The sequence below is a fragment of the Ostrea edulis genome, chromosome 1, assembly GCF_947568905.1.
Source record: "Ostrea edulis chromosome 1, xbOstEdul1.1, whole genome shotgun sequence".
Taxonomy (NCBI): domain Eukaryota; kingdom Metazoa; phylum Mollusca; class Bivalvia; order Ostreida; family Ostreidae; genus Ostrea; species Ostrea edulis.
The window spans coordinates 69382227-69443174 of NC_079164.1; the positions used below are offsets into that span (position 1 = coordinate 69382227).

General features: G+C 36.6%; 4 protein-coding genes and 1 pseudogene across 4 annotated transcripts in view; 2 read left to right on the forward strand and 3 right to left on the reverse strand.

Annotated features, from left to right (window-relative positions):
- Positions 1-10381, reverse strand: part of LOC125683674 (nuclear speckle splicing regulatory protein 1-like) — a 17749-nt gene extending 7368 nt beyond the window's left edge. Inside the window, exons 1-3 of the mRNA XM_048925110.2 lie at positions 10284-10381; positions 5103-5178; positions 411-479 (exon numbers count right to left, since the gene is read on the reverse strand). Of these exons, the coding sequence (XP_048781067.2) occupies positions 411-479; positions 5103-5178; positions 10284-10309 (171 nt within the window). The 5' untranslated portion in view covers positions 10310-10381. The remainder of the gene's footprint in view (positions 1-410; positions 480-5102; positions 5179-10283) is intronic.
- A 1782-nt stretch (positions 10382-12163) lies between these two features.
- On the forward strand, positions 12164-13008 carry LOC125664864 (uncharacterized). The gene is made up of 2 exons (XM_048897669.2): positions 12164-12339; positions 12505-13008. The coding sequence occupies exons 1-2, from the start codon at positions 12285-12287 to the stop codon at positions 12987-12989; spliced, it is 540 nt and encodes a 179-aa protein (XP_048753626.2). The 5' UTR covers positions 12164-12284; the 3' UTR covers positions 12990-13008.
- A 5100-nt stretch (positions 13009-18108) lies between these two features.
- On the reverse strand, positions 18109-19150 carry LOC130048064 (3'-5' ssDNA/RNA exonuclease TatD-like; annotated as a pseudogene).
- A 14230-nt stretch (positions 19151-33380) lies between these two features.
- LOC125664863 (uncharacterized) lies at positions 33381-38035 on the reverse strand. Its single transcript, XM_056158477.1, has 4 exons — positions 37951-38035; positions 35033-35130; positions 33829-34636; positions 33381-33711 (listed from the first exon to the last, which is right to left on the reverse strand). The coding sequence occupies exons 3-4, from the start codon at positions 34424-34426 to the stop codon at positions 33452-33454; spliced, it is 858 nt and encodes a 285-aa protein (XP_056014452.1). The 5' UTR covers positions 34427-34636; positions 35033-35130; positions 37951-38035; the 3' UTR covers positions 33381-33451.
- A 2051-nt stretch (positions 38036-40086) lies between these two features.
- LOC125683668 (uncharacterized) lies at positions 40087-50342 on the forward strand. The gene is made up of 20 exons (XM_048925097.2): positions 40087-40371; positions 41252-41472; positions 41628-41951; positions 42034-42094; positions 42198-42459; positions 42572-42699; positions 42784-42857; positions 42978-43112; positions 43661-43843; positions 43938-44149; positions 46439-46801; positions 46883-47033; positions 47139-47356; positions 47464-47539; positions 47666-48441; positions 48521-48617; positions 48721-48905; positions 49370-49570; positions 49664-49854; positions 50003-50342. Exons 1-20 carry the CDS (start codon positions 40198-40200, stop codon positions 50273-50275), a joined length of 4305 nt encoding a protein of 1434 aa, XP_048781054.2. The 5' UTR covers positions 40087-40197; the 3' UTR covers positions 50276-50342.
- The last annotated feature ends 10606 nt before the right edge of the window (positions 50343-60948 follow it).

Genomic DNA, 60948 nt, shown 5'->3' on the forward strand with positions numbered 1-60948 from the left:
TTCAAATTCATTTTATGATAAGAATGAAATCAACTTCATTTGATATAAATCATTAAGGACTTTTAGGTGGGACCGTTACATATTTTGAGTGGTAAACACGCCAAAGGAGTTGTTCATCACGGTTACATATATAGAGTATGTCTGGATCTGGTTGAAGTAGGGAAACTTAGCCAAACCTGGGAAGAAAGTCATATCACAGCAATCCATTGATTCCAGTGATGTGAATAAAAATTATATATATTCAAGGCAAATAAGAATAATCAAAGGGACAATTCATTCCAAATTTTGTTTGTTGGTGGATACATCTGTTTAAAAGGTATGTGTTGGGAAAACATGTGTTTTTCAAACATGTTTTGTTTCTCACAAAGTACATGTAATATGAAGGATTAGATAGACAATTTTAAACATACCTGTCTCTTGAGTTTGGCCTGCAATGAAGACTTCTGAAGACTTGAGTTGATTTCTTGTTTTGGCGTTTCCTTAAAATAAAAAATGCTTAAATTTGTCAATATTTACAAACAAGAGGCCCATGGGCCACATCGCTCACCTGAGTCAACTTGGCTCATATCTAAAAAGATTTTTCCTATATATTCGCATATAAAACTTTGATCCCTACTGTGGCCCCAACCTACTCCTGGGGGTCATGATTTTTTCAAAATTGGAATGTGGACTATGTCAGGAATCTTTCATGTGAACTTTTCTGGCCCAGTGATTTTTCAGAAGAACACTTTTAATGATCATCCCTATATATTTGTATGCAAAACTTTGATCCCCTATTGTGGCCCCATCCTATCCTCAGGGGCCATGATTTGAACAAATTTCAATCTGCACTATGTTAGGAAGCTTTAATGTTAATTTCCACTTTCTTGGCCAAGTAGTTTTTGAGAAGAAGATTTTTAAAGATTTTCCCTATATATTTCTATGTAAAACTTTGATCCCTCCCCCTTGTGGCTCCATCCTGCCCCTGGGGTGCATGGTTTTTACAAACATTAATCTGCAATATGTTAGAAAGCTTTCATGCAAATTTCCACTTTCCAGGTTCAGTAGTTTTTGAGAAGAAGATTTTTAAAGATTTTCCCTATATATTTGTATGTAAAACTTTGATCCCCTATTGTGGCCCCATCCAACTCCTGGGGGGCCATGATTTTCATAAAATTAAATCTGCACTATGTCAGGAAGCCTTCATGTAAATCTCAGCTTTTCTGGCTCAGTGGTTCTTGAGAAGATTATCAAAGATTTTTCCTATATATTTGTATGTAAAACTTTGATCCCCTATTGTGGCCCCATCCAACCCCCGGGGGCCATGATTTTAACAAATATGAATCTGCACTATGTCAGCAAGCTTTCATGTAAATTTCAGCTTTTCTGGCCAAGTGGTTCTTGAGAAGATTTTTGCATTTTTGTGATTATCTCCCCTTTGAAACGGACAAGGCCCTTCATTTGAACAAACCTGAAAGCCCTTCACCAAAGGATGCTTGTGGACAAGTTTGGTTGAAATTGGCCCAGTGGTTCTGGAGAAGTTGAAAATGTAAAAGTTTACAGACAGACGGACGGACGGACAGACAACAGGCGACCAGAAAAGCTCACTTGAGCTTTCAGCTAAAAAGAGAATTCATTTGATATTCAACAGTATACTGTACAAACAGTAATAGCAAACTAAAGAAATCCTAAAATTAGTTCACTTTCACAACACCTTTACAACCTATCTGTGACTCCTCTATAGTTTTGTGCTTATACTGCTCTTCTTCATAGAGACAAGTAAGAGGAAGTTTCAGTTAGACTGATCAGACAGAAAACCAGTACTGACTACAGCCTTCTTCCCAGTCACAACAGTTAATTGCATACATGAATGACCCAAGGTCATCCTAGAGATCGACAGTTGGTATATTGCAATTGAGCATTTTTCAAAGGACCTGATTTTCAGACCATTTAATATTGCAAGTAATTGAGACAAGGCCAAACCTCCATAGTTTTTGAAATCCTAACTTCAATACTTTTGATTTCCATTAGTGGAACTCTTCAAATTAAAGGCGCGTAAAGTCGTGCTACCTGGACAACGTAAACAATAGGCACACGTAATATGGCATTGAATACGAATCAACTGCAAAACACAACACTGATCAAAATTTTAAAATTAAAAGAAATCAACTATTTTAACCAAAAAAAGACTAACTTCTTAAACTATGTGAGGGAGCACAGGTACTGAATTTGCTAAAGGGGTATAGCGCACTTGGTATGCAATTTCGCCTGCATAAATACCTTTTTTTAAAATATAATTTTTTACAAATATTCTGCTATACAATGTCAGTTTATACTTGTGTTTACCCAAATTACTTAATAAAGATATCTATATGTTGATAGTATCTTTATTTGATAAGCATAAACATCACCATGATTAAATAGAGTATAATATATAGTAGATGTAACGTAATGGGCACAAAAAATTGCAAACTCTTGCAAAAGGCCACCATAAACCAGAAATAAAACACTGAAATTGTTTTACTTGATTATGACTGTATAAAAGTCTGTTTGAGGAAATTTGGTATAAGGTGGCCCTCTTGTTGAAAATGGATAAAATATGAAAAAATCGTTCTCAAAATTTACCTTGAGGTTTAGCTGCCTGTCAAACATTAAACCTTTAAACTTACATGCCTGGGTGGCCTAGTGGTTTAGGTGTTCAGTAATCTTACACTTAAACTATACATCATTCCGAGTTCAAGTCCAATATTTTTCCAATTTTTTTTTGTTTTTTTTTTTGCTTTTCGTTTTTTGGTGGTTGTGTTCTTGAGGGGTTGGGGTTGGGGGTGTTTTAAATGTGATACATATATTATAACAAATATTAGTCATTTTCATCATAACTTCTAATATTTGCAAGTTACGACTTAAAGAAAGGGAATTTATTACGAGATCACTGTAGTTCCGTTTGTTTACACTAACATGTTCCTGTGTGCACAGAATTTTCAAACTGTAATGTGGCCAGTGGCGGATTTAAAGGGGGGCGCAGCCAGCCCCCCCCCCCCCTAAAATTTTCAAACTGAAGGTAAATCGTGGTATCTTGTTTAGAAAAATGTACTAAACAATGTAAGAAGCAATAATTTATTCCACTCCCAAAGAAACAAATGACAAAATCTATTGATTTCTTGAATTACATTATGGAGAGAACTTAATTTTTTCCAAAAACCCTTAAAATTTGCATCATTTTATTAATTTCACCTCATAAAAAATGATAGAAAATAATAAAAAAGACTAAATAGGAGATATATTTCAAGCCCTATAACATCTGTAAAATCCAAAAGTTTCTCTTTGCCCCCTGGGCCCCCACCAGGGCTTTGCCCCCAGACCCCCTGCCTCATAAAGTGGTTTGTCCCCCCCTCCTCCCATAACCGCAATTCATGGATCCGCCCCTGAAGGCTGACGAAAATCTAAACAAATACTACAAGAAAAAGGAAACAAATGCACAGCATATAATAAGTAAAAATAGGTCATGGGAGGAAAAGAACTGTTATACGGTTTGACTACTCAAAAAAATATATAAAAACTTATGTAGCAGCTGTCATATGATATTTAAGCAAAGCTAAACACTCGAATTATCTGCAACCAAAGGCAAATGAACTGATGACATCAATTAAAGGCGCTGCAGTCATGTCAGAAAAAGACAGTGAGTTAAGTAATGCCATATGTAAAAGGGTTGTTGTGTAATATGAATGCACCTATAAAAATATTGTACAGTTCATCATTCCAAATAGGAAAATGGTCTATTAATTAAAGAACGACTCATACATGTATAAATGTCAGTAATGCTAAACTGCGGCAGTTATTTATCTTGGTTAATGAAACATCAAAAACGTTGGCCTTATATTTAAATATAACACTCCAGTCTATTATTGGAAACTGGTGTTTTCCATTTAGATTTCTGAGTCGGCCATTTCATCAGCAAATGCGCTATACCTCTTTGACCAATGTAAAGCATCAACTGCAAGAAGAACTGTTAAGGTAAAAACCTATGCACATCCAACATAACGAAATTTTCTTGCAAATAATGGGATTCATATGCTTTTAAACTTATTCTGTCAGACTATGAAGATATTTTATCATACAATTAGCGGAATTCGGATAGAAAATATCGATTTTTGAAATTTTTTAAATACGTAATTTGACTATATATGGCTATTTACCATGACACATTGTTTTTTCAAATATATATATTAAAAGGGGGGGGGGTGGTTATATTTAAAAGAGGGGGGCTATCAACATTTTACTTATGTCCCGGTAATCTCGCACTTGCTCGCAAGACTTAATTTGTTCATTGACGCGCAAGAGTCATCAAAGCACGATCGGTAACTCTGACGGGCTGGTAATAGGAAGTATTGGGCCAAATCTGCAAAATTAAGGGCCAAAACCTCTGCCTACTATTCAATATAGTGAATGATGATCCCCCCTCCCCCCAAAAGCAATTCTTATTCATTTATCCAATGTACACAATAATGTTTTAATGTTCACTGTTTATTAAAGTGGGTTCAAGTAAGATCAAGCAAGGGAATAGCTGCCCATGCACCAGCATACTGCGGCGTAAATATCATTCAGTCAAAAATAAATTAAAGTGGTGAATCAGATAAACAAACATTATCCTAATACATGTATATCAGATAAATGTTTTCAAATGCAATTGATCATGTTGATTCTTAAATTACTTTTATTAATTTTGAAATATAAAATGGTGTTTTCATCTTTGGTTTAATTTTGAAAAATAAAATGATGTGTTCATCTTTGGTTATTGAACTATTTGCTGTGTTTATAGAAGATTGCAGCTGGGTAAGGTTAACATTTTGCCATTACAAGCTAGTTTTAAAAATACAGGAAAAGTGCATGTCTCATTTCCCACAAGTCAAAGCTTAAGTGATCAAAATCTAAACAATGTCATGCTCACTCAGCAAATTTTATACAAAAGGTGAAAAAAAAACAACGAGAAACACATTTGAAAGTTAAAATATCTACTCCAGCTACAAGATTTAATCATTAGTACGCCTGTTTCAAGAAGATTCACAAGAACTCAATATACTGAGACCCTGTGGATACAAGGTATCAAATGTATAGTTACTAACCTCATCGCTGTCATCTCCAAATACATTTGATACTTTGAATGTTGACTGTTTCTTTTTTGGCACCAATAGTCCATACCTATTGGTTGAAGAAATACATTATTTATATGTTAATTTTGGTACTGCATCATCGGTACAACATCGCATGTTACAAAGGTATCAACACTAGACACGATTTGATTGTCATAATTCTTATATCATAACTGCAGTTTCAAAATGTCAGGAAAGAAAATAATTGATTTTAGTTTTAAAATTTCCCCAAAATATTTCTATCTTTCAAACAGATGTAATTGACAGATAAATTCACATCTCAATTTGGAAATAACTCGTGTCTATATCACATGCTCTAAATTCATCAATTTCCTTTGTTTCGAACTGAAGCAAGTTTGAAAATTATCATTTTTATAGTTTTAAAAACATATTAGGAAAACATCATTGAAAGTTAGGAGTCTATCTTTCATACAAAATTTGAAGACTTTAAGATTATTTCAGGGTAATTTTTTCTTCTTCACACTATTCACATCAGAGCAAATTCTTGTCCATATCCATATTATATATATAGCGATAAGTAATGATACTTATACTATTTTTCCTTAAGCAACAATGTGTTGTGGTTATTAATTTGCCATGATGTAATTCACCACAGCCCTAGTTTTACTGGTATGCTACATTGTACAGAGCTGTGTAGTGTAACCATTAACCAGCTAACCTGTTGTACCGGTACACTACATTGTACAGGGCTGTGTAGTGTAATGATTAACCAGGTAACCTGTTGTACTGGTACACTACATTGTACAGAGCTGTGTAGTGTAATGATTAACCAGCTAACCTGTTGTACTGGTACACTACATTGTACAGGGCTGTGTAATGTAACCATTAACCAGCTAACCTGTTGTACCGGTACACTACATTGTACAGGGCTGTGTAATGTAACCATTAACCAGCTAACCTGTTGTACCGGTACACTACATTGTACAGGGCTGTGTAATGTAACCATTAACCAGCTAACCTGTTGTACCGGTACACTACATTGTACAGAGCTGTGTAGTGTAACCATCAACCAGCTAACCTGTTGTACCGGTACACTACATTGTACAGGGCTGTGTAGTGTAACCATTAAAGGACACATCTCGTGTATTCAAAGTATACAGAATTGTATGCATTATTAATTTGTTGTAACAGATTATTAATTTGTTAAAACAAATTACTAATCTGTTAAAACAAATTACTAATCTGTTAAAACAAATTACTAATCTGTTAAAACAAATTACTAATCTGTTATAACAAATTACTAATCTGTTATAACAAATTAGTAATCTGTTATAACAAATTAGTAATCTGTTATAACAAATTATTGATTTGTTAAGGTAGTACTCTACATCGTTATAATGTCTGACTTCCTTTAAAAACATGGATGAAAAAATTAATATCAGCAATATTTGACTTTTCCTTTTCAATCTAAATACCTAGCCGAGTAGCTCAGTGGGTTAGAATACCGATTGCTGAACTGTAGGTCGCAGGTTCGAGTCCAGCAGGGCCGGCCGGGTTTTAAATTTTTTTCAGATCACCTTCTACTAACTGCATTTTTTGACAAAATAAAGTAAATTTGTAAATTTTCAACTTCCAAATATTGTTGTACATATCCTCCACTTTTCGTCTACATCAAATTTCTCTGGTGTCGCATACCTCCTTAAAACAAATTACATGTATTAATTTGTTATATCAAATTATTTAACAGATTATTAATATCAATGACAAGAGATCATAATAGACAATCATTAAATTTCTCTCCATAGTCTCCACATATCAAAAGGTCTATGTCAAAAGACAAACAAGAGGCCCATGGGCCTAGAATCGCTCTTCTGATACATTGTAGAACAGACAAAAATTCTCACTAACCAAGATTCATCAATTAACAAAGTTTAATGATGTTAAGTCAAATAGTACCTGAAAATTTAAATGTAACTGTCCAAAAGTAGGTCACACTGAACACTCAAGATGCATCAACTGACAAGTCAAATAGTATTCAAATATAGCCGTCAAATTCCAAAAGAAGGCCACAGTGACCTATTTTTTGGTCGACACACTCCAAAGACTCAAGATGCATCAACTGACAAAGTTTGATAATTGAAGTCAAATAGTATCTGAAATATTCAGATATAAACGTCAAATTCCAAAAGTAGGTCACAGTGACCTACTTTTTGGTCGACACACTCTGAAGACTCAAGACCCATCAACTGACAAAGTTTGATGATTGTAAGTCAAATAGTATCTGAAATATTCAAATATAGCCGTCATAATCCAAAAATAGGTCACGGTGACCTAATTTTTAGTCAACACACTCTGAAGACTCAACATGCATCAACTGACAAAGTTTGATGATCCTAGCTTTCATAGTGTCCAAAATATGTATCTAAAATTGATTATGTGAAATTTGAATGTCTGCAAAATTCAAAAAGTAGGTCACTGTGACCTACTTTCTTATAAATATGTTTTGAGGCCTCTAGATGCATCAGCTTACAAGGTTTGATGATTCTAAACCTCTCGGTATCTGAAATAACAACCTAAAATGTATTCATAAATGATTAGCCATAAAATTCAGAAAGTAGGTCATGGTGACATACTTTTTACATGATGCACTTCAAGGTCCCATGATCCATCAACTGACAACTTTTGATGATCATAGGCTTAAAAGTATCCAAGATATGCATCAAAATCCATTTGATAATAATTACCTGTGAAATTCAAAAAGTAGGTCACCATGACCTACTTTTGAGACAACATGATATTAGGTCCTATAATACATCAACTGACAAAATTTGATGATCCTAGTCCTTATACTGAGCAAAATATCAAAGTTTTAACAAAACAAAATTTAAGGTCAACTTTGAAGTGACCTTGAGACCCCACCCTTTGCCCCAGGATGATGCCTTGAACATTTTTTATCTACAACCTATCTTCATCCTTATGCATAAGTTTGGTGATAATTTGCCAAGTGGTTCTTGAGAAGAAGATTTTTTAGCAACCACTACTTTTGTTTGCATTTTCCTAATTATCTCCCCTTGTTAAAGGGTCATAACCCTAGTTTTAGTATGGATGAAAGCCCTTGAGCCAAGGATACCCTGTGACAAATTTGACAAAAATTGGCCAAGGTGTTCTTGAGATATAGCCCTTTTTCCAAAAAGTTGATGCACACCGCACGCCTGACATATGGCCATATGATTAGCTCTTTGAGCCTTCGGCTCAGAAGAGCTAAAAAGCTATGGCCTGGACAAAGTATGAGAAGCGGAAGAAGATTGAAGAAGAATTCACACTTAAACAATATGTCCCCTTTCTGGGAAGGGGAGGTATAATTATTCATAGATATTTTTAAAGAAAAATGTGACATACCATCGGTACAAAAACGTTTCAATCAAGAACATGCATATATTTTCAAAATGGGTTTCCTGCAAACTGAAAGTTATGTGCTCAATATCAGATCTAGCATTGTGTACTAGAAGGCTTTATAAGTTACAATAATTCACAGTAGTAACTAAAGTGGCAATAAAGCAAAACAAGAGGTTCATGAGTCTTAAAGATTGCCTGAGTCTGAGCTAATCTACAAAAGCTGAATATAATATGAATAGAATTTACATTATATGTAGTTTAGATATGCAACCAGGAAAATTAGTATTGATTTCATAGCCTTTTGCAGTAGTGATACTTTTAACTAATGCTCAGGTTACCAACAAAACATGTGGGCCTCTTGTTAAATTAATGATTGATTGATTGATTGTATCATGCTTAACGTCTCGCTCGAGTTAAATTAATGATTTTAAATAACAATTTAGTAAATTGAAATAACAAATTGATAATCTGTTAAAACAAATTAGCAATTTGAAATAACAATTAATTGATAATCAATAATTTGTTATAACAGATTAGTAATTTGTTATAACAGATTAGTAATTTGTTATAACAGATTGATAATTTATTATAACAGATTAGTAATTTGTTATAACAGATTGATAATTTGTTAAAACAGATTAGTAATTTGTTATATTAAATCAGTAATTTGTTATAACAAATTACTAATCTGTTATAACAAATTATTAGAAATTGTTATAACAAACTAAAAAAAGATACTGCTGCGGCCCTAATATGCTTCCGTAGTGTTTACAGACTTTTGATAAAGTCCTGTGTATACACTGTACATATAATTTTATTAAAAAAATTTATACTAGTCCGATTGGGCTAGTGCGGGAAAAAATCTACTAGTCCGACAAATATTTTTACTAGAAATCAGCCGTCGGTCTAGCGTTTTTCACCCAGACTGTATGAAAACGTCACTATAATTGATATTAGAGATCAGATGGAATGCATTGCGGAAAGAGGATTTAATTTGTATAGATCCTGGGTTCGAATTCATTTCCAGTTGGACGAGTCTCTACATTTTCTCCTTTATTGTTAAAATTATTTCGGAATATTGAAGGGTTTTAATGACTTTACAATGCATCCACTTTATATGCTTTATGCCAGCTGTGCATGAAGGTCTAGGGGTTAGGCATTTCTTCTATATAGAATGATAATCTAATACGTGTAGTAAATGGTATTTTATTAGAAAATTTCCTAGAGTACTCTGCATAAAGTTGTGACTTTTTTCTTACTAACACTGTGACCAGGTTCTTGTCTTGAAATCGTGTATAATCACGATTTTATCATGTGTTTTCACACACACACCCTCTCCTTTTATTCTTGACGATCCTAGGATGGTGACGAGAACTGTATGTGTTTCAGTGTATTTTGCACATAGAAATCTTTGAACCATATCAAATTCTTTTTTTTTTTTCGAATTTAGTGTGGCTAATGAAAATGAAATGTGGCCAATGAAAATTGGGACCCAATTTTAAGACACAGTGGCTTGAGGTAATTCTACACTAGCGCTAACAGAGGAAAGTAAATTTCCAAACATGAATTATGAAGGACTGCTTCGAGATTCGTATAAGGCTTCATTCTAAATATTCTGCCGAGCCGAATCTCAGCCGAGATTAATTTATAGGGGAAGTGTTCGTAACCTGCAAAATGCTTATCTGCTTTTTTTTAAATAACAGAGGAGTTCGAGGAAGAAGAAAGTGTGGCAGACGGACGGAGCAGAAGAATAACAATATATACCGAATTTTCTATAGTAATAAATACTTTACTCACTGCTTAGTTTTAGTCAACGGATTCATAACGTTGTGTGAACAACAGAGAAAATACGGTCTGATATCAGTTTGCAGTCGCAGGCCGATCCCGACTAAAATCATGAAACGGGGTTCAAACGCACAAAAGAAAATAAATAAATATGTACAATACAATACATATATACACAAATACACTTGTTTCTGTTTTGCATTTATCATTGTTTTTTAACAACAGAAACAAATGCATAATTATCCGTGTATTTCCATAATTTTCTATTTTAATTCAAATTGACAATTGTGTAGATCTATACGTTAATTATTAATCTAAATATTGAATTATTTCAGAATGAATGGATCCAAACATCATAATTGTGTACTGTGAAAAAGACGCCATTCTCAAAGAGAGAGGAGAAAAGTTACGGTGACACAAGAAATATCTTGGAGAAGCATTTTGCCGTATTTAATATATCAACTTCAGCAGTGATTTGCAATAGATGTTCTCACCTCTGCTACAAAAAGAAAAAGACCAAAAATACTACCATTTAAAGCCAGAGTTCGGTTTCAGATTAATATTATCTGCCCTTCAAGATACCAGCCTAGAGTATCCAGACAGTCCGCCGTTTGTCACTTTAGCGATCCCTAGCACCAGTATCAGTCATCCATACTGCTTTGTGTGAAAGAAGCCCGGACCAAAGTTAATTGTCACTCCAACCTATGCTAGATACAGAACTTATATTCAAAGTGAAATATTTGTGCAATCAGGATCACGATGCTGTCCAAGTCACATTGAAAACGGAATTCTCTCCAAAGACGCCATAGACAAGGTCAAGGCTTCTAAGGATCCCTGCCTCATCAATGTTCAGATCCGCAATACTGGAGCTTTTACAGCAAGCTAGAGAGGAGGTCCTTAAAACGAGGGTACAAAACTTGACTTCGATGAACCTACGGGTTTAAGTGACTCAGACTATTATAATTTAACCGGACTCACTAGAGAGCAGTTTGATGACATCATGACAAATTTTAACACCATAAGACCAACAAAGACCAGGCCAATCCGTACCTGTGAAACCATCCTTTTGCATGACTAAGCTACATTAATATACATGTATGTACGTTCTGGAATGGACAACCAAATGCTTGGAACAATCTTCAATATGAAAAAATTCCAGGTAAATAAAATTATTAGGTTAACTTTGAAGGTAATGATTTGTGCACATAATATATGAATATTAGAAATATAGATTTTATTGAATGATAATATTATTGCAGATTCGCAGGGCAGTACAATCTGCAAGGAAGGCTCTGATGGCAGAATTTGTCCCAAGGAACCTCGGATTTTCCCACATCACAAGAGAAGAGATCATTCAGACTCATACAAGGCCACTTGCACAACAAATTCTGTCCGATGTCAGATCCAAAGAACAATGACTCCTCTATTCTCAACCATTCGATTCATTCAAACACAGATGAAATAAAGACCTGGGTCAGAGAGGACGATATATTTGTTGTTGATAGAGGTTTCCGGGATTCAGAATCACTTTTGAATGACCTGGGTATACGTATGGAGATGCCTGCGTTTATCCCGAGGGGCCTGAAGCAATTGTCTACAGAGGAAGCTAACAGTTCCAGACTTGTAACAAAGGTATAGCTAAGCCTGTTATCTTTCTGAATAAAATGGATCTGCAGTTTGAACAATGAATGTTTACCTTATCTATTTCATGCTAATGCACTGATATATCAAAGATTTGAAATATCATGCAATTGATTGAAAACTTTAACTCTACTGAAAGTTGTGATGTCAAGTAATGTTGTCAAGTATGTTTATTGTTCATTTTAGGTCAGATGGGTTGTTGAATCCGTAAATGGAAGAATAAAGGCATGGAGATATCTTGATAAAACACTTCCAAACAGCCAGATCCCGTGTATTGGAGATTATGTTAGGATTGTCTGTAGTCTTTGTAAAAAGTACCGGCCTCCTATCAACTCTGGAACATTTGATGATGATATCACCATTGCATCAACAATGACAATGTTGGCCAAAAAGACAAACGAACTTCAACAGTTTGTTCTTGAAAACGGTATGTTAATGATTGATGACATGTTTGTTTTACATAATGGTAATTGTACATATGTTCTATTACATGAAAGTTGAAGATAACGAACAGTGACCAATCTCATAACTCCTATAAGCCATGTGTAATTTCAAATTTGAGTTCATATGTTGAGTCATTATACTTTTGCAGGGCTTGATAAAAGATCCATGAAATGGACTTCCATCGACGCTGACAGCAACACCATCACCGATTTTCCCAGGCTTACTGAGGGAGAGATCAGAAACCTTACAATTGGTGTCTATCAGCTAGAGACGACAAAATCGTATGCGGCAGAACATCTCACAGATGATGGATTATTTGAAATTCTTGTGAGCGATGATATACCCAATATTGTCAGTGCCAAAATTCAAAGCCGCACTTCATCTAAAAAGTATTCCATATGGATAAAATACGATATCACCATCTTGTCCTGGTATTGTACCTGTAAAAATGGAGCCCGGGTTGTTGGAATGTGCGGTCACTTATCCTGTATTATCTGGTATTTAGCCTTTGCTAGATATCAGAACGAGTCTTGTGGTATTTGTGACTGGACAGAGGAAGTGGATGATGCGGCGAGATCCATCGACAGCTCCGAGGATGAGGAGACTGTCGATTATGATGGACAAGAAGAGTAGTGCAAACCATACTTTTGTTTAACGTTAATTGACGATAATTAGTTAATCACGCCCAAAATGATTTTTATCAGTTAGTAATTGTACATGTAAAAATTTTGAAATATTATATTTTAAATCCACATTTCATCTAATTATGTAAAGTAATGTAGAGTGCATCGTAACTTTCACATTATTTAATAAAACACATTTCATGCTGAAATTGTGTTTTACAGACCGATGTTGTTGCTGTTTTTATTGGGGGAGGGGTGGAGATCTTTGTAATAATGACACGTGGATAATTAATACAGATTTCAGTTACGCCAGTCAAATTCAGTACAGTCGTGACTATTCATCTATGGAGAAGTAGAATATTGGGTTACAATTTTAGGCTATTTATCATAACTATTTGAAAATAACTGCAATAACATTACAATGCTACAAACAACGTCATTAAAACGTTATTAAAAAGACTCAATATTTGAGCAGTTGCAGAAATGGAAATAATGAAGATATCCTCAAAACCTTTATATTTAATGAAGTAATACACTTATATCTATATTTGGGTACAATATTGTCTAAGGACAAGGTACGGTTTTGGTCAAAATCTGCCCTGTCCTGGAAACTCACAAAAATGCTAAATCTGGTACTTGAGAATGTGCCATTTATGAATATGACCATTGTTATCCTTTATCTTCAATAACAGCTCTAATATATTCAACGGAAAACCCCATATCAAATTGTCGACGTCGCTCACTTTGACGTTATACTTTAACGAAAGCTCTTCCCAAAAGTTATATATATATATATATATGTATAGTCAAGCAATGATTTGTGACGTTCGGCATTGTAGGAAAATAAAATTTGTACCACACATAAGAGTATCAACTTTCAAAATATATTGAAATTGTTGGTTTTGTTTTGATACTGAATTTGATGATAATGAAAGTAAAATCTGGAATGCCGCACAACGGCAAAAACAACGTTGCGATTAACTGTGTGAAGCTAAAACGGAGCAAATGTGGAATGTTTAGACCATCAGATGAATGAAATAATTATAGAATCATATCTTACAGCTATATAGTTCTATTGTCTTTCTCAAAATTTCGTTTGTATGAAGGAATTTTAAAAAGATTTATTTCTGTTTACATTTTCATTAACTGTGTTGCGTGCATTCGGAAGATAAATGGCGATAAAATTAAAGTGTCTCTCATTTAAATCACCGAATGTTATACGAAGTTCGTAGCGTCATCTATGTAATTTCTCATGAAATGGAGCACACTGGAATTCCATCCTGACTTTTATTTGATTGATATGAGCGATATTCCGAGAACTTTGAGAATATCAAAATAGTAGATTCGATTTTAGCTTATAAAGCGCAATATACCGTATTAAAGTTTACACTGCAAAATTTTAGGAATGCATAAGATACATAGATTCTAACAATAAAATTAATCTGTTTGCGCTTATAAGATTATAATTCCAATGTTATTTATTACAATTATTTTGATTGGACAAAAATAAAGCTGAACAAGAGTTTATACAGCAATAAATCTGAAAACGCGATGTATTCATACACGCCTGAAAACAAATAACATAGTGCGGGGAAACTATTTAATTTTTTGCAATTGTTAATAAATTGAATGAATTGAAATTATGAGATTCAAATATTCTTTTTGAAGAATTTATACATGTGTAAACTCCGGACATTTCACTCACAAACTTAACATAATAGTGCTTCGCTCTTTTATTTAGTTTGTGAGTAAACTGATGTCCGGAGTTTACACATCGATAAATTCTTCAAAAAGAATGTTTAATCCTATAGTAATTCATTCACAATCTTACACGTATCTGCTTGGTATTTGGAATGAAACATCGTATTTTACTGGTTATATATATATTCACCAAAAACGGCAATATTTAATGAAAAACAAGAAACAAAGAACACACGAAGAACATTTATATACGTGTATGTACACACGCAAACACACATCTCTCTCTCTCTCTCTCTCTCTCTCTCTCTCTCTCTCTCTCTCGCACACAGCAATACAATCTTTCTCATACACATTCACCACACATGCTCTCAACCTCCGTCGCATATTCACTTTCTCACACGCACTCTCTCTATCTCTCACACACACACACGCATACGCATTCACCCCCCCCCCCCCCCCCAGACTAGATATAGCACACCCTCGCCTTCTCTCACGCTTCCACATCATGGTCATTTCCATCACTGTCTGAACCGTCAATGACGTCATGGATGTCCGATGCGTCTTCAAGTGATGTTGTCCAGTTCCTTATCCCCTTCAGTGACTCCTGATGCCGTCCAAAAGATAAATACCATATAACGCTGGTGATATGGCCGCACATTCCTACAACTCTTGTGCCAGCTTTGCATTTGCAATACCAACCATTTGTACTGTTTAGCTGATATATGGCGACTTTGGATCTTGGCGCACACCATTCCTTGAATTTCGTCACTTATAAGGATTTCAAATCCACCGTCTACGTCCATGTGCTCATGAGTGTAGGACTTAGCCATGCGAAGTTGGTACACTCCCAGAGTTAGCTGACGCAATTCAGTGTCGTTTTTCTTTGGAAATTCTTGAGTAACATTCTCTGAATCCACTTTTGTCCAATTAAACCCTCGTCTGTCAAGCCCTTCATTTTCCACACGTTCCTGTAAAACACAACAACATTCGACAATTCATAAGCAAAATAAAACTGAGGTTTCTTAATTAAAATAATATATAAACATATACGTATCTTTAAGAATTTTCACACTGGATATGGTATGGATATTGATGTACAATGTATGTATATATTAACCTGCAGTATATTTAATCTCTGTGAAAGGTAAACCATTTTCGCTGCAATTTCTTGGTCCTCCTCTGATGACACGCTAAGTGGTGGTCTATACTTATTGCAAAGAGCTGCTACAATTCTCACATAATCACCGATGGATGGAATTTGCGAGTTTGGCAAGGTTTTTGCCAAATACTGCCACTGCTTAATGCGCCCATTAGCTGCTTCAACAATTCACCTGACCTGGAAAGACAAATAAAACGTTACGCATACAGTAAAACATTTTTTTATTATTTGATATACACTTGTATTGCATATCTAAAGCTGAAATATGATTATGACATAAAGGAGCACAATCAGCTCGTATTTAATGAGAATATGAAAAGCATTAAAGTACCTTTGTCACAACTCTTGACTTGTTAGAATCAAGCGTGGTCAGCTGTTTGTCATGAATGCTGGCATCTCCATCCTTATTCCAAGATCTTCCAGAACATCCTGAGCATCCCTAAATCCGCGATCAACAACAAACACATCGTCTTCTTGCAACCAGTTCCGAAGTTCTTCAGCATTATGGCAAATCATGTGTTTCAGGATGTTAGCATCATTATTTTTGGAGTTGGCAAGATAGGGTCCAAGGACCGATACGATGTATCCACTTGTAGTAACAACCATCATTGGTTTAATAAGGGGTCGGTGCTTATGCATACTGTAGGACCGCCGCGCAAATGCGAAATTAGAACTTTTTTTTAATGTAAGCGTACGTTCCATCCAATACTAAGATCGCAGGGTTTGAGGTGATGTCATCACTCAAAAGATCTCTTGCCAGTTGACGGGTGTGGTTTTCAATGACCTCCTCACGTGTAATGTGTTGAAATCCCAGGTTGTATGGAACGAAGTCTCTTATAAGAGCTGTCCTAGCAGATACAATAGCCCGTCGTACCTGCAAAATTTAACACCTGTAACAATTTCTTGTCCCTTTTTAAGTATATCAATGTTGGTTTGATATGAATTTATACAATTTTCATAAGAATTATACATAAAACGCTTACTTGAGATTTGGTCATCTGAAATAGAACAGCCAGCATTTTGTTGGAAAGCGCTGATCGAAGCTTCATTAACAGGATGCCTATACAGGTCCTCTTGCTCCGATTTCTAGATGAGTTGATACTGGCAACTGATGAGCCAATGTCATGGAATTCAAGACGAGAAAACCCTGTCAGTACCCTATAGTCTTCATCACTCATTCTGCAATCATCATCAAAGTCAAGCCTGGATTGTTGTTCAAATGCTTTATCACGCAGGTACTACAGAAAAAAACATCATCATAAAAAATAATGATTTTGACCTATTATTTTAATTATAATATATATAGATGTTCATACAGTTATCATTTCAAGCTGGAAAAAAAGCTACCTTAATGAGACCAATGATGGATGTTTTGTTCAGTGTTGTGTTGTCATTGGTCCTGATTTGATGTAAAGCTTCATCATTCATTTTCTCGCTGTCTAGGTGTCGTATGCAGCATCTTGCTCCAGTTGGAATGATGATTTCTTTCTGGATAAACACAAACATCCGAACATGATGTGAAACTGTGACAAGCTTCGGTCCTGGTTTCTTGCAAACAAAGCAGTAGCCATGGCTCTGCGATGATGATGGGATAGACAAGGGAATAGTCGGAGGACTTGAAAATGGAGACTTTGTGCGCTTCTGTTTTGGAGAATGAAATGTGGGTTCTTTTTTTTTCGTCTTCGGTGGCTGGTCTAAGAAGCATAGGTTGTCTTGTATTGGACTCCTTTATATTCCGACACTTATGTCGACATTTGTTACAAATACGGTCTGTTTCTTTCCTCATCTAAAGAAAAGTGTTTCCTTAATGTGGACAGAAACAAACTGTCGTAATAGTCGAGGAAATACCTGACAAATCCCTCCAGATATGTCCTTTAGACAGGCTGTGTCCGTAGAAACGTCTGGCAAGATGGCGGGTCAGGATATCAATATATCGTTAGATAGATCGTACGCAGATGAGTCGGGCTGTGGTACCACACTCCTCCCCTCCTTGTAGAGCCGATGATGTTCATTGGCGAATTAATACTATATTAACTTTACAGCTATGTAAAATCCACCCCCCCAAACAGTTCAACAATAGGACATGGAGTATAATAATAATTGAATTGTCCTCAAGATATGCGAAGACCAATACGTAACAGCAAACATCAGATAACAGAATTCATGCACTTTTTCTAAGTACATATATATGAAAAATGTATGTACAATCCAAAATGAGGTCCACAAAGAAAAAAAATTATAACAATAAGAAGACTGGCACTATATATAGTTAGTGGACTCGATGACTATAGATCTCCATGGCATTAGTGTTGGCTATCTTCAACAGAAGGGATGCCGGCATATTCCTTATAAAGGATACTTGCTTGGCCAAGGAGAGAATATTCCAAGGATGATTGAGGCGGCATCCAAGAGCAGGAGGAAGATAGGGGGCATCTGTCTCAAGCAAAAGTTGCTCCGGCGGTATTAATGCTATCATCCTCGGGTCCTGCACGGATTTCATTGTGACCCCAAACTTGACATGGGTCAATTCCCTCTGCCACTGCCGCAGCTCCTCTAACTCGCCAATGAAGCAGTGTCTATGAAAGACATGATCCGACATATCCATCATGTGTATGGTAGCGAGTGTGTGCACTGCTGCTTCACCCGTGCCATTGTCTCGACAGTGTAGTATGACGGGCTTGCCCAAGTCACGAGCCATCAGAAGCATTTCTGCAAGGAAGTCCAACTGTTTCCTGAGGCGCTCACGCTGGCAGTCCTGAGGGTTATGGCATGGATTACAGCTGCACTGCGATGTTAGATCTATGCCAATTTCACCAATAGCGCAGCACTGTGGCAAGCTAGCCAATTCAGAGAGCCTTGTCAGGATGTCAGGGTGGGCATCACATACAGAGTGAGGGTGGATGCCAAAGGAAACCTTCAGGTTAGTGGCCGACGCTATTTGTTGTTCCCAAGCATCCCATTCTCTAGGAAATACATAGTTGGCAATTGCCAAGTCCACATAACCTCTGCCCTGAAGGGCATCTTGCAGATGAGGCCAGTTGAGATTGCTGGAACGTTGGAGAACTTTGTCCAGATGGAAGTGACTGTCCACTAGTGATACCGGCTCTTCAAAAATGATTGGCTTATCTACAGTCATCCCTGTGGTTAGGAGACTACATTGATGGTTCTTGAACATTTCCTGACGCTCCGGGGTCTGACCCTTGAGAATAGTGGATATGACTTGCCAATGGAGTACACACTATGTGGTTTAGAGGGGAAATTATGTACGAGCATGGTTGGCTGTCACTGTAATGATCGCTGTAGAATGCCATCAGTTGATGTTCAGAAACAGTAAATTCCCCACCTGGGATGTTAATTTGAGTTACCAATAGTTGTAAGAGATCATTTAGATCCTCTGCACGAAACCATTCTCTGAGTAAACGTAATGACCCATTGAACAGCTGGCACCACTCATGTAGGTTATCATCGTCTAAGGACCTCTGCTGTCCCTTATGGGCCATAGTGTGCTTCACAGTCAGGCTAAGGGCTGACCCTTCCAATTGTCTGCACTCCCAGCAGGAGAGATTACCTATCCAAAACCATGGCAGGTGGCTGCGTAAGACATGCCGTTTCACATGTCCAGACAGGCCTTTGCCACAGACTGGGCAATGGTAGCTCTGGTTATGGGTTGGAGACGTGCCAGAGCATGAAGCCCTAGACACGGACATCCGAGTGCCGGCATCAGATACCACTGCAGAGGCTGTCTCTGGTAGGAAGTGTTCTCCTGCAATTGACTGCTCCTGTAACCTTGCTCCTGGTCCAGGAGACCATGATGAGTGATCCGAACCGGTCTCGTCTAATACGATCCAGTCGTCTCCGTTTGACGACTGACTGGTGGAGGACAGGTCGTAGTTTGGAACAAAATGGCTCTCGTCCAAACCATCCAAGTTTCTTAAATAAGCCATCTGAAATGAATGTGATGCCTAGTATATATATTCTAAAAGAATGTAACACAACGAACGGGGCCACTGGCAAAGAATGAAAAAAAAGTGTAGGGAAATCAGTTCCCTAAGGTATAAATAAAGAAAATACACAAACATAATGGCCGATTATTACTATATACATTATAATGTTAAGCACATTATTCTAGAGTAAAATCTCTAAATCTGGCTGGAGGGACCAATAGCCTTCCTCTTCGTGTTTGATGTCCATCTCTCTGAAGACTGTTACCAACGTCGACCTTGGTCGTGGCATACTCGTCTTCACCAGGATCTTTGTCCTTGTAATCTTGTGAGACATTCAAGCTTTGTCCAGGGGTTGCAACATCATCTAAGTCTGGTTCTTGACTTGCCGTTTCACTTAGATTTTGCATCTCTGTGTAGAAATATTGGTGCCGCAGTCGGCGGAGCCACATAGGAATATCTCGGTCTTGGCACAACTTAAGACAGTCATGGTGGGAGACTTTTTCCTTCTTCCGGTCTCTGACCGTATACAAAGGAGGTCTACATGCCACAACAAGGAATGGCCCAGTCCAAGGTGATCTTAATTTAGGTGACTGGCCAATTTTTGTGCTTGAGTCAAGTTTGTAAACTATATCACCCTCATTGTAGTGGTACTCTGCTATTTTCAAGTCATAGTCTCGCTTTTGACGCATTTGGGCTTGCATCAAATTCTGGCGAGTTAATTGGTGGGCACCCGCCAGGCGTTGGGAAAGTTTGGCACTCCATTCACTCGGGTCTTGCGGTGTGAGGATTTCTGGTATGTTTCCCGTTATTAGGTGTACCGGTTGAATGACTTCGCGACCTAGCATTAATCTATTAGGAGTGAACCCCGTTTATCGGTGGACGGTTGAGTGCAGAGCCATAGCTAGTAGAGGCAAATCTGTCCCACTTTCTGTTATTTTTCTCAATAAAACACCTTAGCATTTGCAAGACAGTTGTGTTATACCTCTCTACTTGTCCATTGGATGACGGATGATAGGGTGTAGTTCGGGTTTTAGCAATCTGAAGAGCTTCACATAGAGATTTGAATAGATTACTATCAAAGTTCTTGCCTTGGTCTGTATGAACCTGAAGTGGGCATCCAAATGTAACTATGAAGTGCACCAAGAACTTTTGAGCTATCGACAAGGCGCATTGATCAGGGAGAGCAGCAATTTCTATCCACTTCGTGAACTGTTCAATCATCATTAAGACATAGCTGTTACCATCTTCACTAGTGTTGAATGGACCCAGGATGTCCAGATGCACACGCTCCATTGGGAAACCGGAATGGTAAGTACCCAAGGAGGCTCGAGGCCTCACATGTGGTTTCTTATTTTGATTGCAAGTACTGCATGACTGAACATATTCTATACAGTCACGAGACATGTTGTACCACATGTAATTTTGTTTGAGTCTCTCAAGGGTCTTTTGCTGCCCCAAATGTCCAGATGTTTTGAAATCGTGACACCCCTCCAAGACAGTTGCTTGAAGCTATTTAGGTACCAACAAACACATACCTCTATTTACCTTGTTATCCCATTTGTAATGGAGCACGCTGTCAATCAGCCTTAAACATTTTCTTGTCATCCACAGCGCTCGTGTTGCTGGACTCTGAAGTGTAAGTTCTGCCTGAGAAGGTTCATGGTTATTGTCTAACCAGTCAATAATTGGATTCAGGTCAGTATCCTCTTTCTGCATTTGTCTGACATCTGTTGGAGTGAAACTTGCTGCCCAATTGCATGTGTGAGACTCCACATCCCTGGACTCTGGGCAGTGATCCTCCAGTGTCCGGATAGCTAGAACAGGGCCTGCGGGAAGGGATGGTCTAGTCGATAAGGGAACGACATCGTCAACATCTTCTGTAAATCACCCCCACTGTGCATGAGCTCTGCAACAGTAATGGCAACCCCCGCAGGGTAAACTTGAAGGATCTGAGCCAGCCTGATAACAATCACATTCAGATATATCGTCTCGTAAACGACTCATTCCATCAGCATTCGTATGCTTTTTTCCCGGTCTGTGAATTATCTCCATGTTGTACTGTCCTAGTTCCTCCAGCCAACGGGCCAGCTGCCCCTCTATATGCTTGAAGCGCATCAACCATACCAAGCTATTGTGGTCAGTGCGTAACAGGAAACGACGCCCAAGGAGGTAATGCCTGAAGTGTCTGCAGAATTTAACAACGGATAAGAGCTCTTTCCTAGTTGTGCAATACTTGCGTTGAGGTTTGAGCAAGACATGACTTGCATAACAGATAACCTTCTCCTGGCCATCCTGGACTTGAGATAGTACAGCTCCGATTGTCTTATCAGAGGCGTCAGTATCCAATATAAAAAGACCTTCAGGGCGTGGATATGACAAACAAGGTGCTGAAAGTAAGGCCTTCTTCGCGCTGTCAAATGCAATTTGGTGCCTATCCATCCAAGCTTTATCCCCCTTTTGCTGTGCCAAATCATAAAGGTCTGCACATATTGTAGCGTAGTCCTTAATATGGTCTCTATGATAATTCAAAAAGCCCAAAAAAGATAGCAGCTCAGTTTGCGTGGTGGGTACGGGCCATTTCGCTACTGCCTCTGTCTTAGAAGGCGACACAGAAATGCCTGAACTGCTCACTACTTTGCCCAGGAATTCAACTTTTTTCTGGAATAACGTGCACTTTTTTGGTTTTAACTTCAAGTTGTGTAACCTAAATCTATCAAAGGCATCCCGCAAATTCTCCAAGCTATTTTCGAAACTATGCCCAAGAACTACAACATCATCTAGATAGACAAGGACCTGGCTCCAAGTGAGACCTCTGAGCACAAGCTGCATTGCCCTTTGGAAAGTAGCTGGGGCATTGCAGAGACCCATTCCCATACGAGTGTGTTCAAACAGCCCATAGCGTGTTATAAAGGCAGTTTTATGACGATCTTTTTTGTCTATCATTATCTGATAATAGCCGGAGGCCATATCAAGTGTGGCAAAATATTTTGTTCCGTGAAGGGTATCCAAACAATCCTCGATTATTGGTAAGGGGTAACAGTCTTTCACCGTCTTTTCATTCAAGGCTCGATAGTCTATGCACCATCGCATCGACCCATCTTTCTTTCTCACAAGGACGGGTGCTGATGCCCAATCAGAACTTGATGGCTGTATGACTCCAGCTTGTAGCATTTTGTCCAATTGTTCTTTTTCCTGATCTTGAAACCCGAGGGGGGTTCTGCGCATTTTGTGTTTGACTGGCCGATGATCCTGAGTGTTTATCTTGTGTGTTACCGCTGTTAAGCATCCAAGGTCAAGATCATGCTTTGAAAATATGTCCTGGTATTCCACTAGCAATTGTCTAACATGCCACTTTTCTGTGTCATTGAGATCAGCGACTGATCTATTGTACATGTCAGTAAGATGTGCTGGAAGTGTGTAGTCCTCACTGACACCCGTCTGGTTAGTTCGGATACAAAATGCGCCACTGTCTTTTAGACAGATCTCCGTGTAAACTTCAGCCTCTCCAACTACAGTTCCTTCTTTGATCTTGACGTTTGTATTGGTATCATTTATAAAGTTCATGGTTGTGGTACATCCCATTCCTAAGGTATGTGAACCTAGAACACCAAATTTCAGACAAACTGGGGAAACAACATAATCACCAATAAATGGGTTGTCAAGCTGGACTGGTACTCGGGCTATAGAAATAGGCGGTATACACACTGTTCTCTGTACCCGCACCTGAGAGCTATGAAGCCCTTCATGTAGGTTAGATATCAACTTGGCTGGAAATGTTTTGCCTTCTAGAGATAATGTTCCCTCTTTTATGTTGATAATCCCATGATTGGCCTCCAGAAAGTCCAGTCCAATTATCATGTCATCTTCCATTGGCACAGCACAGCAGTCCCAGGATACATGTAGAGTGTCAATTTCAAACGTGGTATTTTTTAGTAGCCTGCCATGCACAATTTGGGATCCTAATCCTTTTAATTTCATGAGCTCAGCAGTGACTAGACGATTCTGTGGAATTATGCGTTCATTGATAAGGGTAATCATAGCCGCTGTATCAATGATGACATTTAATGGTTTCCCCTCCATGATGACATCAAGCTTAATACTTTTTCCTAAAGTTCTTCTTGTAGTTATTAACTGATCCTTTAGGCCGCTATCATCAAGGGTCAAGTGAGGGCCTATAGACTTGACCCCTTCCCGTTTAAATCGACTACAGTCTTGTTATACTGGCCACTCCTGATTGGGGAATTGTAGCGCTGCCCTCTGGTTGGTGATCTAACTGGACTTCGTGTTCTCTCAAGAAACCGCCCCCGCACAACCGGAGAACTGGGTGGGGTCTGCTGCCTACCAATTGACTGCTGAACAGTTGTGGTCAACTTCTCAACCATGCTAGCAAGATGACCTATTCGCTCATCCAAGGAGGATCTGCTGTTATCTTTCTGTTTAGAGAGCTTTGGTTCAGCCCTGCTAGGAGAAGAATCACTTGTTGGAGACCCCTCCCTGCTTGGGACTAAAACTTGGCGTTGAGCAAATGTAGTGGCTCTGGTACTTCCTCTTGACCCATACAGGGCACGGTGGTTTGCGATAGAAGTTCTTACGTATTTTACGGCTTTCTGTAGTGTTGTTGGCTCTCTATCCATAGCTTTCATAGCAGCTTCCTTATATCGACAGCCTCGTAAGAAGGTTTCCGTTGCTATCTCCTCAATCATGTTCCCTTCACAGCTCTCATAGCCATCTAGTGCTAAGAAGTAAACACGCTGGGCAAATTCTTCCACATTCTCATTTTCATATTGCTTAGTGAAGGGCAGCTGACGACGAGCAAGGATAGGTACCTCTTTCCTGCTGAATCTCTGCTTTAACTGCCGTTTCAGGTCCTTGTAATCACCATTCTGGTTTACTTTCCTGGCGTACTCTAGGGCTACGTCACTCAAACAATCCAGGAGGCGGAAAGCTTTCTTATGTACTGACCATCCTCGATGCGCAGCAATCCGCTCAAATTGATAAATAAAGGATTCCCAATTTGGACTCTCAGTACCCTTGAATACTGGCATTTTTTGAACCTGAGGACTTTTACTTCTGGACCTGCTGCGTGATATTTGAGTCCACTTTGACATGGTATTATCATCTGAAGAACTGGAAGAGGAGGATCTCTGTCGTCTGTTCATTTTTGTTTTCCTACCCCTGTCTTTCCCCTTGGGAGTCACAGACCCCACCACACTGGATTCACTTTGGGGTTCCTGAGACTCTGGCTTTGACATTCGTTTTGTGGCAATCGGCTTTCCACTGTTTATAACCTTAGTTGCAAGAGGCTTGCCATCCTGTCCGAAACTAGGGTTTCAAGGTATCGGTGACAAATCCTGGAAAGCAACGGCTCCTAACTTCCCAGTAAGGGGTGTACTTGTTTTAGGCTTGGCTCCTTTGAATGGATCCGTTATATAACCTGATGAAGGAATAACAGAGGTCAGTTTATCTATAATAACTTTATGTTCCTTTCCTTTATCCGACTGCTTGGCTGGTGTTTGAACTGTGCCCGTAGTAAGGATCACTGTCTTATCCAAGCTATCGTCCGTGTCCTGAAGTCCAGACGTCGGTGCACTAGGTGTTTTGTACACTGGGAATATTGACTCATCAATTTCAGATTTCAGGACAACTTCCGATCTTAATGTTTGAACCTCATCTCGTAGCTGCTGGAGACTTTTATTCATTTCTAGTAGGGTGAGATGAAGCTGATTGGTTTCATTAGGTATGAGTGAAGGAGCGTTTGCTGAAGCTTCTCCTTGGGGCTTCTCAATGGTGACAACACCTGCTTCACTCCATGCTGTCCATTGTGCGAGTGTAATTTGTGTCACTTCTGCCACATCGTTGAAAGTAAAGTTTTCCTTGGATTCCCTAAGCTCAAGAATTCGTTTAGCTTTAGCATTACCAATTCCTTCCAACGACTTTAAATCATTCTCAGAGGCTTTGTACAAGTTGATTGGGTTATTCGAAGCCATAATCTATACAACTTACTTAAAGACCCCCCAAAAAAAAAACACCGTACGGTTGCTCCACGGATGACTGAATGTGGGCGGAGCTTATCCATGGTCAATGTTATTTACCTGGAATTTACCTGGCCAAGAGATCGGTTGTTGTGTATATTTTTATGATATACACAGGAAATTTCTCAGGTTATTACAAATTATGCTTAGTGTCTTGATTTGTGCAACAAAAAAAATAATTAAAATTTCTACCGACATGCATACCGCATTTTTATTTCCCGTAAACCTTCAAACTTGGTCATATTTATGTATTGCAAATGACAGGTTTAGCCCATTTCTAAACCTTTGCTTTTTAAAACTTCTAATTAAATTGTTATATATCGTATATAAATATTTTCCTATATATAATATTACCCGGCGTTTCCAGGCACTTCCTGGTGTCCTGGGAGTTCGCGGTGTCGTGGGTGTAGTAGGTAAAATATCCATGTTTCGAGAGAATGAATAAATTCAAGTAGATCTGTGTACATGTACAACCAATTGAAGAATGGTCAAGATACCCCTCAATATGGGCCGTCTGTAGGGTTTCTGTAGCTGTAGTGTTTGCGTAATGGTGGTATCCCAAACAGAAGCTGACACAAAGTCTTCCCCCCCTCCTCTCTCTCTCTCTCTCTCTCTCTCTCTCTCTCTCTCTCTCTCTCTCTAGGGTTTCTGTGGACGTAGTGTTTGTGTAACGATGGCATCCCAATCAGAAGCTGACACGAAGTCTACACCCCCTCCTCTCTCTCTCTTTAAGGTTTCTGTGGACGTAGTGTTTGTGTAACGATGGTATCCCAAACAAAAGCTGACACATAGCTAGTCTACTCCCCTTTCTCTCTCTCTCCCTTACTCTCAACCATTGACTAAATGAGTAATTATTGTCATACGTATGCAACACTATTGCCATGCCATATTATTTCATCTATATTATTGCTACAGTTTTACACATTTCTCTCTCTCTCTCTCTCTCTCTCTCTCTCTCTCTCTCTCTCTTTAGGGTTTCTGTGGACGTAGTGTTTGTGTAACATGGCATCCCAATCAGAAGCTGACACGAAGTCTACACCCCCTCCTCTCTCTCTCTTTAGGGTTTCTGTGGATGTAGTGTTTGTGTAACGATGGTATCCCAAACAAAAGCTGACACATAGCTAGTCTACTCCCCTTTCTCTCTCTCTCCCTTACTCTCAACCATTGACTAAATGAGTAATTATTTTCATACGTATGCAACACTATTGCCATTCCATATTATTTCATCTATATTATTGCTACAGTTTTACACATTTCTCTCTCTCTCTCTCTCTCTCTCTCTCTCTCTCTCTCTCTCTCTTTATAAACATAAAACCGTGATAAATTATAAATAGCTCAATACTCTCTCTCTTTATCTTTATAAATATAAAACCGTGATAAATTATAAATAGAAATATCTCAATAACTATCTATCTCTCTCTCTCTCTCTCTCTCTCTCTCTCTCTCTCTCTCTCTCTCTCTCTATAAATATAAAGCCGTAATAAATTATAAATAGAAATATCTCAGTAACTCTCTCTCTCTCTCTCTCTCTCTCTCTCTCTCTCTCTCTCTCTCTCTCTCTCTCAATATAAAGCCCTGATAATTTCAAACAGAAGCATTTTTTACACTACTGTAACAGTTTTACGCATGGGCAATATAACCATTATACATGTTGATGTGCTGCGTCAATAAAGAATTGTTCATGTTTTTATAAATATAAAGCCACAATAAATCATTAATAGAAAATATTCCAATAACTTATGTTTGTTTGGTTTTTTTTTTATTATTATTGTTTGATTTCTGATTGTTTAATCTATAATACATGTATAAAGATGGAGAGAGAAAATACGATGATAAATTGCATTGTATAGGGGACGTTAGAAATTAAAATATTCTAGGTGCGAGTCAATGCTATCAAAACTCAGGTATACTGGGGCTTTCCTCGAGATCTGAAGACTGCTGGTCATCATTAGCCATGATTGTTATCAAAACATCTTTCTCGGGTAGCTGTAGACCATGGTCTCTGCAAACGTCAATCAACCTAAGCTCTATTGTTAAAAGTTTGATTGACCAGCGGCTTATCATTGATCGCGACACAGGTAAAATTTGGGGGCGTTAACTTAAAGTTGGGTCTTTAACTATCCAATATAACTCAGAAAGAGGATAACAGAGTGATAGCTAAGAGTATGAGCAGAACCAGTGACCCCAATACCTAATGCAAGTGCAAGCGTATGGTTGGGAGTTATAGCTAAGTAATAAATTGGAGTGAAAATTATCCCAGGTAACAATTGAAATAAATCTTAACCTGATTTCATAAATCCAAACCAAATCACTATCAGAATTCTGAACAAAAATTCTAATGGCATGAAATGCGCGCCGTAAATTTGGTAATAAAAACAGCGGGAAAATATGATCACGTGATCTTACTTTTCGGGTGTAGTATATAGCTGTATTATAGAAATTAATCTGCTTGAAACACTAAAATAACGTACTAAGTATAGATAATGCAAAATGATTACAATGTCTATTGATAAAATTTAAAAATATTTAGTCGTTCTGAACTCCCTAATGAACTATCAACAATTGCCAACACGTGGTTTGTGAAAGGCACGATAACTTCACAGGAATTACAGATTTTATTTAATATGAGTAACTGCGAAAAGCGAATCGTCGTAGATTCCACAGCTACCGGCGACGCCAATGTCGTAATAGTCGAGGAAATACCTGACAAATCCCTCCAGATATGTCCTTTAGACAGGCTGTGTCCGTAGAAACGTCTGGCAAGATGGCGGGTCAGGATATCAATATATCGTTAGATAGATCGTACGCAGATGAGTCGGGCTGTGGTACCACAAAACCAACGGGACGTCGTTCGTCTGGAGTGGTCTTTTTGTTACATAAATAACATCTATATTGCCTTCCATCCATCCTTTAAAACAAACAAGTACACTAGTAAAATTATAATACTTCATAGACTTGCACTTTTTATATAAAATATATTTTTATATAAAACCCGGCGGGGGGGGGGGGGGGGGGGTGTCCCTTTTTGACGAAGTACATTATCTATATATATGCTGTATGTAGTTTTTACATGCAAAGTTCAATTTATTGGCCATTTAAGTCATATACCGTACCTAGTTCTTTAAAGTACTGAAAGTATTGATGGGAGTTGAATTTATGTAGATTTGCACCAGATGCATCTAGGAATAAGAATTATTCCAAAATGATAATAATAAAATAAAATTAGAGAAGTGCAAATCATCAAGAAAAATTCCTACGCACGTAACTTTGTAAGCATCAACAATTGACAGTGAAATATTTATTTATCCAATCTACGAAAATAGTCATTATATGGTCTTAATTTTGCACATGTGAAAAGGTGAAAATAACGAACAGTGATCAATCTCGTAATTCCTATAAGAACTACAAAATTAAGAGTTGGGCAAACACGGAGCCCTGTACATATCAGATGTTGGATCAGGCGCTTATAGGAGGAGTAGGTATCAATGTTATCCAAAGAAAAAAGTTTACTATTTGATTTTTTTTTTTATCGAATTTGGATTTCGTTTCGATTGCGATTAGAATCCATTTACAAAGGATAGGGACACGTTATTTGTTTGAACGTTAGATGTTGGATTACGAGTATTACGATGTCATTACATCTACATGTATGCCGGGAGTAACAGAGAATAAATACTTAAATTGGGATTACTGTGATGTAAGATATAGCCACATCGAAGTCTGTACTCACATATGTTCGTTTTGTTTAGCTGATACCCCCTATTCCTCGGATGGTACCCATACGAATTGCCCTCATTGTAAGTTGTTTTTTCTTCCAGAAATCCCACTTGAAACCCTACAGCAGCAATACCACGGCAACCGTCTGCAGTTTAATGGGACGTTGCGACCAGTGCCAGAAATGGATGTCCAGAGTGGAAAAGGCTTTTTTAACCGATTTAATCAAAACTGGGGCTAAACAAGCTTTGACGGCAGCCGTTATAAGACGGGCTTAGATGTCTAGATATTGAACCCATGCGACTAACTTTTGAAATAATTGTCATAAACATATAAAAACTTTCAGCATATGTTTGCATTTAATTCTTTTATAAACCAACATTTTTAAAAAATAAAACACATCTTTTCTAGATAAATCTTAAGATGCAAGCAACAAAAATTTAGACTTGAGTCTATTCTCAATTTATGATCTTGAGGTGAAACAACATTTCTTAGCACGCAGAGGATCTCGATCGTAAAAGTAAGAGACATTCCCGTGCACCGCCCCGAGCATCCGTTAAGTCCCGGGGTAAGAAGAGGAAACCATGCATCTTTAGACATTTTCGACTGAACCTATAAAAAGGAGATGTAGGTGGTGAGGGATCACATTAGATGAGATTCAACGATCAGTAACACATCGTTAAAAAGGATACACAGAGAATCCTGCGCATGTGGCATAGATAGTTTTTAACTTTTTAAAGTCCCCCCGACAAACGTCACTTTAGAAGACTCCAAATGGATGGAATATTATCTGGGAAGAGACCACCGACCTTCCGAAAGTAAACTGGGAAACTTTCTCACTTACCGGCGCGAGCGGGATTCGAACCCGCGCCGAGCAGAGCTGAGAGGCCGTGTGATTTTGAGCGCGATGCTTTAACCACTCGGCCGCCTTAATTTTGGATTGTGGACGATAGTGCACTGGAAGCCAATGCAGCTGCGCTAAGACTGAGGAAATATGATCCCGTGTTGTTGTCCTCGACACAAGCCTGGCTGATATACATGGATGGAATAAGTGTCAGTTTTAGTCCTTGAATGCCATGAAATACCAATATTTTGTTTGAATCGAATCAAAGGCTTTTTTATTTTATTTGTCCTCTACGAAAAAACGGTAGAAGCGGTTTTGTTTTTTGTTGTTGTTTTTTTTTTTGTTTTTTTTTTTGTTTTTTTTTTTTGTTTTTTTTTTTTGTTTTTTTGTTGTTTTTTTTTATTTTCTTTTTATTTTTTTATTTTTTTTTTACAGAACTGTAATACTTTCTGGGGGCGAAGCCCTGGTGGGGGCCCAGGGGGCGAAGCCCCCGAAAGCTCCTGGATTTTACAGATTTTATAGGGCTTGAAATATATCTCCCATTTAGTCTTTTGTACTATTTTCTATCATTTTTTATGAGGTAAAATTAATAAAATGACACAAAAAACAAGGTACGATTGTATACATAAAAAAGCCCAAAATTTTTCTCTCTATAAAATGTGTCTGGAATTAACCTTAATCGGCATTTTAAGAAAGTAAAATATATGCTAGGTATACTATGTCAACAAAATCAGAATGATATTCCTAAATGGATAGCATTATGACATCATGGATAAGACATTTCCCGCCTTTTTCTCAAAATAAGCCTGAAAACTGTCAAAAGTCATACAGATTATTGCTCAAAAAAAGATGTGCGCATTTGTCGAGCAAAATGAAAATGATATACTATAGTATATTGGGTATTATTTTAAGATGAAAAACAGGCTTGAATATGAATTTGCTCGACGCATGCGCTGTATGTTTTCTGAAAGGAAAACCACCTGAATTTGTGAATATTTTCATTGAAAATGGCATTTTTGCAATTTTATGCCAACTTCAAGCTCTCGTCATATGACACAAATCATATTGCTGATCAAACGGAGCAAATTTTGGGTTTGCTAATCTATTCCTTATTTGAATGCCAGGGTTTGAACTCCAAGTGAAATCATCGATATTTTGGGCCAGATGACTTTATAAACTGTACCTACTTCTTTTAAGGGTTTTTGGAAAAACTTGAGTTCTCCGAATGAAGTAATTCAATAAATCAATAGATTTTGTCACTTATTTCTCCGGGAATGGAATAAATTATTGCTTTTTACATCGTTTAGTACATTTTTCTAAACAAGATACCACGATTTACCTTAAGTTTGAAAATTTTAGGGGGGGGGGGGGTTAAATCCGCCACTGCCTACTGCAATTTTCAAAGTCAGAATTAAGGTCAAAGGCTAATGAAGTGTTAAATTTGCGCTGAAATTAGTTGATAGTTTGTCAATACAACCTATCATTGGGTCAAATGTTGTTTGTCGTGTTTCATACCGATTTTTAGGCCGTTCTTGACACACTGATAACTCCGTTTATCTGATCAAAATATAGGGCTCACTGCGGGTGTGACCGGTCGACAGGGGATGCTTATTCCTCCTAGGCATCTGATCCGACCTCTGGTGTGTCCAGGGGTCCGTGTTTGCCCAAATCTCTATTTTTTTTAATTTTTTTATTTATTTATTTTTTTTTGCTTATAGGAGTTACGAGATTGATCATTGTTCGTTTTCTTCACCTTTCATAGTGTATGTTTGTTCAAGTGTTTAAGAAGGAAATGGTTAACCAGTGATGAGTCGGTTAGGAATGCAGTATTCATAAATAAAATTCCTACACCCGTCCACGGTGCGTAAGGTATTTAGTATGTACTTGGTTGAGTTTTAATTAAAAAGTTAAGAAAAATGGGGTGCGGTATCCGTGGGTATACATGAAGGTGTATCCTGCAGAGAAATGGAAGTCTCTCTTTCTGCCTCCTTTGTTTATATAGCAAGATCATATACATGTTCATACACTTGCGCGCATTTTCAAAGGTACACCATCGATTCAGGGGTTTAATCAACATTTGATTTTCAGAAGTTTATGTAAGAAATATTTACAATTTAAATCATGTTTGTATTTAAGAGTAATATGCATATTTATAATATCATTTTGTGTATATATATATATATGTAGACATGGAGAAAGCTCTAGCAGTAAATGATTGTTTTTTATGGAATGTGTCATTCTGATTTTCAATATATATATATATATATATATCACAGGTATTGGAATGTTGTAAATTTGATAAAGAGCAGTAAACTGGAAGTCTGTCTCCCTGCCTCCTTTACTTATACGGGTTGATTATAGTTGGGCTACTCTCCTTAACATGAGGAACAAAGAAGTCAGCAGATCCAGTGACCATTGGAGTTTTCTTTGAATTACTTCCAGAAACAGTACAGTAGTTTCAACATTCCCCACTGCCTAAATCGTCTCACTGCCATAAGTCAGAGGAGAGGGACAGAGGGATCCCGATTATTATTCTCATATGAGTAAATGCAGGCAAGCTTTCTGCTATAGCTGAATTGAATAAACATCTTCTATAGTCAACTGTTTAAAAGTATAGTCCAAATCAGTTATGGGACAGAATTTCATATGATAAGTGGTGGAGAATCCGGGTATGAGTATCATTTACCATTACCCAAGTAATAACTAATACATATAAATAGAATTTTAGCGAGAATTTTATTTTGGCAATATTAGCGACAGTTTTCAGATCGCTAAAATCAAATATCGCTAATATGTATTCTCTGTTAAAGGTATTAGGTATCTTTCTTGGAATTCTCTCGCTATATATATTTACCCATGTTTGATGGACAAATCGCTAAATTTGCGTCTCGCTAAAATACCACTTATACGTTAGTATCTAAAAGAAATGTACATATAAACCCTATTTACAAGTAATATGAATATAAAATCATTCAGTGCATCAGCTCTTTAAAAAAGAAGACCCAGAAAGTTTACCATATTATTTAATGTTTCCCAATCCAAATTATAACAAGCATAAAGAATGGTTATGTCATATGCTCATGGACAAGCCATCCAAAAGTAATTTGCTTGGTAAAGGACGGTTTTGTCCCAGGCGGAAATTCGTAACGTGAATCCGTATCTGTTTAGTTTTAGCAAATAGGTTTTCAAGCGATCGTTCGTTCTGTGGGATGAATCATACAACGACAGGCCAAAGACCATATTTGGTCTAGTTCGGAAAGGTGTGGAAAAGCGCACTGTCTTATCCGATACCATGGCTCGTCTTGAAGAGTAAGCAGACTTTACAACTCCACTTTGACCTATAGGTATTGGAAAAGTGGTGAAATTAGTTTACAGATACAAATATTTTCTTATGATCAAAATACTGGTGCAAATATAACCTTCGATGCAGGTCACAAGGATTACAAAGTACTCACATTTAAAGTTGTTGGTCCGGTTTTGTGAAGAAGTCCACTTTATTTTACTTATACGTCGTGTCATCTGATTGAATGTCTTTGTTACTTCTCCTCTCGTGCTCTGATCCGCTTTCTGTAACTTCCGGACTGCTGTTACCATTTTGCTTTCCAGTGATCTTTGCCGTTTTTTCAGAAGTGAAAGTTTCGATTTAGTATTATCCAGGCCTTTCCGTAGCACTGTCATAGCGAAATTAGTTTTTGATTCAGAATTTCGGCTTTTTCTAGCTATATCAGCGATGTCCTGTTTCAATTTAGAATCTGTTTTATGCAGTGCTTTTGAGGAAATCACTAAACTGTTTTCAAGTCTGCTGATTTTAGCGTCAAGCTTTTGACAACGAGAGTTGGTAGCTTGCAATATCTCCTCCAATTTAGTGAAATTGGATTGAAGTTCTGTATTGCTTTGTTTAAGCGTAGATACCTTTTCCACCAATGAATCCATTCCTTTGGCAGTTCTTTCATCATATTTCTTAGATTTTTGATCTTTTCTATCCAACTGCATCTTCATAGTGTTGATATCTTTTGTAGCTTCATCAATTTTGGTAAGCAGCAAGAAAAACATTTTTACCGTAGGCGTTGTATTACAGCCTTGTGATGTGTTTTTCGCCTCTATGCCAAAAAATTCATCCTATCTTCCGTGAAAATCTCGAAGCTCCTTGAGTTGATGTTTAAGCGCTTTTGTTTCCTTTTGCATACCATCTATTATCTTAGTATACTTCAGCCAGTGGATAAACAAGTCATAAAAGGGAGACGACTGCAGTCTGGAATCTCTCTAAATGTAGATTTGAAAACTTGATGATTAAATACTTAATAATTCTGATATTGATATTTAATGTTTGCGTCTCAAAAATAGATGTGTTCTGTGACTTCAATGAATTTCAAATTGGTAATCAAATGTTTTGATCAAATATATTTGTATCAAAGACGCATATCACTCGTGAGTTAAAGTTTCACATGTGAAATTAAATGGAAATCAATGAATTGATTAATTTCATCGAACAATTTCATTCTGTTTTAGATATTAATTCATGTTCTATAACAATATTGAATCTTTGTTGTATTACCCACCAAAGCTATTCATTTGTGTGTGTATATATATATATATATATATATATATATATATATATATATATATATGTGTGTGTGTGTGTCACAATAATTCATGTACCTTGTATTTTGAGAGTAAGATGGACCTTTCACTAACGTCTCCGTATGTCCAGGATGCAATGGAGATGATCAAGATAAGAAACCACATTTTCAAGAATTCTAAAAATACGTATATACAGTATATAGAAAATGCAGTTGAAATTGCTTTCATAAAACCATAATAACTAATGATAATCTCCCTAAAACGAATTTAACTCAGACCACACGTTTTACTATCACTTATGGAAGTGATAATGAAACAATTGAAAATGCATAGGGTTGGATCTCAAATCTCAAGGCTGAAGTAACAGGTGTTTGCAGAATTTTGAAAAATTAACCTCCGAAGACAAAAATCCCAATGAGAATGGAAGGAATCGATATTTAGTAGAAAGAAAAATGATTTCTCATTGAAGATGATGCTGAAATTTAAAATCCTGTTCAACAGGTGTTGAAAAAGCTGAAAGAAGCAAAACGACTGACAAACTCTCGTCAGTTACAAACATTGCTGTGAAAATGTTTTTTTAACTGTTCTAATTTTTTGAGCACAAATTTTTAAAACGAAACAATAACGAATAAACACACCCACCCCTTCTGAAAAACAAAACAAAACAAATTAGAATAATAAAAGAATAAAAAGGATGGACGGAAAATAAAAACCAAACCTACAACAGCAAAAACTTTTCAAACTGACGGCAGGCAATCACGAAAGGATGAGATGGAACAGCAGTTAGAGTTGGCCCCATTTTCCGTGGTCAATAAAAGCAACCACTGTACAAAAGTTAAGATTCTATACATAGAGACCACAGATTGTTTCTAAATAGTTCTAATAGTTCCCTTTGTTTTTGTCACGAGGAATGTTGAAATATCAATTGATTTTAAAATCCTATAACAAACAGTTTCTTCTTTGTACTCCGTCATAAATAATAATAAACAAAGTGGGCGGGTCTTAACACAAAGGACAACATTCACTTTAGGAATATGAATAGGTCTCGTGCTTTCCCCGTTTACAAATCACGTTACTATTTAATTGTGTTAGCATCTTGATATTCTTTTATTTAATGGAAGTTATGCATGATTTTCACTGAATACATCTATGCTGCATACGTGATCGGTACTTTTAAATGAAATCAGAAATCAGTACTTATGTTATTGTCATTCAAATAGTTATTTTCAATTAAATACGGAAATTATATTAAAACCGTTACATGTAACCGTCGACATACGTTTTGTTCAAATCCTATATTATATTGTGATGTACAAGATGTATGAAACAAATGCTCAAATAAATAAATAAATAAATAAAGATAAAGGCATATCCTCTCCATTTCTCGGGCTCTTGATCGAATTTGCTTTGAAGCAAAATATATTATAAACATCTGGGCTCGTATGATTATTTATGGAAATAATCTTGATTTTAAAAAGCACGTGCTGTGAAAATACATGTATATGTAGTATACGCGTATAAATCTTTATGTTACGATTAATTACTAGTATATTACAGGTAGAATAATAAACCAAAATATCTACCTATAATGTGTAAAAGTTTGATAAAGAAAGTAAAATAATACTAGTGCATTCCACTTAGCACGTGACGTTGAAAGCGTGTTTATGTTCTTAAAACTGCGGACAATACATGTACATCCAAATCACGTGATATCGTCTTTTGTATAGAGTGAGCTACTCCGGGTAGGTCATCGAGTTCAAACAGGTTTTCATAATGGTGAGGCCTCTAGTGAAAATTTTGCTAATTCTTTTTTTTTTAATATCGACGATATGGGCTACGTTTATCGCCATACGAAATAAAAGTTTATGATAATATACAACCTTAACCTAAATTATTTAACTGTACCTAATATCGTCCATAAATTTCCAGATCTGTAAAAGTATGGGCGGGGCCAAATTCCTATGGGAATTTCAGCTAATGAGGAAACCCCAAGCTTAAACTCAAAGTTATGTACCAATGTACCATTAATGGCGAATCTATGCGCCGTGTAACATTTAAATTATGAAAGTGCAAATGTTAATAAATTGAATCGTGTAAATTTATTTTTATAGATATATTGGGGGCCATTTTATATAGCCATTTCACTTCATCCTTTACTTCCATCACAATGGTCTTTATCTCAAAACTTTAGTTATTAAATCAAAATAATTATCCGGCTCGTCAAATATTGATAGTTAGAATATACCTTGCTAAAAATCTTGATAGAATCATATGGAAGAGTGACCCACGCCATTTAAAAAACAATCCGACATTCACTTTTGCCGCCCGTTATTAGAAGCTGAAACCAAACTTGTACTGGAGTACATGTATAATAGGAAGTTTACCACGATCTTCTGATTTTCTTAAGAAATGAAATCTTGATAGTATTAACAATCCCGTTAGATTGAGATTAAACGTGGTATAATTAAAATCGCATACCTAACATGGTATGCTTATAGATTGTATTTTCATTTGCTGCGAACATGAGTAAAAGTAACAACGAAAATGCTCCGACGTTCATAAGAGAATGGTAATTCGTGGTTCTGTTTGGCTTTACACATTTCATTGAATCATCTACTAGTCTTGAAATGTGTAAAATGCTAAAATTTGTATTCAAAAGATACACAAAATAAATATTTGCTCAACTTCAGACTCTTGAAGGTACCTAGCCAATGTCTAGAATCATCGACTCACCTGTGACTACGATCATGTTTGGATATTTTGTAAGATTGAACATCTATAATCATGCATATGATAATAATTTGGAGGCGTTGTTTCAGAACAATACAGAAATTGAATATGACAGAAAGTCAAAGGTCTATGTTCTGAAAAATGAAGAAATGAATTAAGCATAAAGTCTGCTAAACAAATGAAAGCAAAGCATTTGACTTTTGGACAAATCTGGCGCATAATTTTGGGGATAGCAGAACTTAAATGGTAAAGCCAATTCAACTTACATGGTACTTGGATACAGTGCTTGATTGCTAAGTTTTCCACCTCGCTGAAGAAATCATACAGACTGTTACATTGATGTTATATACTGATAGGTACGAGTTGCGTGCTCTGATGTTACACGCACAAGTAAATAAAGATTCTCAGTGGGTGTTGTAGCCACGCACGTTTTCTACATTTACATGTATCACGTGGCATTGCATGTCAGAACTGTATTGGCATAATTAATATTGATTTTTATAGTACACAATTACAAAAAGACGACCATATTCTAATGCTTGTTGTTCTTTTTATAAATTACATCTTTATACATATCTGTTTTCATTTGCTTAAAACGTTTCCTTTTGGTTGATATACAGTGCACATGTATAGTATGTATAAGACTATGCAAGAGTTTACAACATTTGAGAAATTACGTTCTAACGCTATTCACCATATACAGTAGTGGCCATTTGAAGAAGTAATTGACGAAAAATGTAATAAAAATGGCATTGCTTACCTACATGCACCTACCCGGATATTTCATAAAAGTCGGGAGAGAGCAAACGAAGATATTTCTAAAGATAAGTATATGTAAGAAATACCATACCCTTTAGAATGGCAAAAATCCGACCATTTAGAGACAATTTCTGTTACATGAATACTGGTTCATCTTTAGGAGAAGATGACCCATATTGATTTTGATGTCAACTGGGCAAAGGTCAAGGATTAAACTGGATATAGTAATATATTATCTCCTGTATTGTAAGAATCATTTGCTTGATTTACACAAAACGTGGTACACTGGTACAGTATAAGGAGTAGATGACCCCCATTGATTTTTATGTCACATGATCAATTTACTCTGGACATAGGAATATATTGTCTGCTCAATATTTTGAAATGGTTTGGCACTATTAATTTTAAAAATGATGCATGTGTATAACCCTTTTCAATTTTGCACCATGGGGGCATACATCTTTTACAAACATTTCTTGTTTAATTTCTAACGACGAATTCAATTACATGTACATATACATGTATAAGCACCGATGCAACTCCTGTTTGTTTCCAATATATTGCCAATCACTTTTAAAATAGCTGAAATCTTTTAATGCTTGTAAGGTTACACTTATATCAGTGATCAATTTTCTTTCCTTCCGTGAAATGATATTGTACATAGGACAGTCTCTCTCTCTCTACCTCTCTCTCATCTGTTCAATCAATGACTATGTACATGCAGAGAGACCGTAATAACTTATGTAATTCCCAATGAGACAATGAATCTTGAAAGTTGTACTATATTTAAGTTTATATTTTCCCCTATTACCGCGCATTGATGAAGTTTTCCGTCCAATTTTTCGTTTGATACATGCATCAAATAAAGAACTATAAGTTTCATTTCTTAATTGATCACTTAGTTGATCACTTTTTAACGACCATTTTTGATCAAAATTTAACGTTAAAGTTTGATCGGGGTTAACTTTTAACGTTAAGAAATGACCCTTGGGGTCGTTTTTCAACGGGGTCACTGAGCGGCAACCGCCAGTTAAATTATCATAAATTCTGTATGTGGCACCTACTGGCTCCCGTAAATAACTGAGCGTTGTCGTTTCCGAGGAATGTTTGTGTAATCATACGTATATATAGCAACAAGAAAAGCTGGTTAAAGTTGTAAAAATGATCTAGAATAATTCCAAAATGTACAAACTAGACTTATAACCTATAAAATTTCGTTGTTTTGTTTTCCGTAAACAATTTCGTAAAAATCAATACGATGGCAACGCAACACGTAAGGTCAGAGCTGTTTTCAAATCATTTGATACTGCATGCGCTCACTGTGTACATAACCGTTTTCTTTTCTTGCAACGAAATAAATGAAAGATCAAAACTAACCGTAATCACAGACCCCATCTTAATATCGAAATTATAAGATATGTATCAATTGAAGCATTTTTTGCAATTAATCAAAATTTGAAAAATGTATGTTCTAAAACTGCTTTGAATATAGGAGACAAGTGCATGTACATTTTCGTGTTATTTTCTCTTCCTTGTTCAAAATCGACAAACACACGTCACATGGTAGATATCTGTCCAAACGTAAATCGCCTTTCAAGATTTAAAACTTCTGATTTGAAGCGAAAATCAATAGCTCCAGATAAGCTCGATTGACAGACGGACCTCCGTACACGAATTTTAGATATTCCTCCGCGAGTCATTTAAAATCTCCCTGTGACAACTGATAACGTATAGCTACAAGGAACTTCATTGAGATGAGACGCGCGTTGTTAGGGCTGTTTCTTCTGCCCCTAATACTGGGGCTTCAGAGTCACCATTTTGATCATGATGTTGACGTCAAACATCCAGAAAGCGGAGAACATGTGAAGCTAAGAAGTAAGGGTCGTTTGAGTGAAACCATCGACTTGGACAGAGTTCCCGGGATCAAGGTAATGTACGCAAGCCAAAAATATGCTATATGGTCTTAATCAATTAGTAGGCTAATTCAATTAACGTAGATGTTATGGCTATGTAACATACAGTGTATGTATATTCACTGCAATGTTTATTTCACGGTTTGAATTTATAGTTAAAGTAGCAAAAATTAAACTACAGTGAAATATGAATTCAGTAATCACCTTTGTGTTTGTCAATAAAAGAAAATATCTTTGGAAATCAATAAAATTAAAGAATTCGCATATGATATGTTTTTTATCGCTATTCATGATCGTGTACTCCATTAGCTGCAGAATTGTAGCTCTGAAAAATATTGGGACAGATCAGAGAGCTACAGATCCACCCCCTAATAAAAACCTTTGATTTACGGAGCAGAAAAAAATGCTCACGGTTGGGGCCTTATATCGCTATATTTTTGCATCGCTGTCATTCCTAAGATATGTTCCTGTTGTACTTTTGTCCAAACATACCTTCAAATATTCATTAAAGCCCAATACAACTACGCCAACGAACGAAATCATTAAAAGTCGCGAGTTTTTTGGGTCGTATAGGGGCTTTAATGTATATTTGAAGGTATATTTGGATACAAGTGTAGTAGGAAAATATGTTAGGAATTTTTTTTATGTTATCAAATTTATGAGACGGCAATGCAAGAATATAGCGATATAAAGCCTCAACCGTGCGCATCTTTTTGTGTGCCGTAAATTGAAGGTTTTTATAAGGGGTGGATCTGTAGCTCTCTGATCTGTCTCAATACTTTTTCAGAGAGCTGCAGCTAGTACATAATCTATATCGTTCAAATCGTGGGGGATTAGAGGTGCCTTTTATTGGAACGCCTTAGGGAAAATATAAAATGCGTTGATACATTTTCAGAGAGTAATATGTCAGGATCAGAAAATTTTGATCGCCATTGAACATAAAGGAATCGGAAAGGATTGGAAGAAAGGTCAGGTGGTAATGGGAAGCCCTAAATGGGACTGTACTCTGAACACACTTCCCGGAAGTCCGTCCACGCAGAGAGGGCTCTACGCCAAAATTAAGGAAATCTACTTCCCAACAGAGACGGGCATTGTTCTTCATACACGAAGTGTCAGGTAAATAAACCTTTCGATATGTTTATCAAAAAAATTGAAAGAGACCTACATTTAAAAATATTGCAGCATAATCAAGTGGTTTTTAGTGTATTATTACGCGTTTGGTTTTCATAGTCAGAAATGATGGTGATTAAATTGATTTTCTTCATTTCCAGAGCGTTTGATGTTATAGACGAGGCGGACATCAAATTTCGTTATACCCCCGGGAACAGCGCCTTTCACCCTCCAGAAACACGCCGAAGACATCGACGGTATATCGCCAATGTTCTGTCAGAGCTTTTGGGAAATATCACGTGGCAATACAGTGACACTACCTCCATACCATGGAACCAAGACGATTCTGGAGGGATGGGGTCGTTCGGCTTGGCAATCGGAGAAAACGACACGGATTATCGATATACCGACAACGTGACAGACAGTGACGTCATGAATTTCATCTGTGAAGACTGCAGTGGAACCTCTCATATGTCATACGAATTGTAAGTAAAAAATAATTGAAACACAGATAAAATATTCGAAGTACGTATTTAAAGACTTAGTCGTATAATATGATTATTGCAGTGATTTGATTATAAAGAAGAACGCCATAAACGAACCAGAAATTCATCATTATCTTAACAAAGTAAGTAATGTTTATTTTTCTGTAGACCAAAATTCTTCATCATGAAGTAATATTTCCATAACTGAGCTAATATTATTTCAATAACCAATTTCCGTTTCCGTAGCTGGAATCAAATACCACAATGAAGCTGAAAACAACTTTCCAAACTTCAAAAGACATTAAATTAACCTTGCAAAAAGAAATGGACAAATTTCGCGTTCCACCAACAATGCTGTTCTCAGTACCCCTTGCGCACGTGCGAAACCTTCCGCCAGTGATGTTGACGGTGAAGTATACCGGATCAACCCATGTTGGTTTGCAAGTTGACACCCGATCAGCCATCAATGTAGAAACCGACTTGGAATTTGGAGGACAATATTCTTTTGGTAAGTTTATGAGATGTAACTCATTGCAGGTATCTAAAATTAAATTGTGCATAGTTGGAAGAAGTGTTTTTATGCTTATCCAATAAGTAAAATTAACAAAATATCGTTTTAGTTCACGAATATAGCGGAACTTCATCGCTAGGTGGAGACGTGGTACCTCACAACTGGACGTCCACTACGGGCCGCAATACTGTTCATAGCGACAAAGACATGTCTCTCAACATCTCTGTATATCAACAGGTCAGCATATACCCTCACATGTTTTGTTTCTGTCTATTGGATACTAGTAACTTAATATCTACGAAACAATCTTATCAATTTTAGATATTATTCAATACAACAATTGGATGGTTTGCACGCGACATGGAGATAGACTTTTCACCTCCAATTAACTACAGGTACTTTTTTTTTTTTTTTTTTTTTTTTTTACAATATACTGCAGTTGATATATTTGCCTGTTTGTCTTATTGCACCATAATATTTCTATTAAATAAAGTGTATGACTTAAAATATTCCAGACTGAAACCAACAATCCGTAGTAAGTCTGTTGTCGGTGATGTTCAACGTTGTACCACAAAATCAGCAGACCTCACTGGTGAATTCAATGTTACAGAGGCCAGACTCACGGTCGAAGCTTTTGGATTATCTATATGGTAAATTTTACGGGATTTATTTCAGGATATATAACACCACCAAAGCGACATCACGTTTCAGTTTCGAGTATGCATCTAAACCTTTATGATACTTATAGTAGGACATATTTCGTGACACCGTGACCGAGTGGTTAGAGCACTGCGCTCAAAATCACACAGCCTCTCACCTCTGGTCGGTGCGGGTTCGAATACCGCTAGCGCCGGTAAGTGAGAAAGTTTCCCAGTTCACTTTCGGAAGGTCGATGCTCTCTTCCCAGGTACATTGTATCTGGGTTCTCTCTTCCACCAATAAAAACTGGGCGCCACCATATAACTGAACAATTGTTGAGTGTGGCGGAAAACAGCAAAAAAAAAAAAAAAAAAAAAAAACCAAAAAAACCCCCAAAAAACCCAAACAAACCAAAAAAACAAACTGTTGACGAAATTTAGATAGAACGGTTCGTTGCCTATGTGTTTTCAATCCATGCATATAAGTATCACAAGGAAGAAATTATCTCATAATACATGTAGCTTAAGTGTTTTAAAAGTAAGTTTGCTTCTGTTTTCAGGGATAGTCTGATAGCAGAAGGTTTCAACAAGCAGGTTAGCTTTGAAAATGATACTTTGTACCAAAAGTGTTCAGCCGATTGTCCACGTTCTACAAAGACATCACTGTATGATGGCCTAACAATGTCGGATGTTGTCGGAAAGCCAAAGACATTGATCAAAAGAACTGATCCAGACTTCAAAATGTAAGATTATTCTAGATCTTTCCTGACCATGTTCTAGAAAATGAGGATAAATTATAACTTATGTATCTGTATAACTTCCTTTCATTTCTTTAAGTTTGACTCAAATGTGGGGGGATTCAGTCCTGTTCTCATCGGAGGAGGCAAACTCATCCTCCTGGTGTGGCACCCCTGGTCGTGCTTGTGGAAGCTGTGTTTATCACGGAGCAGAGAACATACATCAAGAGTGTGCTGACCGTCTGATGGTTCCAAAACTAGCCACAAAAATCAGCCTTCTTGGGAAATTCGTAGCTGCAGAATGGCCAGACAGTATGTGCCTTATATATTCAACACACCATGCTTTAAGTTATTGTAAATTGTATTCAACGTACTGTCTTACAAAATCAGGCCTGGTTTTCCAAAAATAACATTAAGTCGAAACCTGGACTTGAGTCCGAGATTTTACTCAAATTTTGACTGGTTAAATAATTTTTTTTTCGATAGATCCAAGTCAGAATAGTCTTTGATCAAACGACCACATTGTGAGCATTCGCTCCTTATCTTAAAAATCAAGCCTGTAATCTAACCAGGCCTTCTGCTTGTTATCTAACCAAGGCCTTCTGCCTGTAATCTAACCAGGACCTTCTGCCTGTAATCTAACCCGGACCTTCTGCCTGTAATCTAACCAGGACCTTCTGCCTGTTATCTAACCAGGACCTTCTGTCTGTAATCTAACCAGGGCCTTCTGTCTGTAATTTAACCAGGACCTTCTGCCTGTAATATAACCAGTATCTTCTGCCTGTAATCTAACCAGGACATTCTGCCTGTAATTTAACCAAGGCCCTCTGCCTGTAATTTAACCAGGGCCTTCTGTCTGTAATCTAACCAGGGCCTTCTGTCAGTAATTTAACTAGGACCTTCTGTCTGTAATCTAACTAGGACCTTCTGCCTATAATCTAACTAGGACCTTCTGTCTGTAATCTAACCAGGACCCTCTGTCTGTAATCTAACCAGGGCCTTCTGTCTGTAATCCAACCAGGGCCTTTTGCCTGTAATCTAACAAGGATCTTCTGCCTGTAATCTAACTAGGACCTTATGTCTGTAATCTAATTAGGTCCTTCTGTCTGTAATCTAACAGGACCTTCTGTCTGTAATCTAACTAGGACCTTCTGCCTGTAATCTAACCAGGGCCTTCTGTTTGTTATCTAACCAGAGCCCTCTGCCTGTAATCTAACCAGGGCCTTCTGCCTGTAATCTAACAAGGACCTTCTGCCTGTAAACTAACTAGGAACTTCTGCCTGTAATCTAACCAGGGCCTTCTGTCTGTTATCTAACCAGGGTCCTCTGCCTGTAATCTAACCAGGGCTTTCTGCCTGTAATCTAACAAGGACCTTCTGCCTGTAAACTAACTAGGAACTTCTGCCTGTAATCTAACTAGGACCTTCTGCCTGTTATCTAACTAGGGCCTTCTGCCTGTTTTCTAACAAGGACCTTCTGCCTGTAATCTAACTAGGGCCTTCTGCACTCGAGGCGAGTACTCTATATTCCTGTGTATGGCATGTTTATAATGATAAATACTATTATCTATCCACTGAGCGTTGTGATCCGTGCATAAAAGGTGACGATAACGAACAGTGATCAATCTCATAACTCCTATAAGCAATACAAAATAGAGTTGGGCAAACACGGACCCCTGGATATACCAGAGGTGGGATCAGCTAGGAGGAGTAAGCATCCCTATCGACCGGTCCACTCGCCGTGAGCCCTATGTTTTGATTAGGTGAACGGAGTTATCCGTAGTCAAAATCAGTGTGCCAAGGACGGTCTAACAATCGGTATGAAACACGTCAGACAGCATTTGACCTAATGATAAAATGTATTGGTAAACGCTATAACGACCATAGAATTTGCGGAATGCTGACTTTAAACGAAACTGTTGAAACCCCTGCACCATCAACTTGTTTGTCAGTAGGCTGCCTCGATTTAAAAACTGACCATTCCAGAACAAGCTCTTGCATATTGAATCAGTTAAGATTTACAAACACCATATACAGGTGATAATGGGATATTTCTACATAAATATGGAAAGTTGACGATGTAGAAGCTGAAATCATCCCGTTTGTCATAAAGTTGAGTTGTCATTCTACCGTCAAGATCTACCTTCAATAAAAAAAAATCTAAAATATGAAACAGAAGTAGACCACTCTGTTTTTTTTTTTTTATAGTTCTACTTCACAGAGATTATCGAATTGACATATGAATGAAAATTATTATTGTTAATAGATAATACGTCGCCAATATATTGAATGCTACAGCAAGAGATTTTGTCTTCTCACATAGAAGGTTTTGAATAAATTCAGCTCCATAAGAATATAAAAACAGGTCAGCTAACAAAGGCGCACAATTCGTGCCCATGGTAATTTCCAACAAACTGTTGGGAGACCTGATTACCAAAGACCATGAAAATATTGTGAATGAGGAACTCCAGCATATTTTTTATTTCAACTTCAGATTACTTGTGCGTGGAATCAGAGTGGTGTTTAACAACGTAATTTTTGGCACTAAATGATCATTTTTTCCTGATCTGACCGTTATTTAAGAAATTATTTTTTTCTGCAGAGAAACTTGTGGTTGTTGAAGCATGGGACGAACCTACTTCCTTAAATCCTCATGGAAAGCACGGGAATAAAAGCTTGTACTATGAAGGAAGGGCAGCACAGTTGGCTTTAACTTATACCAATAACTCCTCGTCAATTCCTCCTTCTCTTATCAAAGACGATGCCAAAAGCAACCGCCTTGAGCAAATGGCTATTTGTTCAGGTTTTCAGTATGTTTCCAATCTAAGATCAGAGTCAAGTATTGAAGTTGCAGTCGGTGAAAAACAGTCACGTACCGTTGAAGTTAGGAAATTAAAGAAAGTTTCCCTCGATAACAAAGACACAGCAGATAAAGCAGCCATGATCAATGCAATGAAACGCCTTGGTATGTAGTTCAGTACTCTCAATAATATTTTTGGAGTATGTTCTGGTGTCTCTATTCTATGATTTCAAAACTTAATTTTAGAGTCTATTTTACCCGGAAAGAAATGTCCTGATGTAGGCTTGGATAGTCTGTCATATCGAGCATCGTTTCCATCAAAGTACCACAGCGAGGTGGAAGCGGTGGGTCCTCCACTTGGTCAAATTCATCGTGAAAATGTAGAGGAAATGATCAAGTAAGTTAATAAAGCATGTAGAACTGGCCGTTTGAATTTGACAAAGATAGTTATATGCGGTTCTACAACTTTACGGTGACAAGTTAATTCATTCATATATTTTAGATTGTACGAGTATCAGTTCGACGATTTTGTGTTCCTTCACGAACGTCGAAAGAATCAGACTAATGAACAATGTGGTTCGATGAGAAAATGTCAAGATGGCAACTTTTCGAATTCAGAGGACCCATGGACGTGGAGCGCTAATCGTGTTATGGCACCTAGACTTGCATTTCGCATGAGAAGATTAGCTCTAATTGCCAAAGGTGTATCGGGACTACAAGGTTAGCAAATTTTGGTATTTACTGTTTTTCCTGATTTATTACCACATTGTTTTGTTTGATAGCAGATTGTCCGACCCCGATGTTATCAGAATCAAAATTTGTTTTAGGATCAAAAATCATTGTCGAGAGAGCTTTCGCCGATAAAGTGGATCGGGAAGAATCTCATTTATTTTTAGAGGGAAGGTAAATGAATTTAAATCTACACAATCTATATACTTGATGGAAGATATTATTTGTTTAGAAAAAACGTGAGTATGTGACATTCAAAATTGAAAACAATGTCATTTAACATGTAAATGTATTTTTTAGAGGAGCGAGATTATCCGTGAGTGAGCATCCATCTGTTAATATTCCCATTCTTGGACTTGCCGCAATTTGCGCAGGATTTGATTTTGTTCGCAATGTCGATAATGAAGCAATCGAGGTATTCGTTAAGCTGCAGGACGGGTTTAGAACAACTCTTATTCCGTACCCTAGTGGCGAGGTGCTTCTTGCTGTTTCTCCACCTTCCGCAGAAAACAACGAATATTCGTACCCTGAAGGCTATGAATTTGAAAATAAGAAGCCACTTCTTGTAGATGGAGCAAGGAAAGAAATAAAACTATCTAAACATTTCAAAGTGGGAGATTTCAAATTTGAAGGTCATCGGTTCCTTAGGATCGACTCATCTCTTATTGAATGTCTTGATCTAACGCAGCAGGGATATAAAGAAAAGATACAAGTCCTGACTGGGTATAGGCCAAAATCTGCCAACGAACAGGAGGTTATCTGGAATCGAAGACAACTCGCAAGATTTCAAATGGGTCAAGCAGCCGAGATAACGGTGAACAATAACGATGAAGTCCTAGTTTTGGCAAAGATGCTGATGGTGACGTGCACCCCGTTTCTCCGTTTACAGAGAAGAGGGCTAGGCATCCATGTGAAGCATAGCAATGAATTAGGGGAAAACAGCATATATGTGGACCTTTACCCTCTCAGAAATGACAATAGAATGATTGACCTGAAGATAAACGTGGGAAATATCAATAAAGATACCGAGTGCATGTGGGACGAATTAAAGTTATATTGGTCAGAAATAACTAAAGGTATGTTCTATGAAGTGGCAACTATTTAATAAAACAGTATTACACAGTTATTTACTAACACATTTGCTTGTATTTATAGGTGGACCAGGAATCATACCTTATGATGTGAAGAGTGCATGTAAAAAACCAGACCTTGAAAAGAAAAATTATCTCAACTTCAATCTTAAAAGGCCTGGGTACGAACGAATTTTCAATACAAATATTTCTACCAAAATGATGATTAACTATATCTGATTCTAACATTGATGCTAGTATGTACAAATTATTGATATATTGCAGTTTTTGCCTACAATTCCATGACAAGAAATTCTGCGAAAACTCTACACTGGCCAGAGAGAAACTAGGCAGAGAACTACTGAAACAACTCCAGAGCGTGGCAGGAACTGACCGGTTGAATGTAGCAACAACTCGAGATCAAATTGAAAGGTGTATAGTGACTGGCTGTGGTGGATGTTCTGGATCAGGTAAAACAAATCCTTTAGTTTTTATTATCAGGTTAAAGATGAAATGGAGAATATACTGAGTAGTTCAAAGAGACATTTAACAAAATCAACCTTTACCAATGTTTTCAAGTTTTCAATGAAACACTCGTTATAATGCATATATATCCACACAATTATAACCATAAAATCTAATTTAGGGTGACCACCCAGACCTTTACCTTCTACCAGAAAACCATAAGTTCAGACCTACATGTGGTATACATTTCTTCATTACACCTAAGAATATTCTATACACCATATTGTGATAACCTTACATCATTTAGAAAACACTGCTTGTTTTGATTCAATTCCATCGGAAAAGAACGGTAGACCCTTCCCCTCGAGTGTGGTCAGTCAGAGTCTAAAATACTATTTATTCACATAAACTGTTTCTCATCTATTAGTCAGAATGTGTTAGTAAAAGAAAGGTATTTTCTAATTGCCAGGAAGGAAATGGGACGGTAAGGTGATAGCTTGCTCTGAACTTGTGGACAACTTTATGAAACATGCCAGCATACCACTGCTGAAATCAGCAGAGAAAATGTCTTTCTTTAATCCGGAGAATGTTGATTCAGCTGCACATGCTTATGCCTGTAAACAAGATGGAACTAAATGTCAGGAAACCGTTCAGCTGTATTCCATAATCCGTATGTTGGTTTACGATTGTTTGACCTTTTTTTAAATACAATATTTTCATTGTGCATCTAATGAGTTAATGTTGTGTACTTCTTCTTTTAAAGAAACTCTTCTTTCAAAAACGTACAAACCGAATCCGAACACAAGCATCGAGGAAGAGGTCTTCGGTGCAACCGACAATCCTAGTCCTCTTCTCCAAATCGTAGAACAGGAGATCGCCATGAATGTTTCAGGAAATGTTTCCATTGTTATAGACCGATACAAAGACATTTCAGCCCTACGAAGTGTTTTGAAGGTAACCGATTCTGTTCATCTGTATATGATATCTAGATCTATACTTATCTATATGAATAAATAGGTTCAGTTTATGATTTATTGAAACAAGAAATATGCATGTTAATATTATCCTAGTTTTTATTTCTTATTGAAACTTTTTTTGAAAGGTTTTGATGATCTACAACCGAAATGTCAATTTCGTAAATTTCCACGTTATGCATGGAGTGAATCCGGACAAGATAGTGACAACTCTACAACGGAAACTTGAAACATGGGCAGGCATATCCTGCCCTAAGTGGAGTAGGTTCGCAGCTGCTCCGTTCACTGTTAACGTTGTATCAAAGGAGAGAAAGAGACGGAGTATAGAGGACAGTCGTCAACGAAACGAAGCTCGAAAACGAAAACGAGATTGGGAAAAGGATTGGATTTTAAGATCGTAATGCATTATTGGTTTGAAGCATTGCATATATTTATCGACGTGTTGAAATAATAAAGCATTAGCATTCATGTTGTGTTGTTTCTGAGCAACATACCAAATTATCAGTTATCAGTGTTTCTTGTTACTGCTGTCTTATTTGAAACTTCGATATGAAGTTATATTTAGATGCAACCAATGAAAATTCTTTCCAACATTTTATCATGGAAGGAATTGTTAATTTTTACTGACTTTTGTTTGGTTATAAAATTCAATTGTAATCTTTATTGACGCTTCGAGATAATCATAGCATAGTAAAAATAACAAACGGTAATCAATCTCCAATATTCCCTATAAAGAATACACAATTCAGTGAAGAGTAGGGTCAACATGGAACTCTGGCCACACCAGAAGTGCAATCAAGTGCCTAGGAGAAGTAAACATCTCTTGTTGAACGGTGGTACACCCCCATGAGCTCTGTATCTTGATTGGGTAAACTGAGTAATTCGTAGTCAAAATCAGTATGAAAAAAAAAACACGATATGAAATATATCAGACAGCAGTCGACCTAATGACAGGCTGTATTTCTAAATTAAATCGTTATAACGAGCATAGAATTTGCAAACATTCTTACCTTAACATCAACTTATTTGTAAGTAGCCTGCCTCGAAGATAAAAATTAATTGCATGCAGAACATGCTCTCGAGTATCGAATTAGTAACGAAACATAAACCTATGTAGGTGATAATAGAATATTGTTACACAAATAAGAGAAATTGACGAGGGAGAAGCTGAAACCATGTCGTTTGTCATAACTTAACGTTGTATTGTATTTGCCGTTGATATTTTTGGTTAACAAAATATCCAAATATGAAGCAGATATGGAACACTGTGGTGTCTCTTTATTTCGAGTTTAATGAGATATATTGCATCACCATAGAATGAAAATGTGCATTAGTAATCAATAAAACGTTGTCGATACATCTAAATGTTGAATTTAAGGTCACAACAAGATATTTTATTTCTGTTCACGGCGAGTACAGTGGATGGCCGGTCAACAGGGAATACTTACTACTCCTAGGCACCTGATCTAACCTCCGATGTGTCGAAGGGTCCGTGTTTGCTCTACTAGTAATTTTGTATTCTTTTTCCCAACTATGAGATTGATCACTGTTCGTTATCTTCACTTTTCATGTAGAAACTTTTAAATAAATTTTGCCTCATAAAAATACAAAAATTAGGTCAGCTAATTGGTGCAATTTAAGCACACCATAAGTATTTTAGAACCAAAATTTATGGAACCAATTACAATGTAAAGTGTTTCATTCTAGTCTTGAATATTCACCTCCGTTGTATCTTTAACAATATATAGCACATCTTTCAAATAAACTATGTAGCAGATGTCCTTCAAATAACACGGTATAAAATGTGGAAAATCATTCGGGTAGGATCAGATGGTCATCAATTTTGTAATGTAGTAAATGTTTGAAAGTAGAAACTATCAAATCAATTATTTTTGTGTAAAGCAATGCAAACTAAAGTTTTTCATTCAGTTTCCAAATCTCTCAACTATACCTCAATTATATGTCAAATTCTGTCTGACGTGTTTCATACCGATTGTTAGGTCGTTCTTGGCACATTGATTTTGACAACGGATAACAACGGTTTACCTGATCAAGATATAGGGCTCACGGGCGGTGTGATCGGTCGACAGGGGATCTTACTCCTCCTAGGCTCTGGTATATCCAGGGGTCGGTGTTTGCCCAATTTTCTATATTGTATTCTTTATGAAAGTAGATATTAACGGCAGACTGACAACTCACCTTTATGACAAACGGGATAAAAAATCCCGATTTCAGCTTCTCCATCGTCAACTTTACGTAGTTACATGTATATAGCAATATTCCATTATCACCTGCATATGGAGTTTATATATATCAACTGATTCGATACGCAAGAGCTTGTTCCGCGTTTCGTCAGTTTTTGAATCCAGGCATTTTAAAGGAAGGCATGCTATTGACAAACAAGTTGATGTTACAGGGGTTTCAACAGTTTCACTTAAAGTCAGCACTTCGCAAATTATATGGCGGTTATAACGATCTAGTTTGCTAGTACAACCTATCATTGGGTCAAATTCTGTCTGACATGTGTCACACCAATTGTAAGAACGTTCTTGGCACACTGATTTTGACTACGGATAATTCCGTTTACCTGATGAAGACATAGGGGTCGCGGCGGGTGTGACCATTTGACAGGGGATCTTGCTCCTCCTAGGCACCTGATCCCACCTCTGATGTGTCCAGGGGTCCGTAGTTGCCCAACTCTTTATTTTGTATTGCTTATAGGAGTTATGAGATTGATCACTGTTCGTTATCTTCACTTTTCACCTAGCTATTAAGTGCTTAATCTTTATACTTAAAAAGTAAGTTTGAATTCCAAGATTCCTTTGTAGAACTTTCCATAGAACAAAACTTAGTCATTGTATTGCATATATTACCCATTGCTGGTGCCAAAGAAATTATTTCCCCTATTACCTTTGCTAGTTCTCTTGTTAAAACATTGGGGGAATGCCTGATAGTTTTCTGCAGACAATTGACAATATCATCAATTCGTCTATCAGGAACTGAAATAAAAAATAGAAATGTATTCCGTGTCAAACATAACTATTCCATGACTTAAGTTAACATAGAGTCTGGTTTTTCCTATTGCCCATCAGTCCAGCTTCTGATAACGTTCTTCGAAAGACACGCCATGGATGTAAATGCCAAACAATCATCGAGATACAACTGATCATAACCATTTGTTTTCTATAATTTTACAATTGTTTCTTTAATAAAGCATTTCGTAAAGATAAATGGAGCTGACAAAAGACCAAACGTTAAAAAACACATCTGTAATCCAGTAACTGCAAAATCTCAGAGATTACAAATTAAAATTTTGAATATCAGATTTATTATTATGAAAATGCATTATCGGTGGATTTGACACACCTTTAAAAGTTGACGATGGGAAGCTGATGTTTGTCACAAATTGAATTGTTAGTTTACCGTTAGCATGCAATTTAGGCGTTTTATATTAAGAATACTAAAAACTGTTACTCGTAAACCATACCGAAAAAAAACCTTTTCAAAATTCGTTTGTTTATGAAACATTGCTGATTCCGTAAAACAAGCAAGCTGACTGTTCTCCAGGTGTGCACGGTCACGTGCTACCATGTTAGGTCGTATCTATGAATAAATGTTGCATCATCAAGCTCCGGTGCAATCGCAATATCGCTCGTTTTTTGTAGACTTGACGGAGAAGGCCCAGCGATGTTCTGATGTGCCGGGGACAAATTTACACTTGTACATGCGCAGGCTGACTCCCCCATAACTTCACTGATATATTGTCTGCACGGACTTCAGGGTGCACCCAATAAGCAAACACGAACAAGTGTTAAATACATAACAACTTGAATATGCAACGGTACAGTTAGATACAACGGTTAAAGAGGATACTAATAAAAGCATGATGTCTTGTAGCATAAATATGCAGCACTTATATTGCATTATCGTCAATGCAATGGAATCTCGTTTGCGTTTGTATAAGATTTCTGAATCATTGTGATTTCATTATGTACATATTAAGTGTAAACGAAGAAACTGAATGTGAAATGGGTCATGTATTTTGATAGTTTGAAACTTGCATTATATGCAATTTATATAACGAATAAAAAAGAAGAAACAGAATAATTACCAATTGAGGTTCACTTTGTGAGGATACATGCAAAGGTGAACAATATGGAGTCGCGGGAAATCACGGAGCAGCAAATGGTTACAAAATGTTTAGTCACACTCCAGAAATCTCCAATAGAAACTGTAAAAATGCTGGAAGAAACGGATGATATGTCAAACGTTGAGTCATGCTATAGTATATAAATGGTATTGACGATTTTCTTGTGGTAGAGACTCTTTATTGGATGTCGAACGTCCTAGTAGGAAAGAAAACATTTGTGATGGAAAATGATGGATGCGTTACTGTCGCGGAATTATCCGATATGTTAGATGTTAGGTCCGACACCGTCTTTACTATTCTAATTGAACATTTGGAAATGAGAAGAATTGCAGCCCGCTAGATACCTAAACGATAGAACTGATACTATATGATCAAATAGAATGAAACATCCCAGGTCGATAAAATAAATTATTTCATATCCAATAATGTGAAAATTAGTTATGAAAAAAATATATATACGAGAGAAACATTGTCTACGTATTTTTAAATCACCCTCGTACATCATTATATTTTTTCATATATATTGAAAAAACAATTTTTTTTGTTTTTAATTCTTGGAAAAAACTGGAGAATTATTTTGAAAATGAATTGACACCAGAAAAAATCGGCAAAACTGTTCTCTGGTACAACGAAAAACTTAAAGTAGATTAAAAAAAAACTAATGTCTTTGAAGGAATGGAGTAAAAACAATATTTACTTAATAAATTCGTTACTGGATGAGAAAGGGAATATAATGACTTATGCTCAATTCAAAACAATATTTGATATTAAAACTAATTTTTTGGAGTAACACAAGCAGTAAAGAAAATGATGAAAGATTAAAGAACAAGAACTAACCATTCCCTTACTCATTTTACCTTTACTAGATAATAAAACCAATAATAGAAAAAATTACAAAATATTGAATTCTAGCAAAGAAAAACCAACTGGACAAAACAATTTGAAATATCTAGTGAAGAAAAGAGAGGACTTCATAATGATGTTTTTATGAACACAAAAGATAGTAAATTACAATGGCTACAATATAGAGTAAATCATAGAATTTTAACTACAAACACATTTTTGAAAATTATTGGTAAATCAGACAACGATTTATGTACTTTTTTTTTTTTTTTTAGAGGAGAGAGAATCATTGGAACACATTATGTATGATTGTGAAAAAGTCAGTATTTTTTAAGAAATGTGCAATGTTGGTTTACAGAAACCTTTTCATTCAGTATCATAACTAGTAAGAAAACTTTTATTCTTGGATGTTCGAAAATTAAAATGGTAAACTTTGTAAATTACCATTTGAAACATTATATATACTTAACCAAATGTACAGGAGATTGTTTGTTATTGAGTAACTTTAAAGTCACTTGGACTAATGTATACAGAGTGGAAAAACAAATTGCAAGTAAATATAATTGTACAGATCAGTTTGAAAAGAATTGGAAATTATTTGAAACATTAGCTCAAGTATTATGTAAACTATGTTAAAACAAAAATATCCTAAAATGCTTCTTTTTTAGCATTATATACATTTGTTATAATTTTTATTTTTCTTCGTAAGAGATGAGGTAAATGTATATTCAATCAATAGTGTGTTTAAAGTAGTATTTTTTTAAAATAACAACCTTGGTAGTACATCATATATCTGATTGTTAATTATTATAGTATGATATTTATGAACTGAGCCAGAGTACATTGTCAATTTTTTCTACTTTCTTTACTTCTAGCCTTTGTTTAGTATGAATGTCTGTCTGTGTGAATGTGTGAGCGAAAGAGTTGGAATTCTTAAAACCCTGTATCCCCTGGTCAGGTTAGGTTGTAAGGGTTGTGTAAAAGCCTGAATATACCTGAATAAATGTTGTTAAAAGTTGTATTTTTTTAAATATTTTCTCAGAATGTTAATCATACATCAAAATCCAGGGTAAAATTTTCTGCTATAAATTAATGAATTGATTGACTGATTGCTGTTTTCTGCCACAGTTTTTATTAGTGGAAGAGAGAACCCAGATACAATGTACCTGGGAAGAGACCACCGACCTTCCGAAAGTAAACTGGGAAACTTTCTCACTTACCGGCGCGAGCGGAATTCGAACCCACGCCGACCAGAGGTGAGAGGCCGTGTGATTTTGAGCACAATGCTCTAACCACTCGGCAAACATTTTCGTTTAAATTTTGTGTATTTATCTTATTTCCTCTCGCATTTATCACAAAACGATGTGTGTTTATGTGTATGTTTGTGTCGTGTTTATGTGTATGTTTGTGGTGTGTTTATGTGTATGTTTGTGGCGTGTTTATGTGTATGTGTGTTTATGTTTATGTGTATGTGTGTTTATGTTTATGTGTATGTTTGTGGCGTGTTTATGTGTATGTTTGTGACGTGTTTATGTGTATGTTTGTGGCGTGTTTATGTGTATGTTTGTGGCGTGTTTATGTGTATGTTTGTGGTGTGTTTATGTGTATGTGTGTTTATGTTTATGTGTATTTGTGTTTATGTTTATGTGTATGTTTGTGTCGTGTTTATGTGTATGTGTGTTTATGTTTATGTGTATGTTTGTGGCGTGTTTATGTGTATGTTTGTGGCGTGTTTATGTGTATGTTTGTGGCGTGTTTACGTGTATGTTTGTGTCGTGTTTATGTGTATGTTTGTGGCGTGTTTATGTGTATGTGTGTTTATGTTTATGTGTATCTTTGTGGCGTGTTTATGTGTATGTTTGTGGCGTGTTTATGTGTATGTTTGTTTATGTTTATGTGTATGTTTGTTTATGTTTATGTGTATGTTTGTTTATGTTTATGTGTATGTTTGTTTATGTTTATGTGTATGTTTGTTTATGTTTATGTGTATGTTTGTGGCGTGTTTATGTGTATGTTTGTGGCGTGTTTATGTGTATGTTTGTGGCGTGTTTATGTGTATGTTTGTGTCGTGTTTATGTGTATGTTTGTGTCGTGTTTATGTGTATGTTTGTGACGTGTTTATGTGTATGTTTGTGGCGTGTTTATGTGTATGTTTGTGGCGTGTTTATGTGTATGTTTGTGTCGTGTTTATGTGTATGTTTGTGTCGTGTTTACGTGTATGTTTGTGGCGTGTTTATGTGTATGTTTGTGGCGTGTTTACGTGTATGTTTGTGGCGTGTTTATGTGTATGTTTGTGGCGTGTTTATGTGTATGTGTGTTTATGTTTATTTGTATGTTTGTGGCGTGTTTATGTGTATGTTTGTGGCGTGTTTATGTGTATGTTTGTGGCGTGTTTATGTGTATGTTTGTGGCGTGTTTATGTGTATGTTTGTGGCGTGTTTACGTGGATGTTTGTGTCGTGTTTATGTGTATGTTTGTGGCGTGTTTATGTGTATGTTTGTGGCGTGTTTACGTGTATGTTTGTGGCGTGTTTATGTGTATGTTTGTGGCGTGTTTATGTGTATGTTTGTGGCGTGTTTATGTGTATGTTGTGGCGTGTTTATGTGTATGTTTGTGGCGTGTTTACGTGTATGTTTGTGGCGTGTTTATGTGTATGTTTGTGTCGTGTTTACGTGTATGTTTGTGGCGTGTTTATGTGTATGTTTGTGGTGTGTTTATGTGTATGTTTGTGGCGTGTTTATGTGTATGTTTGTGGTGTGTTTATGTGTATGTTTGTGTCGTGTTTATGTTTATGTGTGTTTAACATGTGGATGACATCAATGTAAATTAGATGCATCGGATTAAATGCAATATGCCCATTTACACGAAGGGACACACGTTTTGCGGTGCATTTGTAGTGTAGAAAGTATGAAAAGTATCAAAACAAGTTTCACAAATCAATCAAGACCCATCTATCAGTAATGTTGATATTGTTTCTTCCAGTGTAAAAATGATAGTTCATTATGACATGGTACGTCAATCAAAATATCTGTTTATCTTTGTTAAGTAACAATTGCTATTCATATTCAACAGTATTTGATAATAATGTAAATTGAATTCATTACAGTAATACAAGAAGGCTGAAATAATCCTGAAAGATCAATACATCCAATATTCATATCTGGAAAGAAATATAATTTCAATACTTATAATTTTGTTTTGCCGGGTATTATAACAATATTACTTATGATTGGCTGAAAGTATGTTTAGTGCTTTCTTTCGGTATCAATATTTGATACTTAGGAATGATTAATTCAGAAAAGGTAGAATATTTATAACAAATAAGATCATTCTTTTCTATTGTTGGATCTGAACTACTTTTTTTGGAGGCGAAAAAAGGTGCCACCTTGGGTCTGGTCACACACTCCTACCTTCGAATTTTTTCTAGATCCGCCATTATATGAGTTGATCACATGATTAAATCCCATGAAACTGCAGGAGGTTCTCGGTACACGTAGGTGTTGTCATGTACTAACCTATTTGATTTCCAAGGGTATGTTTCTATCTTGATGTCTGGAACAAAGTACCAATATGTAGCACAACGGATGCATGAAATAAATCACTTTTAATACATTTCATGTTCTATTTATCAACAAATTAACAGAAGGAAAACGATGCCATATACTACAATACCATACAATGCACTATTATAACAGATAAGCTATTGTGTTGTCAGTCGTTTATTACTGTTACAGTGACAAAGCATTGATATTCAATGGAAATAGAAAAAATATAATTATTTTATAGGTAAGTATGTACATTGAGTTGCTTTACTCATAGCAATTTTAGAATTGCCAAATTCTTATGAATTCGATTGAAATAAAATCAAAATGACAGTGTTTATTCTGTGAAGAGGAAACTAGAATCGTCTCTAATATGAAGCAACAAACAGTTCTCCCTTAGTTGTTTTATTTCATTTCTGTCAACCTTTCCATCAGATTTGGTCAAAAAGAGCCATGGTCTTATTTTTACATTACGGTATTTCGGCAGCCCAAGTAGATAGGGAATGTATTTGATTGTATTCTTTAATAAGTACAGTGTACATGTATCCAATTGGTGACTAGGAATTTCAAAGCTTACAACAAATGGAATCTTTACTACAAAAAATGTATATTTGAAAATACAAATATTAATTTATTAGCAATTCCGATATATTACTTTTTTGCTAATGATTCCGAAGTTACAGACCCCTTGAAACGTCTTTGAATCAACCCTTTGTACAATCTGAGTGTTCTATTGCTACACATGAATGCCATAAATATTAGGATACCCTGTAGACTGTTAATCGTACTAACAATTACGGAGAGGGTTTTTAACTGCAGGAGGCCATCTAAAATCTGTAACAACCACGTGGCTCCTGTTATTGTGAATAAACCGTCAAATATTGAAAAGCCATTCCTCTTCGCTTTATTTTTGCGGATTTGGGGTGATTTTTATAATCGTATACAATGTTTTGATAAACAAAATGACGTTAACAATGCACAATAGACCCACTGGAACGAGGAAAAACACAATCAAGTTCAGGCCCTCATCAATAAAACATTTCACTTTCCCGTATCCAATGTCACTGTACTTCAACATCGTCATTGCTATGTTGCTTGATACAAATATGACTGGTAAGGAGAATATATAAATGCAGTATTTACTTAAAGCACGGCATTTGCTAATATGGTTCAGAGGAATTTTGGAGTGAAAAACCCGATACAAATGAAAACTGAAAAACGTTCATAGATAAGAATGATACAAGCCAGAGATAGTGGGTGATGATGCCATACACGACACAACGTTTTGTGTTCACGTTTTCCCCATAGCTAATGAGGACAAAAATGTGCCTTGTAAACAGAACAGCAACAAGAATCATGATTGTCTCCCCTGGTAGTGTCTGAAGCTCGCGAAATGTGCAAAATGTTATCAATAGAAAAACACACGACAGTACCAATGACACAAACGTCGCTGTGTCCAATGAGGTTTTCTCAGTGTAAATTATGTGTGCCTCTCGTCTGCTGTTGAATAATTGAGTAAGGGTAGAGACACAAACTCTTGCTGTACCATCAGGTAGGATATCAAACTCGTCATCATTTAACGATATATTGTATTGTGTCAGAAACACGTTCCTTCCGGTGTTATTGATTTTAAATTCTTCATCATTTAACTGGATTTGTTTGCACAATAATAGATTGGTGACTCGAACTACACGATAATTGTCAAAATAAGGAGGGTTATGTAGCCACGGTGAAATAGGTTCAAATTAACATAGGTCCATAAAGTCATTGGAATAAATGTTTGGATTTATAGAAAGACCTGGAATGCTTAAGTTTTGTGTAATATCTACGAGGTATAATTCTGTTTGAAGTCCCGAAATGGGATATTGAAAAAATAACGTGAAACTGAGATGCATATGAAAATAATCCGAATTCTTGGCTAAAAGTTCCTCTGTGCATGGTTTATCAATTTGCAAAGCTACATTTCTTAGAAGGTTTAACCTAAAATCAGACTCGATTTTCTCGTAAATGAATTTCCATACATAAGACAGAATATCATTTGCCGAAGAGTTGAATTGAACAGAACCAGTAAAGTAGATATTTATGTGGTATCTCAGATTCTTCGATTCTCTGAATAATGGTATACAGGAGTCCTCAAGGTGTAGAATCTCCCCTGGATAACACGTGACATTTCTATAAATTCCCTGAAAAATAACTCTAGAAGAAATTGATTCGCATATAATAATGCAAGGAATTGAATTAAAAAGCAGTAAATGCATACTATATTTAATTTTAAAAAACCCACCAAAATGTTAGCATATCTTTTATCTATAAGGATTTAATGTACAAATGCAACTGTTATTTAAATGATGTCTAAGGTATTTCACAACAATTGTTAGACCGTCCTTTACATGCTAAGTTTAACGGAGAACTACTCCGTTTACCTAATCAAGATACAGGACTCATAACGAGTGTGACCGGTCAACAGGTGCTGCTTACTCCTCCTAAGCACATGATCGCACCTTTAGTATGTCTAAGAGACTGTGCTTGCCATACTTTT

Excerpts from the sequence above, each read along its gene's own strand:
- LOC125664864 (XM_048897669.2), top strand. The coding sequence starts at position 12,285 with ATGACAATGTTGGCCAAAAAGACAAACGAACTTCAACAGTTTGTTCTT. Across the intron at positions 12,340-12,504 it reads ACAGTTTGTTCTTGAAAACG|GGCTTGATAAAAGATCCATG; the intron begins GTATGTTAATGA and ends ATACTTTTGCAG.
- LOC125664863 (XM_056158477.1), bottom strand. The coding sequence starts at position 34,426 with ATGTTTTTCTTGCTGCTTACCAAAATTGATGAAGCTACAAAAGATATC. Across the intron at positions 33,712-33,828 it reads CCGGACCAACAACTTTAAAT|GTCAAAGTGGAGTTGTAAAG; the intron begins GTGAGTACTTTG and ends CAATACCTATAG.
- LOC125683668 (XM_048925097.2), top strand. The coding sequence starts at position 40,198 with ATGAGACGCGCGTTGTTAGGGCTGTTTCTTCTGCCCCTAATACTGGGG. Across the intron at positions 43,844-43,937 it reads ACTGATCCAGACTTCAAAAT|TTTGACTCAAATGTGGGGGG; the intron begins GTAAGATTATTC and ends CATTTCTTTAAG. Across the intron at positions 49,855-50,002 it reads CCCTACGAAGTGTTTTGAAG|GTTTTGATGATCTACAACCG; the intron begins GTAACCGATTCT and ends TTTTTTTGAAAG.